Source organism: Hesperophylax consimilis, chromosome 10 (genome assembly GCF_061612785.1).
Source record: "Hesperophylax consimilis isolate HC1 chromosome 10, BYU_Hcon_1.0, whole genome shotgun sequence".
NCBI lineage: Eukaryota > Metazoa > Arthropoda > Insecta > Trichoptera > Limnephilidae > Hesperophylax > Hesperophylax consimilis.
Genome location: NC_142845.1, coordinates 25,447,074 through 25,519,162, shown reverse-complemented (window position 1 = coordinate 25,519,162; position 72,089 = coordinate 25,447,074). Strand labels below are relative to the sequence as shown.

Genomic DNA, 72,089 nt, shown 5'->3' with positions numbered 1-72,089 from the left:
CAACTTCAGTACTAATCGGGCAGCCTGCAAGGGACGACACGTCTTGAGGAAGATACGAGCGAGCACTCCAGTCGACAATCTTATGGGGAGCGATGACGCCATCAGCTTGTAGAATTATTACACTGGTCATCGGATTGCACCGTTTTCTAAATTTAACAACGCTTTATGCGTAGTTTGGCGCCCTTCACACGTTAAGTCAGGTCAGATAATTTTATGTCATCACACCAATGTCCCACTTCAATGCAATTTAAATTCCGTTTGTGCGCCCAGTACTTCGTATTGACGCTCACCCCAGAGATATAACTAATATTGTTGTTAAATAGAGATCTCTTGCTCTTTAAGTTGTTGGAATAAATGTAATATTGGATTTCTTTTCTCTTTTATTCTTACAATCTTAGCAAATTCCCAATGTTAGTTCCTTTTAACTGTTACAATGGTGGCCCAAACGTGGCTTATAATGATTATTATTTATATTCCCGTTTCAACAGAAGAAACTAAACCAAGCGCGGAACATAGAAGCCATTGATAAGTGGATGTACAGGCGCTTCCTCAAAGTACCCTGGAGGGCGATTCTCGTTCTACTTAACGACACTAAAATCGTCCTTTCATTCAAATTAACGATTTTTCTCGGTTTATTCGTATGAAGCGATTCCGGTTCTCTCGATGACAGATGGAATCCTTAGATTTTCGATTGCGCGCCAAAACTTATAGCCTTCCGCGAAGGGTACCCCTCGACCTGTCTTTCGGCGGCCGAACGCTAGCATTCGCGGAGAATTTGCTTCATTTAAGTGTGACGTTTTGACAATTAGCAATATTTGCGTAGTTTTAACAAGAGAAAACTTAATATTATCGTAAGTATTGACTGTAAACATGATTAGTGACTTGTTTGTGGTACAATAATGCTATTAAATGAATTAAATCAGGTAATTGCGATGTTTGTAAAGTACGTAACATGTCGAAAGCCAGATAAGTGATTTAATTTACAATAAACTACACATACCATTGAGGATTTCTACATTAATAATAATAAGTTTTAGATAAAATGGCTGCAGGATGGCTGGCGCTCGAAATTGTGGGTTTTGAAGTTAACCACAACGAAATAAGAATCCCTTTCATTCTTAAATCAACTTGGGTGACAGTTAGCGCCGTTCGGCAGCGTTAGTTTGACAGCAAACGTCACTTTAGAAGTGGTGAATCTGTAACAAAGTCATTACTATCCAGCGAGGTAAGTACCTTTTCACAAAACGTAAATCTTCGATAAATGGCTTATTTATGTCATTCATAAATAAAATAAGCAGTTATTAAAATGCATTATAATACAAAGTATTTGTTTTTTTAAGTTTTAGTTAGAAACCTTGCGTCACTTAATTATATTTCACCAATTTGTGTTTTCAATAATCTCTTAACAATGTCGTAGATGCTCTTAACCACGCTTCTTTAGGATTTTTTACTAGGTCTCTCCAAAATCGAACTTGTAAGGCTATCAGAAGAACGAGAATCGCTTAATAGTTAAGAAAAGATGTTACAAGCGACGGACTGCTAGCTTTCGCAAACGATAGCAGTCGTTGACGAATGCTATCATTTAGCTTAAGGCTAAAAGAACGAGAATCGCCCTCCTGTACAGATAGGATAATCAATGTGGAAATATTTCAAATGCTATGTCTAAATATACAAATTTCGGTTCTACTTCATAGGGCCTAGTTCATAAATCATTTTTGACAAAAAGTGGAGATCCATATCTTGGCTATAAGCCATCAACATGCATAATACACACAAAACAAAAATCAATTACAGATTTCCTCATTTTGACCACAATTAATTAATAAATAGAATCCAATAATCAAAGATCAAAAATTTATATGCATTGCATAATCTTATCAGGCAGGAATTTATTTGACAATTTGTTATACAGTGCTTCACATTGAATAGTTATGAATTATGCCAATATCAAAGATAATATATATGTACTAGAGGAATTTTATTAAAATGATGGTTATTCTGGTGAATATCAGGTAGGATACCAGAAAAGAGAGGTTGGTTGGTTACCTTGGCAGTGAGGATGACCAAGTGGTGATCTGCCACAGTTGGTGGTAGGCCGACACCACATTCTGCCAGTCCACCTCGGGATGTTCGAGTCGTCGACTCATGGACACCACAAACACCCAGCCCCGGATGTACTTACCTTGGCAGTGAGGAGAACCATGGCCAGAGTCCTGACAGCCGGCAGCTTGGTGATTTGCCACAGCTGGTGGTAGGCCGACACCACCTTCTGCCAGCCCACGTCGGTGGCGCGCTCCCCGCCCCCCCGGATGTGCGAGTCGTCGGCCTCGCGCTTCACCATCATAACGAGGGTCGTGGACACCACAAACACCCAGCCCCACATGTACAAGAAACCTGAAAAGGAAGGGCTAATGAAAAATCGACAAAAAAAATTCATTATGCATAGGACTCAAAGAACAACAAACTCTTTTTGTAGGAAAACCATCCCGGACACGTTTATCAAAAACATTGGCAGGACGTTCCACATCTCTTCACTTCTTTTCTTAGTTAACGTAACGTTATTGGTAACGTTTATCCACTATTTTGATCTTAATTGTTAATAATTTAATACATAAATATTATATGCCTATAATAAACAACCTTCTGAATTAGGGTAATCCTTATTTTTTTAAAGTAAGCAGAGACGGCCCCCGACTGAAATTGCAAGCATTGCAATTCACTTTTAAAATGTACCGAGTACTAATGTAACAAAAGTGCATCAAATAAATTACTGAAGATACCTACTGCAATTCATTCTCTCCACTATGTTACATTTGTAAAATAATTTAATAAGTAATACAGTTACGTCAACGTTCGCAAAATCATCTCGAGAGTAAAGGACACGCATGCATCTTAGCACTAACATTATAAATTAGTATTCCTAAACGAATATATTCCAGACACGTTGGATTATGCACTCTCATAGTGGTGCAAAACTCACTCGCCTTTAAGGCGCTTAGCGCATGCATTGATAATGCACGGGATGAGTTACATAATATATCTGCACTGCTCTGAACATGTGATTTGGCGTTTAAACAAAGTTTTGTTTGTTTGCCTTATTTCATATATATGTGTAGCATAAATCACAGATCTTTTCAGTGACTTCAAGATTTTATAAATATGAAACATTGTAGAGTCAGTTTAAAAAAATGCTAAGTCTGTTATCTTTCAAATTTGGTCAACATAACCATCTTAGATCATAGATATACGTCTTGACTACTTCAAGATAAATACACTTAAAATTAGAAGGCAATTGACTGATCTAACATGTTTACACAAAATAATTCACGGCCATCTTGATAATGTATTATGTCTTAGCAATATTGAAATTAATGTTCCCAATTCCCATTGCATAGCATAGCATGTTTCACCTGAATAAGATAGTGTGGAATAATAATCCATTACGGATTCAGAACAGAAGTTCTGTCGTTGCACTGATTATATTATATATTACTTGGTCTCTATTTGTGACGCTTCTCTCTCTATTTTTGTCTCTTGTGTCTCTATTTGTGTCCCTTGTGTCTCTTACCTTATTTGTCATTTGAGTGAGCTTTAATATCTCTAAATACTATAAAAAAATGTCCCTATTTGTGTCTGCTGTTTGTGAGCTTAGTTCTTCTAAATTACGCAACGGATTTTGATAGGGTTTTCACTACCATTTAGAATTTTGTTTTCCGGAAGGTTTATATACATAAAACATGCATATTATATTTATAGAAAGTAGAGAAAAGTCTACGTTTATCCTAGAATTCTCAACCTCAAAACTTTACTCCAAATCATTAACAACCCCGATGTACCGGACAGCAGGTGGATGTACGTACATAATTATTAAAATAATTAAGGAAATGAATTTTTACTGTTGTCACGCATTTAACGACGCCGAATCCCTTTTGAAGCTTATCACCGGACACGTATCATGTGTCAAATGGGATTTAACAGTAAGTAGTAATTAAAATTTGGTTATTTTTCTTGGTTCCTTAATGCTCTCATGCATCCTGTTTAGATATAAGAATTACATTAACACGTGTTGAATTTGAACTCAATAAATATGCAAACAACTGGCACAACCAGTCAGTTGTCCGACGACATTCGCAAGTTGTGTTTCTTTACAAATCCTTACCCAAGGTACCCCCAAGAGGAAACCGGCATTTACAGTCGATGTTACTGGCGTAGGTGTCCAGTACACCCGTGCAACTCCTATTTTTATTTGTTTTACTTTAGAATCTTAATTTAAACACATGAAATTTAATGTATCCTATGTCTGAGTAGATTTTTGTAATTGTTGTACCTATTTGGGTATTAACTCAGTTTTTATAACTGAATTGTTCTTACGTAAGTGAGTTCATCTGTAAAAAGCCAGTATAAATAAATGTGTATAGATACTGTATTTTTTGAACTGTTAATTTTATCCATTATTTTAATCAAGGTAAAACACATTTAATTAATTGCTCATTGAATAGACAAGGCTGAACACAATTATGAAAATTACATATAAACATTAACACAGGTGTATTATAGAGATCATCACAACTGTGATAATGTTTGCATTATATCAGGTGTCTGTTGACCTGTCCATTAATAAGCTATTAACAAAGTGATTTTTTTTTGATCGGGAAATATTTCACAACATTCAATAATTTACTATTCAGGGTATTTTTTTGACCGTAGCATTGTTTTGAAAATGTGAAATATTATTTAATTACTGTGTAAATATTTTTTTTTAAATAATAATAACCAGTAAAATAATGGTAACCAGAAAATTAATTCAACACACTTACGAAGTGTGTTATAAAGTGATGAAAAAAAACTAGGTTAAACAGACTAAATAGGTTACCTTACATTTGACGTTATGATTCGGAAAAAAAAAATCCTTTAATGCCTTTAAATATGTGTCGAAGCTTAGACCCGGCCCCAATTGCTTTTTTAAACCTTTGGTTGCCGAAGAAAATGGAAAAAATTAAAAACAAAGAACTAAAGTTTTTTGTACTACAAATTTCCAGACAGCATGGGCAGTATTTTTAAGTAAATATCCAAAGCGACAGATATTTAAATTAACGAAAATTAAAAAGATTTACAGATAAGTGAATGTATTAAATACCAGAGAGCGTAACAATCCCTTCTGGTTCTGGAGCCGTTTCAGAACGCAGGTACGAGTTGCAGAAGTTGGCTGACTCCAGAGCTATGAAGACCACATAGCCCAAGAAATAACCTGCTGTCTGCCCTACGCTGTTGCAGGTAGACGCGTGTCCAACGTTACACCTGGAAATACATATTAACATTATCACAACATTCCCAATTTACATACACACTTGTACTATACTTCGACCAAAAACAAATTACCATTCCCTAGCATTGCCAGGAATGAAATGCAGTGCGAACTACTAATAATTCACTCCCTTTCTGTGCATCGCAAGAGACGTGCACCTGTGCCTGCAGTCAGTTGTTGTACAATCTGACAGATAAATGAAGAAGAAAAATGGCGAGGCTGTTTTTTTATGTGAATACCACACAAGAATCCCAACTGCTCCCAACTATCTAGAGCCAGTGAGACTATGTCATCTCCAATTAGAGGATGTTGAGAGGTTGAAGGTAGGGGAGAGGGGGAGGATATGGGGAAAAGGATGGTGGGGAAGTACCTGGATATTCAAATCTGGTCACCAAACATAGCTAAAACAATTTCAAGCAACATTTTAATTCTGAACGGTGGTCTTACTCCACGGAGATACTGAGAGTATCTTCCATTCTAGAAAATGCTACAAATATATTGTTATATTATTGTTATTTGTTTTTGGGGTGTTATGCCGTGTTGCGCTAACTCCTTCTTTAGCCAACGTTTCGGACAGCATTGCAGTGTCCATCATCAGGGCAGATGTGTTATACAATAACTATGGAGTCAGCCAACTTCTGCAACTCGTACCTGCGTTCTGAAACGGCTCCAGAACCAGAAGGGATTGTTACGCTCTCTGGTATTTAATACATTATACAATAACACATCTGCACTGATGATGGAGTATAACACATCTGCCCTGATGATGGAGTATAACACATCTGCCCTGATGATGGAGTATAACACATCTGCCCTGATGATGGAGTATAACACATCTGCCCTGATGATGGAGTATAACACATCTGCCCTGATGATGGAGTATAACACATCTGCCCTGATGATGGAGTATAACACATCTGCCCTGATGATGGACACTGCAATGCTGTCCGAAACGTTGGCTAAAGAAGGAGTTAGCGCAACACGGCATAACACCCCAAAAACAAATAACAAAAATACTTTTGGCCGTAAAAATCTTAAATCTTATATGTATTATTTTAAATTGTGAAATAACAAAAATTATACAAATAAAATTTACTTGTGCATGCCAGAATTTGAACCCGCAACCTTCGGATTTCCAGTCAAGAGCCTCACTCCTAGAGCACGGAGGCCAACTGCTTACATTGCATTTCAATACCAATATGGTTCAAAAGCAAAATGATGTAACTTTTAAGCGCTATGGTCCAGGTGGCGTATTTCCTTTTCCGTGTTCAATAGGAGGCAGTACTAGAGAATTAGCGTAACAAACCCGTGCGTGCCTCCTATTAAACATTCTCGAGGGTAATTTAATATTGAAATTTGTTACTTTTTACCCATTTTAACATTGTAAATAATGCAACTTTAAAAAATTACTTTATTTTTTTTACATTAGCTCTACACAAAAGGCCCTTAGCGAAATTATTTTTCCTCGGGGCCTATGTTATCTGACATGGATACCATCTAACAATGGCATTTAACTTAGATAGTGAATATTGTAAAAAAATAGAAAGGTGACCGGAGCTAAAATATGCTTTTTTTTGTAGAAAAACTTGAAATATGTTACAGTAAGAAAATACAGTCAATTCTGTTTTTATTCGATTTTGACTTTAACATACTTCAAATGGGCGAAAACAGGGTCCCATTCAAGAAAATGGATTTTTCTTTAAACTGCTATATCTTTGAAAATAATACACAATGAATTTTTTTGCATAGTAGACGCCCACCCCAACTATAAAAGTATTGTCTGAAACTGAAGTTAAAGTCAGTTTTGGGACATTTAGTGATGTTTTATGTGTAAAAAGTGTATGTATACATTACAAAAAATTTGGTTTCCACTTTCACACAGATCATTACAAAAAAATAACGATTTCCAGTGCAATATGTAAGTGCAAGGATTTATTAGCCATTCTACTTTGGATTATATATTCTTTCACACAAGATCCAAGATAAGAGAATGGGAGACTTGTTTCACATTGTTTATAAATATACATATTTATAGTTGGAACCCGCACAAAAAGATTGTTATTTATTTATTATTTATTTATTTATTTATTTATTTTTCATGTTCTCCGTAAAACGGTTATTCACCAATACATTATGGAGAAGATTACAAATTAGACAAAAAGTATAGCAAAACACATAAAAAGGTCAGTTTCACTACTTTGTGACATACGTCAAAAGATAATTGTTAAACTGCCTGTAGGTTACGTTAAAAATGTCGATGGTCAATGCAGACTCGTTGAGCAGTTCAGTCGCTCTGTTGACTGGGGCGTTCTGATAGGCAGAAGTCCTCGCTTTTGGAGCATAAAAAAGGGTATGGGACCTTCCACGAGTATACTTGTCTGGGACATATAAGTTAATCTCTTTCAAAATAGGTGGATTATGTATAGTTCCAGAGATTATCTTAAAAAAATGTTTTCCTAAAAATATTTTTCGGCGGGCTTCTAATGTATTAAGATCGAGCATTCCTGCTAAGAATAAGGATGGATACAGGAAAGGGTAGTACATATATTCCCTCATATATAGGTAACGCATGAATCTCTTTTGTACTTTTTCTATTTCGAGAATATGGTTTTGCTCAGAAGGGGCCCAAATAATGGAGCTATATTCCAAGATACTGCGAACAAGTGCTTCATACGTTCTTCGGATTGCGATTCCGTTGGTAAATGATCTTGAATTACGAAGAACAAATCCAAGCATTTTGTTGGCACGGGAGACAATATCAGATATATGGGATTTGAAAGAGAGATTTGCTTCAAAAATTACGCCAAGGTCTAGAATCTCATTTTTACGTGTTAATTCATGTTTATTAATGTTATACAATATCCATATAGAATTATCACACAGCAATGCCTTCATAGCCATTCAAGTAGGACCAGCGTAAAAGGTAGAACCTACCTTTCCCGCTAGAAGTGTGTTAACTTGGAAATATCCATTCTCATGAAAACTGTCTCATTTTCTCATATAAGGTGTACTGTATTTTGTAAATTATCACCTGTGTAAATACAGAATATTGTGGGTCCCCAAAACACTCGGATATTATATATCCATTCCCTAGTAAAATAAGTAGTCACCTCTTAAGCATAGTTAGTGCCCAGCCATCCACGGCAATATCCTGGGTGGCCGCCAGGAAGTTGAGCGCGAAGAAGGCCATGGTCAGCGGCACCATGTTGGGCTCCTCTCCGAGCCAGGAGTCCACCCTGAGGGACAGGAGCAGCATGCCGATACCGAGTAGGTACTGCGCCGGTACAAGCCATGTCTTTCTCCTACCCACTCGGCTGAGGTACAGAGCATCCACTATAGGGGCCCACACCAGCTTCAGACTGAATGGCCAGTTCACAAAACTGAACTCTGCCTGAAATTAAAACAAATATACATATACTATATTATAGTTTCTGTAATCTGAACCATCGGGCGACAGGAGCGGGTTGGAAAACACAAAACATTAACCATTGAAGAAAAAAGTGTAATTTTATAGAGACTTGAAAGTGGAGAGAGTTATACAAAGTTAACGAGGGAATATTTATTTATTTACAGATAATATATTACAAAATTATAACAATACTATTATATGTATTATAATACTATTATTCTACTAGGTCTCTTATTCAAAATTTAGGCGTATTAGATCTATCAAAGAATTTATATATAAAAATGCAAAAATCCGTCATATAATACATGTAGGATTACGAAAGAATTTTTAAATATTTATATTGAGGGATCAGGATTTATAGGTCCAGTTAGGAGTTCTACCGAGCCGAACCCTCTGATATGAAAATATCTGGAGTCGGTGAATTATTTTCCCATTTGATCTCTGGTGAGTTGACGTGTTGTTGATCTTGTATTGTTTTGTATTTATTATGCTTATATAATGCACTTGCATAATGTTGATTGACTATTTGATCATTTGTGGAAAAGTGTGTGGAAGGGTTTAGTTTTTCCTGTGGGGAAGATTTAACCCGGACATAAATTCGGAAGAATTTTAAATTTAATAATATATTATTCCCAGTAAGTTTAAAAAAAACTAATTTCGGAAAAGACGACATTAATTAAATAAATTTTAAAAAACTTATTTTTTCATCAGTAAACGAATTTAAAGGGGAGTTCAATGAACAGTGTACATAGATTTTAAAACAGACTTAACACAGTTAAATGGAAAATATTTCATGAATACAAACAATATAATCATTTTGTTGGTAAATTAACTTAAATTTATTTTGACTATGTTTATAACATTGATAAATCCACAGTATCCAATTTGAAATGTAAAAATAATAAAATTTTACATTAAAGTCCCGGAAAAGGTGAAACTCTTAAACTTTTTTTTTGATTCTTTGTAATGTAGATTTACTAGTTTCCTGCTTGCACTATGAGTTTCTGGAACCACTGGCGTATACCCTCTCAATATCACCCTGGTAAAATACTATAATTATTTGTGGTTGAGTTTCATGACATTACACTATTCCACGGTTGAGCTAATGAGAGCCACTGGCGTACGTCACTCTCAGTATAACCCTCGTAAAATACTATAATTATTTGTGGTTGAGTTTCATGACAGTACACTATTCCACGGTTGAACTAATGAGAGCCACTGGTGTACGTCACTCTCAGTATAACCCTGGTAAAATACTATAATTATTTGTGGTTGAGTTTCATGATAGTACACTATTCCACGGTTGAGCTAATGAGAGCCACTGGTGTACGTCACTCTCAGTATAACCCTGGTAAAATACTATAATTATTTGTGGTTGAGTTTCATGATAGTACACTATTCCACGGTTGAGCTAATGAGAGCCACTGGTGTACGTCACTCTCAGTATAACCCTGGTAAAATACTATAATTATTTGTGGTTGAGTTTCATGACATTACACCATTCCACGGTTGAGCTAATGAGAGCCACTGGTGTATGTCACTCTCAGTATAATCCTGGTAAAATACTATAATTATTTGTGGTTGAGTTTCATGACATTACACCATTCCACGGTTGAGCTAATGAGAGCCACTGGTGTATGTCACTCTCAGTATAATCCTGGTAAAATACTATAATTATTTGTGGTTGAGTTTCATGACATTACACCATTCCACGGTTGAGCTAATGAGAGCCACTGGTGTATGTCACTCTCAGTATAATCCTGGTAAAATACTATAATTATTTGTGGTTGAGTTTCATGACATTACACCATTCCACGGTTGAGCTAATGAGAGCCACTGGCGTACGTCACTCTCAGTATAACCCTGGTAAAATACTATAATAATTTGCCAATAAGAATAGCTCTATAACTTATATGATTACTCCTTTTGTGTTCTAACAAGAATCTTAAAAGGGTAATTTCAAGTACCTACCTAATAAGATAGTCATTATTTTGTAAAAATACTCAAGATAAGAAAAGTCTTCAGTCACAGCAAACAATTTCAGAACATCCGTAATTATAGAATGTTTATAGCAACCAATATTGGTGTTGAGAGGTGACTAAAATGTTGAAGAACACATGAATAAAAAGAAAAACAAAGTAAAAATAATGACAGAAAAATAAATAAATATTTCATTTGACGAACAATTTGTGGCGATGGCAGGTAGTTATTGTGTATTGTGTAGATTTGACAGTTCAACATCAACAACAGCTGCTCAATAAAGGAGATTGATTAAAGTCACCTGCTCCTTGTAGCTTATGCCCCTGTTCTGCAGAAGCATCGGAATGGCGGCGGCGAGTCCCAAAGGAATGCCCTGGAGAGTATACAGAAATAACAGTAAAGCTATGTTGAGTTTGTCCCCTCTGATGTCGCTGGGATCCTCGATGTCCCTTCCGTCCCCATTCTCAAGATTTTTCACATTCCCGTCGGATCGCCTCCTGCGAGAGGTTCCCATGTTGCCTATTTTGATATTCTCAGCTGGTACACTTGATTATATCAACTATAATATAATATCACACGTGTTTAATGTTAATTATCCACAAATCTTACGATCGGCGCAATCATCAAAGGTACACGTCAGTTTAAATTTTCTGTCAAAGTAGGCTCTTGCGGAATAAGTAGCGAGCCGTGAGATGATTGGCTATCTACAGTTATTGAGATTATTTAATAGGAACTGAAATTGAAGTATTCCGGTATGAAGAGCTTTGCATTGTAAAATAATCAAAATAAATACAAAACAGACTCGAAGAAAAATTCATTTCCCCGCTAGGAGAACGCGATGAATATAGTTGCAGTCGTTGCAGTTGTAGAGTGAAGTTGAAACAGTTGAAAGCAAGAAACAAATAATTTAGGCAACTTAACGAAACATAAATCGCTGTCAAATCAAAGAACACAATTGCCAACAGATGCAATGCGATGGCCATGCGATGGCCCATCGATGGCCCGACCCATAAATAAACCAATCACTAGATTGATAACTTCGGCCTTTAGGCTGGCCGCATACATACGTTTTTCGTATTCGATTTCCGAATTCGTTTTCCGTATTCGGACATCCGAATGCACGGAATCAGTAGAAAATACATTAACTGCCGCACACGTTCGTTTTAGTTCCGAACGGAACAAATTCCTTACGCACGTTCCGAATGCCAGCCGGCGCGTTCGGAGAAAACGAATGGAAAAAACCTAATGACGTCATGTGGAACGCAGCTATTGCATACAGTTGGTTTGTGCCGACGCAAACGTACGGAAATTTCCATTCGTAATTCAGTGTTGCCAACGGATCTTGACCAAATATCGCCGTTTCTCATACATAAGGTAGCGTAAAGTAGCCGAATTTGCTGTTAGGTGGGACATGTTTAAAATTGATGTTTTTACGTGAAAATAAAAAAATTTCGTGGGGGGGGTGGCTAGAGAATTTCAAAAAAATAAAATTTGTCCCCAGAAAATAAAAAAAAATTCATGGGGAGGGTGGCTAGAGAATTTCAAGAAAATATAAAATTTGTCCCCAGAAAAATAAATTTCATGGGGCTAGAGAATTTCGGGACATGTTTAAAATTGATGTTTTTGAAGTAGCTTAATTGGCGACCAGTCGCCTTTTAGATTTTTTCGGCGCCGATTCTCGCTCTGAGTAGCCTAAATGGCGATATATCGCCCTTGTTGGCAACACTGGTTCTGACGTTTATACATTCCGAATGAAGAAACGTCAGTACCAGTGTTGCCAACGGATCTTGACCTAATGTCGCCGTTTCTCATACATAAGGTAGCCTAGAGTAGCCGAATTTGCAGTTAGGTGTGACATGTTTAAAATTGATGTTTTTACGTGTTAAAATTTATGTTTTTGAAGTAGCCTAATTGGCGACCAGTCGTCTTTTAGATTTTTTCGGCGTCGATTCTCGTTCTGAGTAGCCTAAATGGCGATATATCGCCCTTGTTGGCAACACTGTTCATTATATCGCACCCGCACCGCGTGCATCGGACGTATTCCTTGTATTTGAATCGCAACACGATAATGTGTGAGGCAGAAACATTAATATTGGCTGTTGAAAAATACCCCTGCCTGTGGGATATTCATGATAACGACTATCACAACAGAGATGTCAAATATTTGGCCTGGGAGAATGTATTTAAAGAGGTTATAAAGGATTGGGACACGTGCACTAAAGCGGACAAAGAAAACAAAGGTAAGATATTTTCTACATACTTTTTATTACAATAGTGGCCATATTTATTCTTGTAAATTATTAATTCTCTCGTTATATTGGTACGATATTTCCCCTGCTGGTGTCATAAAGTCATAAATATACCACTCTCCAGATCTCCAAATCTTCGGGCTTTTTGTATGTAACGGAATTATACAGTACTTAACCACAGATATACAAGCAGCATCAAATAAACCACTCTCTAGATCGATATCTTCGGGCTTTTTGTATGGCCCCATTTTGTCACCCCCTTAACCACAGACGACCACAGATAAAACGGTCGTTTGGTCCAGACAGGTAAATGTATTATGGACAATAAATAAATCTCAAGGCCATTTAAAAAAGTGCAAACATAGACAATATAACTGCACCCAGCTAACATCGTTCATTCATTAGCCCACAACCGATGTATTGAGCATTGATTTATCATTAAAGTAGAAGATAAAACTAATATATCTAAATAAAACATGAAACAGAACAAGACACTGAAAAATAAAAAGTAACGGTCTCAACTAGGAATCGAACCCAGTCTTACTGCAACAACTTAATAGGATTTAATTTGACCTTGCACAAAAATACAAGAATATATACACAAAATACACATTCAACAAATTTAAGTGTTAATTATTATTGCCACAGCACTAGAAGTTATTCAAATTCTCCTGCAAGGGTTTCATATAATTTCCACAGCTTTGTCGTCAGCAAACATCATGGAAAATGCTGGTTAAATCTGAATACTTACATGATGCAATTCTGGAGAGGTTTAAATGACCTTGTATGATGTAATCGTGGCTTTTTTTAGCAGTTTTAGCATCCTAATACGTCGTATTGTATCGCGTCGGAATACGGATAGGTCTGAAAAGGAAAATTAATTAAATTATTAGCCAATGAAGTACATTCAGAAATCAGGAACATTGTATCAAAGAACGAGAGGTTAGTACCTGTATTTTACAACAGGTTCGGGTCCTTCTTTCAATTGGTGGAGATAGACCGGATAACACACTTTAACACAACACGGCATTAATTTATCACCTTGAAGAATTCTAGCACGTAACATTATTTTTAGATGGGTGGAAGAAAATTCAAAATATTTACGCTAAAAACTTCGACTGACTTTTCAATTTACGAAATGGCGTCTTGGAAATTACCGTTAATTTTTATCGGAGCATAAAGCATGCTTAGCTTCTCTTTCTGTTACACAAGTCGCTATGGTAGAGAGCGAGAGATCAAACTACAATTTTTGCTCTAAGCCAATGAGATCTGAGCTTTCAGCCACAACAGCTTTGTCTATAAGAATTTGGGTATTGAATAACTCCTCCCTTCAGGGTTACAAGGTCATGCGGGAGTTATACGCCCCTGAGCAGCATACAAGCAGTACCTACCGTACGGAGCAGAGCAGTAGACAAGGTAGAGGAAACTCAAGGCCATTTAAAAAAAATGCGACCATAGACAACATAATTGCTCTCAGCCTACTCTATTCATTCACTTACCCAAAAAAACTATTATAAAAATAAAAATGTCCTTGAAGCAGAAAAATGTCGAAATGTTTTCCAAGGGCATGGTTCATCTGACTAAGAAAATAAACTTTTACAGTGCATTTCCTTAAGATGAAACTTGTTAATCTGAGAAGAAACCCAAAATGACAAGAAATTTGCAAAAACACTGAAAAAATTTTCCAAAACATGATTGTCCGACAGTACGACGAAGAATTCCGACATTTTTCAGCCTCATGAACTCATGGTTACATATGTTTAAAAATCTTTAATTTTACCAAAACAATAAGATAATACAGGATAACACTAATCAATAACATGAATAAGTTTATCGATATAATAAATAACATTTATACGTTGTGGAGGAAGACATATGCCAAGTATGAAGCATTGTTCAAAAAACCGAACGAATAACCTAAAAACTGTCAATTCACTTTAAACTTGAACTTACGTAGGTAGGTTGAATATATGTTTGTAACTCGCTGACACTATACTGGCTTATATTGTATTTTTATCACGAACAACTTTAACACGCAATATTTTCGACGGAAATGATAGTATTTCGGCAGCAAATGACAACCCGCGTGTATAAATAAACCACACTCATTTTGTTTGAATGATTTGAAACTGTCAAACGGCAAAATTCCGTCATCTCTTTCTGTTACACGAGTCATTATGGTAGAGAGCGAGAGATCAAACCAATCCTTCTTTTCTCACCAATGAGATCTGAGCTTTTAGCCATATTATTCGTTTTCTATAAGAATTTTGAGGTGGGCGTGGCGGTTTCAAATGAGTTTCAAGCCCAAAGCTTAGTTAAATGCCCCTGCATAAAGTACTCGGCAAAATTGTCTCTTATGTTTCGACCTCGGTTTGTGGATCTGTGTTGTGTATCTTCAAATCGATAGCCGTGTCTTCTGCGTACAAAATTATGTAACACACACGCTGCCTTTGTTACTAATACTGCAAATTCTGGTGGAATCGTCATACTAGTGTGAAAAATTCTCCATTTATTCGAGAGAATGCCGAAGGCACATTCCACTACACGTCGTGATCTGCTGAGGCGGTAGTTAAAGATTCTGCGTTGGGTATTGAGATTACTTCTCGGATATGGTTTCATAAAATTGTTATTTAGTGGAAACGCTTCATCGCCAAGAAACACAAAAGGTAGAGGTGTATCATTGGTATTCGGCAGAGGTTTTGCTTCAGGCATATTAAGGCGGTTTTGAGTTAGCTTTTTTCCAAAATTCCAGTTGTTGAAGATATTACTATCGCTGTCTCTGCCATAAGCACCGACATCTACAGCTATAAAACGGTAGTCAGAATCTACCACTGCTAATAGTACAACAGAGTAGAAATGTTTATAGTTATAAAAGGCAGATCCACTATGCAGAGGAGAAATCAAACGAATACGTTTCCCATCCACTGAACCTACGCAATCAGGGAAATTGGTTCTTCTATAATAATTTTCAGCAATTTCTAGCCAACGTTCTTTTGAAGATGGTGGCTTCATTTCCAAAGGTTGAAATACATCCCATATTGCTGTACAGGTTTCTTTAACTACGGCTGATACGGTCCTGCTCCCCATCAAATATTCAAAGTGTAACTCTTCAAAATTTTTACCAGTTGCCAGGAATCTGAAAAAAAGATATAAAATAATATAATTATATTTCAGGTGCTGAGGAAAAGAAAAAATGGACACACATAAGAGACTACTTTCGAAAAAACATTCAAAAAAATAAAAGCGCTCTTACAGGCAGTGCCGCTAAAAAGGTTAAAAAATATGTTTATGCAGACCTTTTGTATTTTCTTATACCGGTATTCGATAAAAGAAATACCGAAGGAAACTATCAATCCGATGATTTACACAATAATACTTCACAAGAATCTGAAGCGCAAGAAGAACACAGCGTGGAACAAGTAGATGAACATACAAATTTACTACAACCTCCATCTGCAAATAGTTCAAAACGAAAGAAAAAGGATATCCCCTCCCAAAGATTCAGTATCCTACATCAAAATCAACAGAAAGCCAATCAGAAACGACAAGAAGTAGAAGACGATGACATGAAATTTTTATTGAGCTTTAGAACATATATGAAACATATGAATGAAAATCAAAAAATTGATTTTAAATTGGGAATGCTGCAGTTGGTAAAAAAAATTAATGCTGAGTACAATTCATCTCCATCTTCTTCACTGAGCTATGATAACTCCAGTCACCGTTCAGTAACGCCAGCATCAAGCCGTGATCATTCCCCCTCTTTTTAATATATTCCTGTACCAGAAACTTCACCTAATATGTTATATAAAACGCAATCTCCATTGGCAACCTTTAGTTCATCTTTGCAAAATAAAACCACTTATTATCAATCTGCCCCAAACAATTCCAGAGTGGTTATTAACTCTATTACAAGTCTGCCACCGCTTCGACCACCACGTCATCACTACAACCTTCTACATCTCTACATGGTGATAATCTTCAATATGCCGAGGATACCGAAGCGATTTTTTAGTTCTACAATCTCAAGGACAAGAACAGGAAGATAATATTGGAAAATACCTAAACTTAAACCATAAAAAGATATTGGATTTGTTTTTTTTTAAATAAATATTGATATAAAAATAAAGAGAATTTACCTCAAGGTTGTGGTTAGTTTTTCTTCCGTATCCATAGATAATCTCATGCAGGTATTTTGCTTTATTAATTTATCACGTATGCCTTTATGAAGTTCATCAAAAGAATTTATTGACATCCTGTAGAAATCAAAGAATTTATCTGGGTGTGCTCGTAACTTAGCTCTCTTCAGATAAAACGGACTCTCGTAGATTCTCTGAGTATTCAATGGATGTACCCAATCCCGTCGTTTCTTTTTCTTCTTCATTATTAACAGAAATGCAATTGCTAATAAATCGTCATCCTCCATTGTCGTGCGTTCACCAAGCTATCACTATCTGTACTGACCAGTGTTGCCAACAAGGGCGATATATCGCCATTTAGGCTACTCAGAGCGAGAATCGGCGCCGAAAAAATCTAAAAGGCGACTCCCCCCCCCCCATGAAATTTATTTTTCTGGGGACAAATTTTATTTTTTTTTAAATTCTCTAGCCACTCCCCACCCCACGAAATTTTTATTTTCACGTAAAAACATCAATTTTAAACATGTCCCACCTAACAGCAAATTCGGCTACTTTACGCTACCTTATGTATGAGAAACGGCGATATTAGGTCAAGATCCGTTGGCAACACTGAATTACTGAACGGAAATTTCCAAACGTTTGCGTCGGCACAAACAAAATGTATGCAAGAGCTGCGTTCCACATGACGTCATTAGGTTTTTTCCATTCGGTTTCTCCGAACGCGCCGGCTTGCATTCGGTACGTGCGTAAGGAATTTGTTCCTTTTAGAACTAAAACGAACGTGTGCGGCAGTTAATGTATTTTCTACTGATTCCGTGCATTCGGATGTCCGAATACGGAAAACGAATTCGGAAATCGAATACGGAAAACGTATGTATGCGGCCAGCCTTAGTAGGGAGAAATTTTGTCCACTGATGACGTCACATCCAGAATTGAGGCATAAACAAACCACTCAGCAAAGTAGAGGAAACAAAAACAAAAAAAGCGCGGCCATAGACAATATGATCTTCCCTATGTAGGCACCCAGGGAAGACAATATTGTGCTATTCATCAGCCTAAAATATTATTTTAAAAATAAATTTTAGAAATGTCAACAGATTCTCTCAGGACGACAAGACTCCAACTCACAAAGTGCGGTCATGCGATAATGAGCTATAAGGTATCTTTCCTTACGGCACATTTTCTCAGGACGGCACTTTGTAAGTTGAAAATCTGTCGTCCCGAGGCCGTCGTAAAAATAGCTTAAAATTACTTGAAATTTGAATTCCTTTACAAAGGAAAAACATTTTCAAACAATGATTGTGCTTTTCTACGACAGTATTGAATGTTAACATTTCTCTGTTTATCAGAAAAATGAAAAACTTTGTTACATGTTGTGAAGTATATTTATTTTATTTCACTAATATGACAGAAACAGGATACACAAATAAATTTATAAGCACAAAACACATCTTAAATGTGTACCAAGTCTGCGACAGAATCTTTTTATATTCATTTGAGCCGCTAATATTGTTTCAAATAATTAAATATTTCAATTTGAGGTTTTAGTCATAAAGTTATTCAAAATATAATATGAATACAGAATTCATGAGCACAAAACACATCATAAATGTGTACCAAGTCTGCGACAGAATCTTTTTCTGATTGAAATATTCATTTGAGTCGCTAATATTGTTTCAAATAATTTAATATTTCAATTTGAGGTTTTAGTCATAAAGTTATTCAAAAAATTATAATATGAATACAGAATTCATGAGCACAAAACACATCTTAAATGTGTACCAAGTCTGCGACAGAATCTTTTTATATTCATTTGAGCCGCTAATATTGTTTCAAATAATTAAATATTTCAATTTGAGGTTTTAGTCATAAAGTTATTCAAAAAATAATATGAATACAGAATTCATGAGCACAAAAAACATCTTAAATGAGTACCAAGTCTGCGACAGAATCTTTTTATATTCATTTGAGCCGCTAATATTGTTTAAAATAATTAAATATTTCAATTTGAGGTTTAAGTCATAAAGTTATTCAAAAAATAATATGCATACAGAATTCATGAGCACAAAACACATCATAAATGTGTACCAAGTCTGCGACAGAATCTTTTTCTGATTTAAATATTCATTTGAGTCGCTAATATTGTTTCAAATAATTAAATATTTCAATTTGAGGTTTTAGTCATAAAGTTATTCAAAAAATAATAATATGAATACAGAATTCATGAGCACAAAACACATCTTAAATGTGTACCAAGTCTGCGACAGAATCTTTTTATATTCATTTGAGCCGCTAATATTGTTTCAAATAATTAATTATTTCAATTTGAGGTTTTAGTCATAAAGTTATTCAAAAAATAATATGAATACAGAATTCATGAGCACAAAAAACATCTTAAATGAGTACCAAGTCTGCGACAGAATCTTTTTATATTCATTTGAGCCGCTAATATTGTTTCAAATAATTAAATATTTCAATTTGAGGTTTTAGTCATAAAGTTATTCAAAAAATAATATGCATACAGAATTCATGAGCACAAAACACATCATAAATGTGTACCAAGTCTGCGACAGAATCTTTTTCTGATTTAAATATTCATTTGAGTCGCTAATATTGTTTCAAATAATTAAATATTTCAATTTGAGGTTTTAGTCATAAAGTTATTCAAAAAATAATATGAATACAGAATTCATGAGCACAAAACACATCTTAAATGTGTACCAAGTCTGCGACAGAATCTTTTTCTGATTTAAATATTTATTTGAATCGCTAATATTGTTTCAAATAATTAAATATTTCAATTTGAGGTTTTAGTCATAAAGTTATTCAAAAAATAATATGAATACAGAATTCATGAGCACAAAACACATCTTAAATGTGTACCAAGTCTGCGACAGAATCTTTAAATATTCATTTGAGCCGCTAATATTGTTTCAAATAATTAAATATTTTAATTTGAGGTTGTTGTCATAAAGTTATTCAAAAGTAACATGCATACAGAATTCATGAGCACAAAACACATCATAAATGTGTACCAAGTCTGCGACAGAATCTTTTTATGATTTAAATATTCATTTGAGTCGCTAATATTGTTTCAAATAATTAAATATTTCAATTTGAGGTTTTAGTCATAAAGTTATTAAAAAAATAATAATATGAATACAGAATTCATGAGCACAAAACACATCTTAAATGTGTACCAAGTCTGCGACAGAATCTTTTTATATTCATCTGAGCCGCTAATATTGTTTCAAAAAATTAATTATTTCAATTTGAGGTTTTAGTCATAAAGTTATTCAAAAAATAATATGCATACAGAATTCATGAGCACAAAACACATCATAAATGTGTACCAAGTCTGCGACAGAATCTTTTTCTGATTTAAATATTCATTTGAGTCGCTAATATTGTTTCAAATAATTAAATATTTCAATTTGAGGTTTTAGTCATAAAGTTATTCAAAAAATAATATGAATACAGAATTCATGAGCACAAAAAACATCTTAAATGAGTACCAAGTCTGCGACAGAATCTTTTTATATTCATTTGAGCCGCTAATATTGTTTCAAATAATTAAATATTTCAATTTGAGGTTTTAGTCATAAAGTTATTCAAAAAATAATATGAATACAGAATTCATGAGCACAAAACACATCATAAATGTGTACCAAGTCTGCGACAGAATCTTTTTCTGATTTAAATATTCATTTGAGTCGCTAATATTGTTTCAAATAATTAAATATTTCAATTTGAGGTTTTAGTCTTAAGTCTTAGCGGTCAATCGATCATTTTACACGACCCGGATCTCTCACGACCCACTGGCTCTTCTGGGCATTTTGTGATTATTCAACCATATTGTAAAATAGTGATAATTATAATAATTACGTTCTCACAATTATTGTGAAAACGTACTATATTTAATTTTCTTTCGCTGAAATTTTTCTAAAAACTTCTTTTTTAACGGCCTGAATGAAAGCGAAATCCGAAAATGATGATTCGAAAAAAAAACATTGTAAATTATTTTAACGATTTAAACTAACTACAATAATAAAAAAAATATACTGGTATTGAAGTTAGATGGTAATTTTTGAAAAATATTGGACTGGAGTTCCTTGTTACCAAATAATTAGAAATTGAATGTTGCCAAAAATAACATCTCTTCTCTAATTTAATTAGTATAAAATAAAGTCGCTATTCATATCTGTCTGTTTGTACGCTTAGTTCTTCTAAACTACGCAACGGATTTTGATAAGGTATTTACTTTAATTTTGAGAATTTCTTTTTATATAAAATACATGCATTTTATATTTATAGAACGTAGAGAAAAGTCAATGTTTTGTAATGAGGGGTACATTTTTTTTCGGGCGCTTACATTGCTAACGCTGTCTAAACCTTTTGAGATACATCAAAATAATGTAAAACGGATTTGTATACTTATCTTAAAAAGGACTACAGAAGAGTCTAATATGTCTATCTCCTAAGGATAACCCACAGAAACGCCGGGTATACGTCAGCTAGTAAATATTATAAAACCATGTGGTTTATTCACGTCTGTCTGTGCGCTTAGTTCTTATGAACTACGCAACGGTTTTTGATAGGGTTTTCTCCATAATTTATAGAATTTCTTCCGGAAGGTTTATACACATATAATTTTTATAGAAAGTAGAGAAAAAGCGATGCTTATCATCACGGACGTATATAAGGGGGGGTCTTGGGGGCCGGACCCCCCCCATTGCACCGCGCCGATTGTAGAATACGATAGTTTCTTAAGTCCGCCACAGTGCGGGGAGCGGGGGAATGGGCAGTGCCCCCGCCGCGGCGCGCCGCCGCCGCCCGCGTTTCGGCCGCGCGCACCATACCAAGCTAGAATCTAGTTTAGTCTATTTTGTCTCTTCGCGTTGCGCAGTTGTCAGTTGTTTTAATACAGAAAGAAGTGTCGCATTTAAAAAGTATGAAACGATCAAATCAGGTATCTCTTTTGAGTTTTTTTTCTAAGAAAGAGAGACCAAATCCCAATGAACTTTTATCAAAAGACAATGTGGAATCCTGTCATATTGAAGAAGTAGGAATAAATAGAGCGGGGCCATCCACAGATACTGATGACGATGAAGTGAAGAAAGGTAAGTCTCTTGTTTATTTTATTAGGAAGGAACCCAGTTACTAGAATTTTAAAAACTTTTATCCTGCTCTTATTTTTATTCCCAGAGAATTTCTGTAAACAAATGTTTTGCCGTGAGCATAAAATATTTGACAAATGGTAATTTCAGTGTATATGCGACGTGTACCTAAGTGTTATAAAATCATTTCGCCTTTTAACAGAAAGAAATACAATTATATTTAACTAACAACTAACTGGTGCCCGCGACATTGTTCGCGTATACTTAATTTTTAGTTGAAAATTCTTATTCTTAACATAACTTTTTAGTTTATGAACCGATTGGAATGAAACATAGACTAAAATGTTAAACAAAACCGCATACAAATCGATTAAGCCGTTTCTGAGATTAGCGTGGTCAAACGCACAGACAAACAGACAAAAATTTTAATAACTATTTTATTGACCTCAGTAACATAATTATAGTGCGTATGAATTGTTTTTTTTTGTAAATATTTATGTACTTACAGAAACGGAACGCTTACGATTTAATTATAGTATGGATTAGAGTATTAGAGTCACAAATTATTATTATTATTCTTACAATTAAATATGACCAAAAAGCTGTTTGAAGATGGGTATGTGCTGTTGTTTTGTTTTAGTCAAATATGTCTTTGTTACAGCCAGGATGGATTTGTGTTCGGCTACGTCCGCAGCCGCAGCCAGGACGGGTTATGATATTGCGCTCTACGTATGTCATCCTCCAAGCAATGACGAGGAAAAGCTGAGAGCAAAAAGAGCTTTGGACCCCTCCGGATACATTTAAATTTCCAGTCACTATCACTGGTAAAAAGAAACTTTCTTTTCAACGCTATTGGACTACCAGGTACTCATGGCTTGTATATTCAAACGTCATGCAGGGAGCACTTTGCAAAGTATGTGTTTTATTTGGAAAAAAGCATGGCGGTCGTGGTCAGCAAGAACTTGGAGCCTTGGTTAGTAAGCCATTTACTTACTGGAAGAAAGCTTTAGAGAGCTTTGATCACCATGCAGATACTAAGTATCATAAATTTGCTGTTGAGCAGGCAGAAAATTTTGCAAGGATCATGGAAGGAAAAACGTTTGATGTTATAGAGTGCATGAATGCAGAAAACAGTAAAATTGCCGAAGAGAACAGAAAAAGATTGAAAGCCATTGTTGAAACAATTATTCTTTGTGGAAGGCAAGAAATAGCACTAAGAGGAAGTCGTGATTTTGGAGAAATTGGGATAAATGAACCCGAACATAATGATGGTAGTTTTAGAGCACTTCTTCGTTTTCGTGCGCGATCTGGCGATGAAGCACTTAAAAATCATTTACTAACACAAAACATTCACAGTAGAGCCATGTATACGTCACCAGGAATTCAAAATCAAGTGATTGAACTATGTGGTAGTGCTATTCAAGCGCAAGTACTTAATAGGGTCAAAGAGGCTGGTTTTTTTACTGTACTTGCTGATGAAACACAAGACATATCACGGCGAGAACAATTAGCGTTATGTTTACGATACGTACACTGCTCATCTGGGAAATCGGTTATACGGGAAGATTTTTTAGAATTCATCCACGTAGAAGATGTTTCAGCTCAAGCTTTGGCAACGACTATTATATCACATCTCTTATCATATAATTTGGATATGGATAAATGGATTGGTCAAGGCTATGATGGCGCTGCAGTGATGAGCGGCCGGTTACGGGGCGTAAGAACAATAATCGCAGAGCAATACCCGAGAGCGCAATTCGTACACTGTGTTGCTCATGTTCTCAACTTAGTTTTAGCGCATTCATGTGAGATACCAATAATACGTAACTGTATCGGAACCATTAAGAGCGTAATAAACTTTTTTCGCCTATCACCGCTTCGCGACGGACTTTTGAAGAAAATTGCGGATCAAATTAATTCATCTCATTCAACGCTTATCTCTCTTTGTGAGACACGATGGACCGAGAAACACGTGGCTGTCGAAAGATTTGCAGAAATGGTTCCCGTTATATGCGAAACACTTGGGGCACTTCAAGATGCTGCTAGTAGCGACGTCGCTACTCAAGCATACCATCTTCAAATCGCTATGGATAACAGCCAGTTTATTGTTTCTTTAGTTATACTGAGAAAAGTTTTTTCATATACAGCAAACCTTAACAAAGCAATGCAGAAAGTCAATGTCGATTTGACCAACATTTGCGAATATACAAAAAATGTAAAAACGACTTTACTAAATGTTCGGAACGAAAGTCAGTTCGCAATTCTTTTTGAGCAAGCACAGCAGATGAGTTCAAGCGATATAGTAATGCCAAGAATAACTGGAAGGCAAACCCTGCGCAATAATATTGCAGCAGAAACTGCCGAAATATACTACCGACGAAATGTGTTTTACCCTTTCATTGATCATGTTATTACAGAACTCGACGCTCGTTTTAAACCACATGAATCGACGATCGAAGGAATTCAAATGCTGCTACCTGAAAAAACCAGTAATGACTCCAGGATAAAAGAAAATCTTAACAAGATTACACAAACATTTCTGGGTGGGGAAAATAAAGGCACAATATTTCTGAGTGAATATGAGATATGGCACAATCACTGGAAATCTGTAGCACAAAAACCTGCAACTGTGATCGACACCATCGATAACTGCGATGATCAGTTTTTCCCTTTAATAAAAAAGCTTCTAATTATTTTAGCCACACTCCCAGTGTCCACTGCAACCCCTGAAAGATCTTTCTCTACATTAAAGAGGTTAAAAACTTACCTAAGAAATAAAATGGGCGACGAAAGACTTACTGGTCTGGCTTTAATGAGCGTACACCGAGATCTGGCGGTGCAACTTGATTCCGAAGAAATTATTAATCAGTTAGCAATTAAACGTAAAAGACTAAATGTATTACTTTAAAGTAGTGTCCGACCGAACTTTCGGTTTCGGTTTCGGCCTAGTTTCGGCCAAAAAACGAGTTTCGGCTTAGTTTCGGTTTCGGCCGCCATCCAGCCGAAACTACGGCCGAAACCGAAACTGAATTCGGGAGATTTCGTCCTGCGGTCGGACATGTTCGGTGCACTGAACTGCGAGCCACGAAAACACTTTTTATTTTCATTATATTCAAATAAGTATTATTGCATTAAAAATATTTTGTCATTGTGGGTAGGATGGTACTTTTTAATTTTAATTATATTGTAGTTCATTAAAAAGAGTGCCATACAAAATGACCAGAGTTTAGAGGAAATTATTTTGTTCTTAAAATGAAAGAGTATTTTTTGTTTAGTGTAGGTAGGTACCTAAAGAAATTAGTGCACCTAAAAAAGTAATTTTGTTTTCTACCTTTTATTTTATGTTATTCGTTAATAATGTTCACACAGGTAATACCTAGATACTGTTTATTTTTTTATATTATTTACGAAGAAGTTATAACTTATTTAAAAAAGCACAACCATTTATTTGAAATAAGGAATGATAATTTTTAATTAATAGTAGTTGTAAAACAATGAATCTCGTGTCAGTTTTTTTTGTTTGAGAGAAAACTACATTTATTTTCATGTATAACTTGAATTTACAATATTTTGTTAGTGTTACTGTAGGTAGGTAGGTAATTTTTAATTTTAATTATATTGTAGTTCATTAAAAAGAGTGTCATAATAATACGACCAAAGTTTAAAAGAAATTATTTTGTTCTTAAGATGAAAGCTCTTCATTTAGCTTGAGAGAAAACGCTTATTTTTTTCATACATTAAGTATTATTTGCATTAAAAATATTTTGTTATTGTAGGTAGGATGATACTTTTTGATTTTAATTTTATAATTGTAGTTCATTAAAAAGAGTGCCTTACAATATGACCAAAGTTTAGAATAAATTATTTGGTTATGTGATTAAATAAAAGGTGTTTCAATTTTAAAACAAATTATTTGTTCTTAAGATGAAAGAGTATTTTTGTTTAGTGTACCTTAACAAATTAGGTATAAAAAAAAGTTATTTTGTTTTCCACCTTTTATTTTATGTTATTTCTTTTTTTATGTTATAAACGAAGCGATTTTATTTAAATAAGGAGCGATAATTATGTTATGTTTATTTTTAGTTCAAATATCAGAGACTGAATGATTTATATATATAATATTTAAAAATAAAGGCTGATTGATTAAGACTGACTATTTTTTTCACGAAAACATGACCTTATATATTTTTTTTAAATTTGCGGACCCCCCCCTTATCAAAGCTATATATACGTCCGTGCTTATCATAGAATTCAAAACCTCTAACTGTACTCCAAATCATTCACAACCCCGAGCAATGGCTGGTACACGTCAGCTAATAGTAACATAAAACAAATTCGCTATCCGCGTCTGTCTGTGCGCTTAGTTCTTCTAAACTACGTGACAGATTTTGATAGAGTTGTCACTATCATTTAGAGAATTTCTTCCGGAAATATTATATTTATAACGTTTTACATTATATATACAGGGTGTATCGGCACGTAGCCGACAAACTTTAACCAGCTATTCCTTAGCACGTTTGGAGTAAAAAATGTTATGGGCACTTTGCTGTCCGGTAACATTTTTTTTAAATAAAAAATTTACTATTCATATTTTCACCACATGTCACCAATGTTTTATCCTTTGTCAAAGTTTGAAAACCCATCTGGCAATATTTTGTTCGAGTTTCATTGAGTAATGTACGTACGTACCTACGTTGGCGCGCTTTTACAATCACAACGAAATGGCACGGCACCATTCGTCTCATTTTTAACTATTATTATTTAATGTGTACGAAAGAGCGAGGACACTTTTTGACACACTTGCTAATAACAGCTGTTGAACACGAGATTCAATGCAAATGACAGTGACGGAGTGTGGATTTTTTTTTATTTATTTTTTGTTTTTAATGGAAAAAAATGTTACCGGACAGCAAAGCGCCCATAACATTTTTTACTCCAAATGTGCTGAGGAATAGCTGGTTAAAGTTTGTCCGGTACTTGCCGATACACCCTGTATATATAATAAATGCCTAAATCTTGTGTTATTTATGTCACTAGAAACTGATGCAAGACGTGATATGCAAAATTCATACTCATATAATCTTCTATGGTCGCTCGGCTGCCGGCACCCGGGTCGCAAAACCCGACAACTCGCCTACTGACAACCCGCTCACTCATCAAAATCATACATATATGGTCGCTCACCTTACCACACCACATCCCCCCCCCCTTCCCTCCATTTACATTTCTTCGAGGATACTCTCGGAAAACTGGCGAAGAGACGCGGGTGCTTGGGATCGTTGTGGCCAGGCCGCTTGCCACGCTCATTCTTGCCGGGACTGTCCGTGATAGTGGGGTAAACTGCTCTCGATACGCGGCTTTTATATTTTTATGTTTCAATCATACTTCCACTTGTAAATATTGTTCTCCTTATTTATTATTTAATTTTAGATGCCAAACCACCAGGCGAACACATTTCAGATGTGTTTTTATTTTGTGTTACTATTAATGAAAGTATGCATACATTATTTCGTACTAACAATCATGCATGCAGGGTCTAGAATCGTTTTAAAATAAATTTAGCTTCTTTTTACAAAAAAAAATAGAGTCCTGACGTGTGCGGCTAAGGAGGTTAAACAATCAGTTTCCTCACACAGCCGCGGCCAATTTTGATGATTTGGCGCGACATCGCTCTCTGCGTTCGACCATTTGGCATCATTGATGTTTTTTTAAGTATTAATATGAAATACCACTTATTTTTTGTTAATTCTTATTAGTTGAATCTTTCTTTGAAATATCGGAGTCAAATAATGGATTCTGAAAAAATTTGGACGAAAATTAAGTACAATCATTTCTTAAAAATGCAATTACTGGAGTGGCTGGCTAAAGTTGGTGGTGATTATTTTTTTCCGTGTACAAAAAAGACACAGCAATATTATCCCATTAAAATTAGCGTGAAGACTCGTGAAGATTTTTATTCCTACTCCATTAAAGGCAAAAAATTGGAAAAAAAAATGGAGAAAAAAGGTAAACTTTGAACCAAGGCAACAGTTTTAATTTATGAAAAAAAATTCAGTTATTTAAATAAAGCACGTATCTTAAAAAATATCTTAACTGATTTTTAAAAATACTTTTTTGTATAATAAGTAAACAAACAACCTGATTTCGCACGCCTTCTAACTCGCCTAGATACAGCAGCATAGTTGCGCGCCCGAATTTCAGTGTACCCCTGTTCTGCGACTAATTACATAATAATTGAGTTTAAGATGTTAATTTAAATTGACAGTGAATAATAGTGAATAACTTAAATTTTATTCTAACAGTACTCAGAAATAAATATTACATACAGTTGATCTTTCTTTGACATATCAGATTTAAATATTGGATTCTGAAAAAATATGGACGAAAATTAATTACAATCATTTCTTAAAAATGCAATTACTGGAGTGGCTGGCTAAAGTTGGTGGTAATTATTTTTTTCCGTGTACAAAAAAGACACAGCAATAATATCCTATTAAAATTAGCGTGAAGACTCGTGAAGATTTTTATTCCTACTCCATTAAAGGCAAAAAATTGGAAAATAAATTGGAAAAAAAAGGTAAACTTTGAACCAAGGCAACAGTTATAATTTATGAGAAAAAAATTTTTTTTCAGTTATTTAAATAAAGCACGTATCTTAAAGAATATCTCAAGTGATTTTTAAAATACTTTTTTTGTAAAATAAGTACACAAAAAACCTGATTTCGCACGCCTTAAAACTCGCCTAGATAAAGCAGCATAGTTGCGCGCCCGAACATCTCAGTTCTGTGCGTAATTACCGAGTAAGTAAGCTTCGGATATTATTTTCAATCATTTTTATAATGTCAGTGATTAATTGGGAACACATTGGTAAAAAAAAATTCATTTCGGGAACATGCCGATCTGGGGTCAATGTCGCGCCAGCGCTCTAATTTAAGCCACTGTGCGCCGGCACCCGGTGAGCAGGGTCGCGAGGCAGGGGTACTGAAGAAAAATTAACCCGCTCGCTCTTTGGTGGCTTGTAAACGGATTTCAATGGGCGGGTCAATGCATTGGCAGCGAACGTTGGCCGACCAACCTTATTATTATTAACTAGGTAGGCCTTATTACCAACATTATTATTGTTGTTTTTTCGTTTACACATCAAAGTATCTTGGCGCCTACCCGCCAACAGCGTTCACACGTCAGCCTCATCCATCATAGTCATTATAGTCAGCATCCATCATCTTCTCTTGTGTAATTTTTTTGTAAATTTTATTAAATAAATTTCCGTGGTTGTTTCCACATCCATTATAATCAAATGGCCAATGCAGAATTGGTCCAACGCATTGGCTAAATATTGGCCCAACATACTGGCCCTAGGTGTAAAAGTGTCCTATTTTTTGTCCAACGTGTACTGACAGCTATAGAGGAAATACATGTTTATAAATCATATAATGACCCACGAATGGCCAAATTATGAGCTAACATATTACAACAAATAGAAAATGAAATAGGTTCCTTGTTTTTGCATTTCACTTTTGACAAAAAATATTCCAAAAAGAACCACCTCCAAAAATAACCGGTTATTCGTAAAAAAAATATCGAAGGTTCCAGTGTGAGTGGTTTATTTATGGTTCCAGTCCTGTCACTTTGCTGTCAACGGAACCGGCTCCTTGTGGACAGGAATTTCGACCATCTCTAAATAATGTTATTTATTGCCATTAGTTCTAGAGGTGGGTCCTGTGAGTACTTTTCGTTACTGGGTATAATGAGTACAGGTACAAAATATACCTGGTAAAATACCGATTACAAAATACTCAAAAGTATTTAATATCGACCTGAGGATTTACTAAGAATATGTAATTTGTAAATTGTACTCACACAATTTCTAGTAATTTCTGCCCACAGATTCCCGACAAATTTTCAACGACAAATTGATTCCCCCAATAATTATTCGAAATCTATGAGGGGTTGTTAGAGAATTTCTATGCATAATACCCCACAAATACCTATTAAAAGTACCCGATGAAAGTACCTATTAAAAATACCCATAAAAATAACAATTGAAAATACTTATTAAGAATACCTATCAAAAATACCTAATAAAAGTACCAATTGAAAATACCCATCAAAATACCTATTAAAATACCTTTCAAAAATACCTATTAAAAATATTTAGTATCAGTATAAAATACTTGTGAGTATTTTGGAACCAGGTATTTTGGAGATTTGTCACAAGTACAAAGTATCGCATGAAAATACCCAGTACTTTTACTGGTTACGATAAATACGCCTCACCTCTAATTAGTGCTTGTTATTTTTATTTCGTCAAGTTCTTTCAAATTGACAGCCGAGTCTCTTCGTTGGTGATTTGAAGCTATTAAAAATGGGAAAAGCTATCATAAGTGAAGTACGAAATGTGATTATAAAGGTGAAAGCATTTATGGATATCGAAAAAATACAAAAAGGGCCGGTAATACCATTTAACAAGGTTTATACGCGAGTTGCCGCTGCCACAGGTATGTGTTGCCAGGTCTGCTGAAAATTTATTAGCATGTAGGATAGTGGGCCTTTTAGGTAGATGAGGATAGTTGATTATTGTATTTTTGTCATGTTTTGTCAGTTCTTCGGGATCTATTGATGTTGGTTTGATAAGATTATGCGTAATATTAAAAAATATCGTAAAATTTTTCTTACAAGTTTTTTTTTCTCAGGTGTTTCTGAACGTCTTGTCTACAAGATCGTAAATGAGGACAAAGCATGTACCGATCTACCCAAGAAGATAGCTTTAAAATACGAAAGCACCGAAATTGACGATGTCTGCAATGAAAAAAGTATAGTTGTAAACGTTAATTATTTTTACTAGGGATTTTAATTATTTTTTTAATGCATGTATTTTAATGATTTTCCTTTACATATAATTAAATTTACCACACACGATGAGTTTTGGCTTGGCACGGAGCTATTTCATGGCTATTTCGCTCGTTGACTCTGTCGGGTGTGTCCAGCTTGGTTTTTTTTTCTTTTTACACCGAAACACTAAATTTATTATTTTTCGAATATGGTAACACATCTTCCCTAATTTATTCATTATTGTCGTTTATTTATGTTATTGTCGTTGGCACATGGTTTGTGACAGATTGGCTTATTTATGGTTCGCATAGTTGGCCTTTGTGTTTTGTGTTGTTGTTTTTATTTCATCTTAAAATGTTACCGCCGGTTTCTTGTTATTTAATTTGCAAAAAGAATAGGCACGATCCAATCTTCTTACCTCATCTTAAAGAAATACACGTGGGAAGAAGTCCCGAAACTGCTATCGTCGATATAAATTGTTCCCGGCGGCAACGTAAGTTTTAAAGGTTTAGGTATATAACCACGCACTTGTTCGTCACGAATAAAAATATAATAATAAATAATCTTACTATGTTGATCCTGCCTTCTGCCATCGTGTAGCCACCTCTGGTCTGGAGCCCCAAACTACTTAAACCCTCGATTCAGAAACGGGTGATCCGTTCGGTAGCTTTGCGGACAGATTTAAATTCTAAAGATTGCAATCTTTAGAGCACAAGCGTCAGGTGTGAATCCGTCATTTTTCTATTCGGCACCGGTGCATAGTCGGGAAACACGACTCTTGTGTTCCTCCCTCCTTCAAACTTCAAGACACATGATCACACCTTCCTCTCCTCAAAAAGATCCTCCCCACAGTATCTGACGGCGCTGAAAGCTTATTTAGTCGTTTAACCTTGTGATGTACAAGGGTCTCAACCTCTCCCAGCCGCCTAGAGTCAGTCCCACTGGCTTGAGAAATAACTACATTGTAAGGATAAAAATAAACAAAATAAAAAAGAATCCTGGGTTCGATTAGTTGGTTTCAAATCTTAGAGAAGAGTCGTCGAAACGATTCGTTCTCATGTGACAAAAACGTGTATCAGATTGTTTATCATTTCACATTTCAAATCATAAATGACATAATAAATATTATGGTTTACGTATATTTTGTACATTTTTGCTGTGCGAAACGTTTTGCGACTAACCACCATTAATCTTTGCAGTATCCATTAAAGCAGACTGCGTTAAGAAAGTAGCTTATGTGAAGCAACTAGGAGCAAACCAATCTGGAATTAATGGCTTTTCTATTGTCAAAGAAGAATTAATTCCCGTTGAGGATGGAGCCCAAATAGAGATCCTTCTCAACGATCACATTCACGAGATCAAATTTGAAGATGCTAAAACTCAAGAATCGAGCACGGATGATGAAATTGCTTCTAGAAGTTCTTTGAAACGTCCAAGAGATGGTGAACTTAGTCCTAGAAAACTGCCTAAAATTGAAGTTTCTAATTTACAAGATGAGGGCAATGTAAATAATAAAGTATCAATATCGACAGAAGACGTTTTGGAGAAAATTGACAATGGACTCCTTTATATATTTACAACTAAAGGCGTATCATCTAGTTCAAAGGTGATATTATTATTGTATTTTAAAAGTAATTCATAGTAATTTCTATAACTTTGATAATTTTATATTATTCAACAAAATGGGTGCTGCTATGAAAATAAAATTCTTTCTTATTTTGCCACAATCATAGCAATCTCAGTCTGTAAATCAAGATCTGGAAAATTATCAATACTTCTCTGAATTCATTGTAAAAGCCCCTAAAAAGGGCATTAATAAACAAATTGTATCCTGTGCAGGCGACATAAACATCTACCATGCAAATGCCTTCGTGCGAAAGAAGTACCAACATTACAAAACAAGTCTTTATTGTTTACATTTGTGCAAGGAGTACCAACTTTAATATAATAATATGAAGAAAATCATATTTTTATAATTTTATCCAGCAGTGGAATTTGCCAAGAAACAATTTTATTTTAACCTTTTTTTTTTTAGATTGCTGCTTACGATATTGACGGCACTATTATAAAAACGAAATCCGGCCTTGTCTTTCCCAAGAACGTGGACGATTGGCAGCTGGCATTCCCGGAAGTTCCTGGAAAGCTGAAGAAGTTTGCCGCTTCCGGCTATAAGATAGTTTTCTTCACCAATCAGGCGGGAATCGCCACTGGGAAATTGAAGATTGAAGACTTCAGAAGGAAGTTGGAGAACATCCTGAAGAGAGTTGGTGTTCCGTGTCAGGCCTTCATTTCTTCTGGAAAAGGAGTCTACAGGAAGCCAGCAATGGGGATGTGGGATACACTGAAACAAATGGTATGTTTTTGCCGCACTTTGCTCTGTCTTCATCGAGTCTTCTGGCATCCAACTTTAAACATAGGCCTCCCTCAAATATTTGAAGTTATGGTTGGTACCTGATATGACCAGTTTCAGTTACCGGAGACCGATGCTGAAACGGTTTTATCCAGTTATTTTTGAAACCCACTCCTCAGAAAAATAATATCGACGATTCCAGTGACAGCAAAGACCGAGATAGGAATATCAACCATCTCCAAAAGTTTTGCTGATTCTTGGTGGTTATCTCTCATTCGCAGTCGGCAGTAAACGCAAGGTCAATATTATCCATGTTCACCTTGACACTACAAATAACTCTCAATTGATAATTATCTTATTTGCAGAAGAACGACGATCTTCCAATCGACATGAAGGCCAGTTTCTACTGTGGAGACGCGGCGGGGCGGAGCAGCCCCAAAGACCACTCGCTGGCTGATCGCCTGTTTGCTGAGAACATTGGGCTGCCTTTCCAGACACCGGAGCACCACTTTGGGGGCTCACCCGAAGCCCCCTTCAAGAAGCCAACGTTTGAACCAAAGCTGCTGGACCGTGGGGCCAAGAACACCTCGCTGGTTGCTGATACACAAGAAGTAAGACTTCCATTTTTGTCGAGCCACAACAGTAGAAATGGTGGGGGTGATGTTGGCATTGGCATTGGTGTGTCGATGTTTCGCTGCTGGCAGGAGTCGAGTAGATGTGAGAATGAGGTCAAAGGCGAACAAATGTTGCTATTGAACTTAAATGATATTACAAACTACAGACATATAGAGATCGTGAGATGAGAAAGAGTTTTCATTACATGGCAAACACTATTAAAAGCCAAGCAATATCATTTCAGTTGTAAATAATGCTAATTTCTTATTATCAACTAATGCGAGTTGAGATTTAATAAGTTAGAATAGTGTTTAATTTTTAAATGTCTGATTAAAATAATAATTATGATATCGAGATTTGCTCCATCAAACCAGCAACTAATATTGTCGATAGATGTGTCTTTAATTTATCAATATGACGATAATAGTAGATTCCTTTTTTACCATAGTAACCAGTTAATTTTATTTGCCAATAGAGCGATACATATTAGTAGATTCCTTTTTTACCATAGTAACTAGTTTCTTTTATTTGGGATTTGTTTCCTTTATGAGCGAAATTAGTAGATTCCTATTTATCATTGTTCCAAATTCAAATTTTCTAATTAAACGAACAACAAATTGGAACCGAAGTGGCTTCAGTTTTATTATTATAAAAGGGAAGGAAGTGAATAATAAATGTGATTGACACCATAAACAGTGCCTTTATTTAACATTTTTGATCCTTTGATTCGCAATACTTTTAATCGGGCCGGATTTTGTTAATGTCGGAACTATTTGTATGTGAGAAAGCCCGAAGAACCAGCAACCAACTTTCAAGAAAGAAGATCACCGTATTATTCAATTCTGTATAAAGAGAGAATTTAGAACATTGTATGATGTTTCCTTTTTCTTTTTTTAAATTTGAGAATAATGTTACAAGTGATATTCACTTGCATTTTCTCCACATATAAAGAGACATTGATTACAATCATTGCTAGTGCGATCAATATTATAAAATAGAAGGAATTAGTGCTATTATAATATTATTTAAATGTGTTATAACCACAGACATAGGAATTAATAGACGAGAAGATAATGGCGAGGGGTAAAATCAACTGTTGAAGAACGAAGGGAGTGAAGCTGACTGTGATTCGTCAATAAATCAATCTGACAGTAAATAGGCATCTCGCATTATAATATCACCATTTACTTCTTAAAAGTAAAATCTGCTTTTGAATGAATAGACATTTTTACATGGGAGCGCAAATTACTCGCCACGTTATGAACAAATTTGCGAAGTCCAAATTCGGCAAAAAAATTCGGTTCTATTTTCAGAGTCGAATATTTCGTTTAAGTATTTAGTTAAGACACTTTTATAAATGTTCATAATTTACTTCCCAGCAACCAACCAGCTTTGTGTCTCGCGTCCAGACGTTTCTCGATGTGATAGTAACAACTGAATCATATTATACGATGTGAATATGCTTAAAATAAAGTAAAATAATGCTTATATATGGAATGTAATACGACAATTGGGTTTATTCTCTTTTTCACATCTATTTTTACAAGTTTTCATAGTACAAGTCAACATTTTGCCGTGTTATTTCGTAAAATGAACCGATGATGCCTCGACCATAGTTCGCACAAGAATGATGACGTCACGTTTTCAAATTTCACTTGAGGCCATACGCGAGCACAGCCGGCTCCAATGGAACCGGTATGGGGAGTGGGGATAATACGCTTTTAATCACTTAGTGCAGGTCTACTAATATTCATATGTCTATGGTTATAACGCCTTTTTTTTTTAAATTCACTTTTCGATTGGCAACACCAGAGAGGCATGTAGCCATGCGCCAAGTTTGTCAATATATTTTCTATCTATGGTGTTGTGGCTGTTTGGTAAACGTGAACAGTAAACAGAGATGTAGTGTAGGGTGCAGTGAAATGAGTTTGTCTACTGTGCGCATTAAATTTAATTACTAAAACGGATTTAAAAACATTGGTTGTACAAAGGGGTGTATTTGAAAAATCGTATTTTTGTGCTCTTGCCAAAGCAAAACATATGTGAAAAAATACTAATATTCAATTAAAATTGAATAATAAAAACCTGTTGCATTTAAAATTACCACATTTCATCGGAGATTACACAGCATGGTTAAATTTATTGATACTTTCTTGTCATTAGTGGATAATAATTCAAATTTGGACAAAATGCAAAAATTTTTCTTATCAAAAACATGCATACATTTTTCTAGAATTTCTTTCATAATTAAAATCAGTGGGTTTGGTTTTTTAGAAATACATATATTATGCAGTTATGTAATTCAATAATGAATATTAATTTGGCTTTGAAATGTAACCTATACTATTTTCTTTTCTTCTAACTATACTAAATCTTGAAAAACTAAACCCTTCCACACACTTTTCCACAAATGATCATCTAGTCAATCCACATTATGCAAGTGAATTATATAAGTATAATAAATACAAATGAATACAAGAACAACACGTCACATCACCAGAGATCAAATGGGAAAATAATTCACCTACTCCAGATATTTTCATATCAGAGGGTTCGGTTCTGTAGAACTTCTAATTGGACCTATACATCCTACTGATCCCTCAATATAAATATTTAAAAAATCTTTTGTAATCCTACATGTATTTAATATGACTGATTTTTGCATTTTTATGTATAAATTCTTTGACAGATCTAATACGCCTAAATTTTGAATGAGAGAGCTAGGTATAATGCCAGTAGCCGAAATAACAAATGGTAATATTTTTATAGTCTGAGAATGCCAAATTCTTTTAATTTCATTTCCTAAATCTGTGTATTTTCTTATTTTTTCAGAAACAGATTTTTTAATATTACAGGAATTTGGAATAACGACATCAATGATATAAGTTATTTTTTTAATTTTGTCGTGTAAAACTATATCAGGTCTCTAATGACTAATCGTTTGTTCTGTTAGTATAGTTTTATCATAATATATTTTATAAAATTCATTTTCTAAAAATGAATTTGGTTCATATTCATAATATGGTACTATATTACGGCAGTCAATCAAGTTATGTTTAGTTACCAAACTTTGGTGAATTATTTTTAAAACTTTATTATGCCTAAATGTATACTCGGACGGTGCTAATATAGAACATCCCGATATAATATGTTCTATAGTTTAAATATTATTAATCGGTCTCTGTATTATTATTGTTGTAGATAATTGTGTTGGTAGGGCTGCCCGGCAGTGGGAAGTCCCATCTCTCCAAGCGTCTAGAATGTGACTCACTGGGGAAGTATCGGACTGTGTGTAGGGACCAGTTGGGAGCTTGGCAAAAGTGCATCGCTGAAGCTACTAAACTGCTCAAGGTAATGTCAAATTTACATACAATATTCTCATGAACCTCTTTCTGCCCAGCAGTGGGCACAAGGGTGAAGGAGGGTGACCGGGTATGTCATCAAAATGACAATTCAACACACCTCCAAAAAGTGATATGAAGTCATGAAAAGTGATGAAACAAAAACTAGGTTACATAGGTAACTATTACATAGTTTTTGTTTCATCACTTTTCATGACTCTATTTCACTTTTTGGAGGTGTGTTGAATTTTCATTTTGATGAAATATCATGGAAGTACCTGAATATTTTTATAAATATTTTTATAAATATTTGTCTTTTCTTATATTACGTACATTTAAATGGAAAATTATATGTTTTTGTTGTTTGTTTTTGGGGTGTTATGCAAGTTTTTGGGGTGTTATGCAAGTTTTTGGGGTGTTATGCCAGTTTTTGGGGTGTTATGCTTCGGTAGATCCGAAGATGTGTTATTTACACATCTTCGGATCTACCGGATCTGCTCTGATGATGGACACTGCAACGCTGTCCGAAACGTCAGCTAAAGAAGGAGTTAGCGCAACACGGCATAACACCCCAAAAACAAACAACAAAAATGCTTTTGGCCGTGAGAATCTAAAAACTATGTTTTTGTTATTTATTTTGTTGTTATTTTTTGTTGTTTTTAAATAATAACCTTCTGTTGTCACTGTATTATGCAGTAAATCATGTAAAATATATAAAAGCCCATCAGGGCATTTAAATTAATAAATAAATATTCAGATCTGGTCAGTAAACACGACTAAAGTCATTTTAAGCAAAACATTTTAGTATCTTTAATGGGGGTCTTTAACGAGGGCGATACTGAGAGTAATCATCACTCTGAAATATGTGAAATTACCACTCTCCCTATATCAAAATCTTACTTAACCCCTTAGGTCTCTGGCAAATTCTCACAGAAGGTCAGAGTATTTCCGCTTTGCAAAATAAAATCCAAATAAATGGATTATTATTTCTGGATGTATCCGAAAAACTAAACACTGCTTTTGAAAGGTTGTGAAATACAATTTCAAATTTTATTTATGTTAATACATTAAAATTTTGAAGGCAACATTAAATTATTTTTGTTGAAACCTTATGTTCTTGGTAACTAAAATTACCGATACCGATATCTTGTAATTAATTATTTGTTTATCAGGCCGGTAAGAGTGTTCTAGCTGACTCTACCAATCCGGACAAGGAGTCCCGTGCGCGCTGGGTGGGCCTCGCCCGCTCCACCGGCATCCCCTGCCGTTGCGTAATCATGGACGTGCCCCTCGCGCATGCCCAGCACAACAACCGCTTCCGCCAGCTGACCGACACTACGCATGCGTATGTCGCCGATATGGTGTTCCACAGTTACAGGCAAACAATTATTTTTATATTTAAAAGATAGAAGTCAGTATGTAAATATAAATGGATACGACTCCCATAAGTTCGCAGCTCTGTCAGGAATTCCTCAAGGATCGAATCTCGGTCCCATGTTATTCCTTATTCTGATAGATGACATTCAGGATTGCATACGTCACAGCTCATGTCTACTATTCGCAGATGACATGAAACTGATGAAGGAAATCGAATCAGATTATGATTATTCGAAACTGCAGGCCGACCTCGATTCAATCATGATATGGTCGGTAGAAAATAAACTTAACTTCAATATTAAAAAATGCGTTGTTATGACTTATAGTCGTTCACAAAATCCGCTATTCTGCCAGTATAGAATGAATGGTGAAGTACTTACACGCGTAAACATCATCAAGGACCTTGGGGTGATCTTTGATCCCAAGCTGACATTTTCAAACCACATAGTCCAGCTTACCTCGGCTTGCTCCAAAACTCTTGGTTTTGTAATTAGAACTTGCAAACAATTCAATAACATAGAAGCAATGACCTCCATGTTCAACGGAGTGGTCAGAAGCAAGCTGGAGTACGCCAGTACTGTCTGGATACCTTATCAACTTAAATACATAAATATGATTGAACAAATTCAAAAAAAATTCCTAAGGTATGTTTACATGCGATCATACGGAATATATCCGAAATTCATGCATCACGTGGAACTGCTAAAGGAGACAAATTACCAAAGCCTGGAGACTAGGCGTAATGCCGGACTCATGGTATTTGAATTAAAGTTACTAAAAAACCTTATCGATTGCCCATATCTCCTGTCATGCTGTGGATTATTCGTTCCTGATAAATACTGTCGAAATCGTAGCCACGACCTATTCTGTATACCGCAGGGTCGGACAGATGTCATTGCCCAACATAGCATGACAAGAGGTATGACCTTGCTAAATGCCCTACCAGCGGATATAGATGTGTTTAATATCACTATACCATGTTTAAAAAAATATATGTACATGTATTGTTAGTTTTAATAAAATTGTACCATAATTGGACTTACCTGTCAGTCGTACAATAATAAAAAAAAAATAAAATAAAAAAAAATATATATTTTTCAATACTGACAACGTTATCGCCACTGTGTCCAATCCGTTCACTTGGCACACGTTTTTATTTATTTATTTATTAAGTAGGTACATAAATCATTTAACAGAATATTAAAAACTTTAACGGTCCAACTAGGAAATTTCCATTTTAGGACAGTCATTGACAATATTAGTTCATATTACATGCATTATATAAGAAAAAGAGGATGACTTCCGTACGAGCTCTCGCTTGGATTTGTTTAATTGCACTGATCTAAGAATACATTACGTTTTGAATTTTATGTTGCCAATGTAAAATAAAGTTTTTATTATTAGTTATTTTGTTTACAGAAAGAAATTTGAGGATCCTACTGTGGGCGAAGGGTTCAGCGAAGTTGTGAAAATCAGCTTCATTCCTGAGTTTGAAATGAGTCAACATGAAGAACTTTACTTCAAACATTTGCTGGAAAAGTGAGATCCGGAGATCGTCAGCTGCTTCTACATGGTATTTAAATACATAGTGATAATGATTGATAAACATTCCTATATATATGTATATAAATATGTAGTTTGACTATACTGTTCTTCTCTGCATTGAAATTTTAACAAAGGACGACCATGTCACTTATTAATAATTTTCTTCATTGTACTCATTATTAATATTAGTGGTAGTTCTGTGAACACTAGACTTAGTGTCCAAAAAAGTATGTTCATTTCTAATTTTCTCTTATTTAACTCCAATTGTGCGGCTGGCTACATTTGCAGTAGAGTGATATCATTACCACCTTGCTGTGTGCAATGTGTTGAGTACGGTGTTAGAAAATTTGGAACAAATTATGTTACTGTTCATGAAAATTTCAAAGTAAAAAAGTCAATTTGTAGAAATGTGTCGTTACATATTACAGATTTCTTGTTAATTGTGTAAGCTTGACTTTTTGATGTTATTGTCGGCTCTATTGTGGTGTAATAAGAACACAATTATAATTGTGTTGAGTTTAATAAACCATTCTTCTTGACAATCGTTTACAAGTGTTTGACAGGAAGAGGTTCCTAAGCAAAGACAATCTTAGGCATAGATAATATGGTGACCGGATAAATCATCACAATGATAATTCATCACATCTTTAAAAATTTATATAAAGTCATGGAAAGTGATAAAACAAAAACTTTATTAACTGGGTTAAATAGGTTAGGTTAAGTTAAATTTTTTTTTTTTGTCGTTTCTAATGACTTTATATCACTTTTTAAAAGTGTGTTGAATTGTCACTGTGTTGAGTTATCATGGAACCAGATAATATATAGGCATAGTGTTACTATATCCAACATCCCTCGTTTCCTAAAAAACGAAAAAGTCAAAACAACATACAAGTAACATAATAACAAATATAACAATTTCCCCTTCAAATCTGGGTAGTATCTTGGGAGTAAATTCCTATTAATATGAATTATTCCTTTATTTTCGCGGCCGATTACTGTCGCGGCCGGCCCTTTAAATTCAGATATTCAAAATAAATTTGTAAAAATGCGATATATTTACTCGTAAATCAAGATTTCGCATCCGATCTCGGTCGTGGCCGACACTTTAAATTCAGATATTTGTTTTAAATTCTTAAAAATATGATATAATTCCGCTTAAGTCGAATTTTCTCAGCAGATTTTTGTTGCGGTCGGCCTTTTAGATTCAGATATTTGAAGTAAATTCGTAAAAATACTTCATATTTCCGCGTGAATCGAAATTTTGTGGCCGATATCCGTCGCGGCGGGCCCTTTGTAATTTGGATATTTGAAATAAATTGGAAAAAACACGACATTCCAGTGTAAATTGATTCAGATTTACAAAATAATAATACTAATTGGGACAATGTGTAACCACGTAAAAATACATTTTTCCGTGTTTAACTCCACGGCTGTCTTTTAGATTCAGCTTTACGAAATTTTATGATTTATTTTCGCAAAAATCAAATTTTTTCGAATCTCACAAAACAAATTTTCGTGCGCGGACAAAAATAATTTTGATTTACGAATTAACAAATTTCAAATTAGAACCATTTTGCATGAAAAATTTTTTTTTGACCATTTGACTGATGATAGTATATAATCATAACAAAATTTAATAAAAAATGGCTGATTGAAATGGTGGTCCATTATCACTTACCCATGTTAGCGGTATCCCATGACGTGAAAATATAGATTTTAAATGTTTAACGACAGTTTCCGCGTTATAATTGTAAAGCAATGAATTTTCTATGTTTTTGAAATAATAATCAGTCACATTAAGATAGTTTGAGTCGTTTAAAGTCATTGAACCGACACCTACCTTTTCCCAGGGAAAATTAGTATCACCGTGTGGCAAAAGAGGCTGTGACGGGTTGTTAGGTTTTAATTTGATACAAATCTGACATTGATCGATAACATTTTGAATGTCAGAGTTGATATTCAACCAAAAAATCATATTTCTGACAAAATTTCTTGATTTTGACATACCTAAGTAACCTTTATGAATATCTTTTAAGATTTCAGGATGTAAAATTAGTGGTATAATTACACTAGGTCCCTTATACCAAATCATTAACAACATGTATTTCTGCTTGAAAATTCCAATATGGTTTAACGCAACACCCAACTTTATTTTTAGTTGACGGCCAACAGGTTTTGTAATATTTCTTTAGAGTTAATAACGACTGATGGTGTTTCGTCGCCTCAGTAATTGATTTGAGTTTATCTGCTGAGACGGCTAGACTTGACATCAATAAATTAGTGTGGAAACAATTTATTTTTCCGCATCTGTTACTTCTGTATCAGGCAAAGGTGCTCTTGATAATGTATCGGCAATATACATAAATTTACCAGGTAAATTTGACATCTAGATCAAGGCTGCCCAACCTTTTTCGGAGTTGGACGAAATTTTGTCCACCAATGACGTCATTACAAGAATTAAGTCTTAAACAAACCACTCAGCAAAGTAGAGGAAACAATAAAAAAAAAAGTATGGCCATAGACAAGGCCAATAGGTAGGCACCTAGGGGAGATCATATTGTGCTATTCATCAGCCTAAAATATTATTTTAAAAATAAATGTTAGAAATGTTAATAGATTCTCTCAGAACGACAAGGCTCCAACTCACAAAGTGCGGTCCTGCGAAAATGAGCTATAAGGTATCTTTCCTTACGGCACATTTTCTCAGGACGGCACTTTGTAAGTTCAAAATCTGTCTACCCGAGGCTGTCGTAAAAATAGCTTAAAATTACTTGAAATTTGAATTCCACTAAGGAAAAACATTTTCAAACAATGGTTGTGCTTTTCTACGACAGCATTGGATGTTAACATTTCTCTGTTTATCAAAAAAATGAAAAACTTTGTTACATGTTTTAAAGTATTTTTTATTTTGTTTCAGTAAGATAACAGAAACAGATAAATTTATAAGCACAAAACACATCTTAAATGTGTACCTAGTCTGCGACTGAATCTTTTTCTGGTTTAAATATTTATTTGAGTTGCTAATATTGTATCAAATAATTAAATATTTCAATTTGAGATTTTAGTCATAAAGTCTGTTACAACTCTACTTCAGGGAAGTTAATAATTAATATTATTCATGTAAAAGAAAAGGAGGAACGAGTAAAAAAAGAAATTACTTAGTTACAAAACACTCTTAAAATTTATTTAATAAAATGTATAAAGAAGGGTTAGTCTTAATCTAGGCTTAAGAGCGTTGTTTTCGCGGACGAAATTTCGACTCCTGCAAAAATAATTATTGTCCTGTGTCCCTCTCTAACGGAGCGTGCAGCGGGGAACGGAGAGGGAGTACCTGGCTTTTAGTACGGCTGACGTTGCAAGCGATCAAAAAAAGTTAGATAATATGAGATTAAATAAAAAAGAAATTAAGTTCAATGCTTGAATATTTGCACGAAGTCGGTGAAATGTCCCTTTCGTTTAGTTCATTCCATTAGCAGCACAGCATACAAGGGCTTCCGACCTATTCTTTAATAGTATTGGTATATGCGCATGTACACGTTAGGCACTGACAATATCACGCATAAAAGGCCAGTAAAAGAGAAATGCTTTTTTTCTTTTGTGCGTGAATATATTTGCATCTAAACGGGGAATCACCCTTTTGTTTAGTTCATTTAAATTAGCAGATACGTGTATTATTGTAGGAGATACGGAAATTGTACACGTGCATCGTACATGTGGCCACAAACGAAATTATAATAATAGTAATAATAGGTGTATAAGTTTATAAATTAGATAAGTACATAGAATTAACAGCAGTAAATAATATATGAACAGTAAGTAATATAATTGTAGAGAATAGAAATATACACTTACTTAAAATTTGTGTAAGTGCACCGGTAAAGGCCTTACCTTTGATATAATCTTTTATTTTTTAATTTTTACATTACCTTTGAAATTTTTGTGAATCACATTTTTTTTATTTTATCTGGAAGAAAGTTATAAAGTCGTGTCGCTGTGTATATAATTCCGAACACGCACTGACTTTATCACTGGGATTTTGGTCGAGATTATTTTTAAGTGTTGTGTAAGAAGAATATTATGTGAACAACAAAATTAAGTAATACAACTATAAATAAAAATAACCATAAAAATAGCAGCACAATAACAGCAAGAATAATAGCAACAAGCATATTTTATTAAAAAATGTTCAATGAATCGGTATAATTATTTCCGTCCATTTTAGGCAGTGAGGAATACATTTATGGTAGTTAGTCCCAGATTTTTTATACTGAAAAAAATCCTATTTTATAATCTACACAATACATGTGCACAAGGTGAAAAATAAAAAAAAGTCGGACAGGTAGTAGTTGTATAGTAAGAACAGACTCCAATATAAATAAGCAAATAAATAATTACATAAATAAAATTTAATTAAAAATTTAATTTCATAAAATTTGTCAGTCAACCACAAAATTTTCCAAATTTTCTAACTAAAGGCATTACTTATATGTTATATAATGTCGGGTGATACGTCTGACATTTTCTGCGACGATATTTCGGGTTCAATCACATCGGTACTAAAAGAAAAAAAATCAGGCATCAAACCGTGAAAACAAAAGACCGCATATTATACTGTCAAGGTATGATCAATATGTGTAGTGATTATACTTACAAATTCGACAAAATAGTACAAGCAATTATAGGCAAAAATGGAGGACGGTTTTTATTCTTAAATTTAATCACTTTTAATTAAAGATCGTCGGTGTAATATTGAATTGTACCGATGTGTAAAAACACTGTCATCAAAACTAAAAGCTGAACGGCAATAAAATGAAACTCTCACTACTAACCAAAAGATGGTATCTTGATGTTATTGTGTACATTCTCGAGAGTTTGTTCTTGTGAAAATAAAATTATTTGCTTACCGTTTGCTCAAAATCCCACAATTCACATCGATGTTTTAGCATCGAAAAAATCCTTGTTGGCAAATTTAGCCTGACAATCTTTAACATCATTTACGGAACTGAAAACAACAAAAAAACATTACATTTTTACCGTAAAAAATAAATACTTATAATAAATATTGATTTAAATATTGCATTTAATTTTCACCTGTTCCGAGTTCTTTCTGTGTTTTTGACATTGCACTTCCTCTTTTTCCGGTGCATACTGGGTGGCTTACCACGTATCCACTTTCGACCTAAAACACAAATAACATTTTATAAAAATCAATAACGTAAGTACCCTAATTCATAACCTAATTATCATTGTTAAAAATGCTCAAATAATGATTACTTACCCATGTTGAATGAAATAAATTATTTGGGGATGCTTCGGTTAAAAACTGTGGAGTTTAAAAATAATATTATTCGTAAACAAAGTAACAAATTCGTCAATTATATGTCCGCGCGGGCTGACTGCGAATGTCACATATACATACACTAGCAATAATAATAAAAAATGAAGGACGATTGACGTAGGTATGTATGCATGTATTTGTTAGGCAGGCGATCTCTCCGGGGCCCCTGCCCCCCGGCCCGTGCTTCACCTACTCTAGCCAGCCCGACTCAAGAAAGTGCGAATGAGACAATAACAAAAAAGCTAGTTAAATATACGTTGAATTTGTGGCCACCAAATTCGGCTTTTGAAGCAAATAAAACTTTTTTCAGTGAAGATTCAAATTTTATTGTATAGTTCATTATATGCCTGAGACGGGATATGTGAGATTTTTTCAAAAAATATCTTCCATTTGGTCACAAAAAATTGCCAAAGATGCCTCGTAAAATCATGTAAAATCGTCATCTTCTGGGGCCTATATTCTATAATTTAAGGCAAAAATCGAAAATCTGATCCATATGCGTACTTTATATTTACCATGTCTTTTAACTAAAAAAAAAAAAAACAGTTTACTCTAGTATTTTAGCCGTAAATCCAAATTAAAATTTTGTATGAAACAGGCACCGCAGCCGTTCCTCTTAATGATAGTTCTTAAAATTAATTCTTAAAACTAATTGTCCTTTTTCTTAATCCTAAATTATCTTCATTCACTGTCTTAAAAGTTGGGTCACGTTACGAGATAATTATGCAAAAATTGTGCAGACACTTCCCTTTACGATGATTCTGGAATCACGGATCTCCACGTTCGCACTTATCACCGACAACACAAGCGGCAACTTGGGTTGGATCCGAAGGGCGGAAGTTGTTCAACCTGGGCCAAGGCTCCGAAGGGCGGAGTCGGCAGGCAGCGAATTCTGAGTGGGCAGCTTCTGGGTAGGAAAATCCTCGGCACCACTCCAAGGGGGAGAGCAGGAAGTTTCTCGGCGGAGGCGAGACGGTAACTTCTGCTAGGGCAGCTCCCTGGTCGGAAGAGCCTCGGTGCCGCTCCAAAGGGGGAGAGCAGGAAGTTTCTCGGCGGAGGCGAGACGGTAACTTCTGCTAGGGCAGTTCCCTGGTCGGCAGCTGCCTCGGCGCCGCTCCAAGAGGGAGAGCAGGTTGATGACTCCCAAGATGATGACTGTCGAGTGCGGAAATGTGAAGTGTCGAGAACTAGGCGAGATCGTGACCGCCAAGAGGGCAGCCTCCTGGGCGGAGGCGCCTCGGCGACCGCCCCAAGGGGGGGCGAGATGATGACTCTCGAAAGGCGAGATTGTGACTGTCGAGAGGGCAGCCTCCTGGGCGGAGGCCCTTCGGCGACCGCCCCAAGGGGGGCGAGATGATGACTGTCTGACTGGGTACTCTTGACTCGGGACTGTTGGTTGCGGAATCTGTCTTCAGCTGTTGAGGCGAGATCGTGACCGCCGAGAGGGCAGCCTCCTGGGCGGAGGCGCCTCGGCGGCCGCCCCAAGGGGAGGCGAGATGATCACTCTCTGACTGGGTACTGGATACTGTTTTTGGTTGCGGAATGTGTTGAGCTGCGCAATCCGGCGACCGTAGCGCACCTGTCGTGGGGTGCTGGAACTAAAGTGGTTCCGCTTTACACCACTTCGGTGCGTTGTCTTGAGTCCATGGCGCTGGCATCGACATTCTCACCGTAGTCGTTATTATTATTTTAAAAGATGCTAAAATGACATTTGTACAAAGCTTTCAAACAATTACAATATGGCCTAGCCTTGGGCGAAGGTTTTTATTGCCGGGTCGCTGGTTTAACAATACACCCATTTCGGATTACGACTTGATGAGGGTCTAGAGCTAAATCTGCCGACTAATGGGTGTATTGCTTGAGTTGGCTTTCTAAATTTTTATTGCGATTTCCGGCCAGGCTCTTTACTAAATACTTAATGTCTAATAATTCGAACTGCCGCCTCCATCTGCGTGTAAAATCACAGAGACAAATGCTGGAGCACGTGTTCGCTTTGGTCTTTCTGTGAATTCAAGTCATGTATATACCTAGGGACATATCAATTCATTTAAAAAATAATATGAACCCAATTCATTCCCGGTAAGATGTTATCAAGCTCTGAAATAAACATATTTATCGGGTTAACCAAAGTTCGTGAACTAAACATATCATATTATTCCTTTTTAAGTAACATAGAACAGATTTATACCTCTGTAATCCTGCATGATCTTTTTGGCAGAAGGAACCACACCGCTGGTACCCGGTAAGATGTTATCAAGATCTGAAAAAAACATATTTATCGGGTTAACCAAAGTTCGTGAACTAAACATATCATATTATTCCTTTTCAAGTAACATAGAACAGATTTATACCTCTGTAATCCTCCATGATCCTTTTGGAAGGATTTATATCTTGCATGATGTAATTATGGTCTTTTATGACATCACACCGTCCTGGCGGAACACGGATGGGGTCTAAAAATAAATTCAATTCTTAGGTGAAATTAAGTTACACATTACATTGAACACTGAAGACAAACAAAGGGATATTCACACCTGTATTTTCGTCATAACGGGTCCGATACTGTCTTAAATCTGGATAACTACCAATGCCGGGTAGATTTAAAGCCGGCAGTGCGCATCTTCGAAGTGATCTATTGGCATTTTTGTTTCTTTTGTAACTTCCGTATTTTGGGTATTTATGACGAGTGGACTGTCTGTACAGCCCTTCACGCAACACAGCTTCATAATTGCAGACATTTTCACACAACAACAACTCGTGAATTCACAACAGCAATTTGTAATTTGAGATTTAAAATATTGAGATAATTGGTGATGTCAACAAGAAATGCAAGATCACTCAACCAGTACTTAATCTTGAGTAAATCACTTTCCCAAGGTAACGCCCCTTTTTCTTCTAAAAATTCCGACACCTGCTCTCTAAGGCTGATTTTAGTGTCACGCTCACCGTCAGCGCTCATAGATCAGCGCGTAGTTCGTCAGCGCTGAGGCTCAGCGTGGCTCGTTTCAGTATCGTACTGACCGCCTTACTGTACAGTCGAAGACCAAAATGCGGAGTGTATTAGTTATTACTGCTTTGTACTACCTATCCCAAAAAAATAAAAACCGGCGACGACGAAGACTCCATGTTCATCCATTGATTGAGCAGAGGGCCGTTGCTGGAGACTTTGTCTTGTTATATGGCGAACTTCATCGATAACTCGACCTGTATCCACTTCGCTATTCGCCATGACTGTACACGCGATGATGTCTGCTCCGCTCGACACTAGAACGCTCGCTGAAAGCAGAGGCGTTCGTGCGATCGTCAGCGCTGACAGCTACGCGGCGCCGACGCGCGACGCGTACGGCCGCGTAGCCATCAGCGCTGACCACCTTGCGCGCTGATAGCTACGCGTCATTCAAAAACGCTTCCTAGAAGTTCATATATCTCGACCATCAGCGCCGACGGTGCGCGTGCGGTCGGCGTGACACTAAAATCAGCCTAAGTTGAAGAAATGTTTTAACATGTTGCCCCTTGAAAGCCATCGCACAGCGCAATACAGTTGTAACTCTCCAAATTTGCTGATTTCTTCTTCAAATAAAACTCTGAATTGACGTCTGTGAAGAGCTTTTGAATGAATTTTTGAACAAATATGATTTAAGATTTTCACGGCCAAAAGTATTTTTGCTATTTGTTTTTGGGGTGTTATGCCGTGTTGCGCTAACTCTTTCTTTAGCCTTAGATTTTCAAAGCCTCTTTAACAATTTCTCCATCAGAAAAGCGCTTCTTCTTTTTCGCTAAAAGTAAAGAAATCTCGTAAGATGTTTTGATCATGGATTCAAGCTCGTCGTGCCTTTGTCTAATCGGGATGAAAAAAAGGACATGTTCTATTTTGGTAGTTGGTACTATGTACATACACAGTTGGCAATGCCGATTTTTGTACAGTTTAGTGGCGGTATTTTTGACATTTCTCACAATATGGATATCACAGTAATGGATAGAAACGGAATCTTAACAGCTATTGCTTTGGCATCTGCTGCAGTTTGCACTGCTGTAATTTTGAAAAGACGAGTGACTCGCAGAATAGATCGTAAATTGTGGACAAAACCGTGGCTTCTCCGGCGTCACGAACAACATGGCATACTAAATATGCTGGATAATGAATTTCATGATCAAGATCCTGTTTCTCACAAAAATTATTTAAGAATGCCAGACCCGCAGTTCCTGAAACTATTGGCGATGATTTCTTCTTTAATTAGTTGTCAAGATACCATGATGAGACACGCGATTTCGCCAAGGCACAGGTACCCACAAAAATATGTAAATTATTTACTGCGTCATTTATAATAGTTGTAGATGATGCATTTCCCCTGTCTAACAATATTATGAAACCATATGCACACAGGGGTTTGACCACTGAAAAGCATTTTCAATTACCGTCTAAGAATAGCACGATGCGTGGTTGAAAATGCCTTTGGGATTTTGGCAAACAGGTTCAGAATCCTCCTATCTCCAAACAACCTCAGCGTGGATAAAGTTGAATCCATCACGTTGACAGTGTGTGCGCTTCACAATTTTCTAATTGAAGAGTAAATAGCAGCATCCGTGTAAACTGCTGAAGTGAGGGCACCAAACTTAGAGTCCATTGTGGAACGCCATGCAGTTCCACAAACAGACCACCAGCAAGTGCTTCCCACTTCAGGGAACTTTTCAGAGATTTTTCATGAATGATGCTGGAGCTGTTCCCTGGCAAAATGAATAATGTCTATGTTAAGTCTATCTGTTAACACGCTATTTATTTTAGTTGTAAGTTATAAGTACCTAACAGTTGTCAGTCGCTAGTTATTAGTCTTAGGTTAGATAAATGAAGTTGTAAAGCTCCTTTGAGGTGATAAATGGCACTATAGAATTAATCCCAATATATTTATTTTATTTATTAATCTTTTAGTTAGCTCACATCGTCGTGAGTGCTAATAATTTTAGTAAGTATAAATATAAAATTTAACATTATTTGGAAAACATAGTATTTCTTTAAATATTTTAAATGTAACATATTAAATCATAAAAAAAAAAAACAGTTTAAGCCATTTCGACACATTATCTAAGTGACTAAATTTTTTTTTTTTTATCAATATAATTCAGTTTGCATCATCTGCATCAACATTAACAGTCTTATATTGCATTTTTCTTGGTTTTTAAAATACCATTTATTATTGGTTTTAACTACTATACGTCAGGTATTAAATTATTTATTGCATCTTTCATATTATTTACTATAACTTCAACTTGTATTTACTTCTTTCCAATCTTGAATCAATAATTCCTAAATCAATTTGCTTTTCTACTTACCCACTTTTCTTTCATCAATATAATATTGTTAGTAAGCGTCCTTGAGTAAAGTTGTTTTGTTGATACAGGGATATTGTCATGAATTGCAGGTATTATTTGTATTGAAAAAAGTTGATAGTGACCAAGACTATGAATATTAGCAATTTTGTAAAATTACATAAATGCACAAAAATAATAAATAAAAAATTATACAGCCCAAAGAATCTACAGTTGTAGCAAAACTCGGTCAGCATTAAGTAAAAATAAGTGCTGTTTACTTTAAACATTTTTGTATTGTTTTATTTTAAACATCATGTCACATTACAAAGTATCTGCTTTATATTGACAAATAAAATATTGTTTTTCTTAAAATTTGCCTTGTGCCTCCCAGACAACTTGAAACACTTTGCTCCTTGTTTGCATCGCCAAGTGTCAATCTTTTTCATTTATTTCATTTAAGATAGTCTCAACAAATTTTGCAAAAGTTGTGTTAGTTGATACTGCCGAACAATCTGCAGCAAGGGAACCTATTGAAGTGGAAATGTTTTCCACTAAAAACTTCCAAATGGTCTCCTGATTGCGTTGATTGATTTCGAGATGGGGTGCTTAGCGTGCGATTGGCTGTATACGGTCTAGGATTATGTTGGTCTATGCCATCTGATAATCTATGTTCCTCCTAAAAAAATATTAAAAATTGTTATTATTACCCACTAGAGTTGCATAAAGCATCCCGAAGCTCAGTTTGCCTCTTGGCATAGGCCTCCTCTAACAATTTCCATTCTCGTATTTAAAGTTGCAATTTTGTTTCTTCTTGTTGTTAGAAGGGTTGTGGTCTATAACTCCCGTGGGGACCAGCCGAATTGGGAGACTTTTTGTTGGTTGGTTTTGGTTGTTAATTTTGGTTGGTGTTAATTCCTTGTTTCCGATATTCCGAGACAGTAATTAGTTTTTTGGTGCATTTAGTTGTGGGTCAAAACTTGCCCGGTTGACATAGTTCAGTATGTTAGGTCTGTTGGTCTCTTTCATGCTAGTTTTGGGTAGAGGTTGTGAAGGATTGCTTGATATTTTGTTTGTATTTACTTTCTTCTGTGCTGATGACTTAGGAGAATCCGAAGTTCCTCTTTTTTGCTTTTCGCTAATGTTGTCCTTCGGTTTTAACACTATCAGTTTGTCATATTTTATACAAGCAATTTTTCCTTTCTTTTTCTCTTCTTCTAGTTGAGGTTGTAGCTGTTTTCGTTTTTCCAGGATTTCCTTCGAGTAGTTTTCTTTCACATTAATACCTGGCGGAAGGTTTGTCTTGTTCTTGAGTATAAGGTGTTTTTTCCATTGGGTCGTGATAGAGGCTATGACCGGACGATTTACTGTTTAAATGCATAATAACTCAAATTCAATTTAAATTACCAGAATATGTGCGCTGCTGTGATTGGCCACAGCTGGTCTAGACGAAGTCTCTAACCCTACATGAGTTCCAACCTAGGAAGCAATGGCCGCTATCGATTAAAAATTTTCTAGCCTCAGGATGGCAAGTTACGATCATGTTCATGGAAGGCCCATCCCTCTTTCCGAAAAGCCAGACTCGTCTCATGGTCCTTACGTGGTCTTCTTTGGTGAGGCTACCTTTGTCCGCGATATTGTTTGTATAAATTTCCTCAAAGAGGGCCGCGTCTGAAGTTACTTCTCCTCTGGGGACATCATATAAGACGATTTTGGGTAATCTGCCTTGGGGGGAAATCATTTTTATTCCTTGGGCGCTGAGTTTCTCTTCCGCTTTTTTGATGTTGTCCAGACCTCCGGATGTAGTGGTCTGTAAAGCTAAGCCTGCGCCCTTAATCTTGCGTGTGCGGACCACTTGAAATCTGTCCTTTTTTGGATCAAGTATTTCTGTCAAAGTTTTTTGGAGCTGTTCTGAAGTTTTACCCTCCGCAATCGAAGGGTAAAATAGCACTGTAGGAAGTTTTTAAGGCGTGGGTCGTTCGAATCCATTGAGTACGATAGTTTGTGAAGCTGGAGCTCCCGCTGCCACACTGACGTAGCTCCTTCTTTGTGGTAATACGGCAGGCGGCTGTACAATGATTTTATCCATTTTTTCCGGAATTTTTTGTTGGGCTTCCAATAATTCCTCGATGGTTTTTTTAAATTTTTAATTTTATTACAAGATAATACATTACAAAATGATAACAAAGTAATAATGTATTATTCCCAATGAGTTTATAAAACTCATTTCGGGAAAGACAACATTAGAAAGGACAAGGCAAATAAATAAAATACATTAAAATAAATAAACGCAGGTGTTATTATGGAGTACCAGAGAAAGATTGTGTTAGTCATTAATGAAACTGCTAAGGAAATATCTTTTAAGAGCTTTTGTCAATGTTTTTTTGTTAGTTGCCGGAAGTTTTAAATTACTAGGTAATGCGTTATATTGTTTGTGTGCAATGTATTGTAAGGAGTTAATTCCAAATTTGGTCGTGTAAGTAGATGATGATAAATGTATTTGATTTTGTGATTGTGTTTTGTGCTGGTGTATGTCAGAATTAAAGACTGGTTTAGTGTTGGTGTGTGAGGAGTGTTGAATTATTTGTAGAATGGCAGTTGTGATGTTATACTTTGGCAGGACTGTAAAAGGAAGTATTTGTGTCTGTGAGTATATATCTTTGACATGTGTATCCCATGGCAGATTATATATATTACGTATGGCTCTATTTTGAATTACTTGTATTTCGGAACTTTCTTTTTTGGTAATGGTTTCCCAGATACTAACTAGATAACTCAGGTGGGAGTGGATCATTGCATAATATGTTGCACGCAGTAAAGATGTGGGGAGCACACCTTGGAGTCGATAAAGTACACCGGTTATCGGGGAAATTTTGGATTTTACATTCTCAACATGGGAGTTCCACGAGAGGTTAGAGTCTATGAGTAACCCCAAATATTTCGTTACTTGAACATGTTGTAGCTTTTCATTTCCAAGAATGATATTCATACCCATGTTATCTTTTTTTCCGAAAGTAAGGTAATGGGTTTTTTTAACATTGAGGCTTAATTTGTTTAATCGAAGCCATTTAGCCAGCTTTGCGAGATCTTTATTCATTAAAGCTTCAAGTTCCTTCAGATTTTTACAATGGTAGTAAATCACAGTATCATCAGCGTAAAGTTGAAGTTTTCCCGAGATGCCACATTTAGTTATATCATTGATGTATAGTAAGAAAAGTAGAGGTCCAAGAATCGAGCCCTGTGGCACTCCACATGTGATTTTTCCAACGTCGCTTAGGTTCCCTCCGTTATCGACAAGGCAAAATCTATCAGAGCAAATTTAAAGATTTCCCGACTATTCCCAAATGTTCCATTTTTTGTAGAAGTATTTCATGATCTACCGCAAGGCTGCCCAACCCCAGGCCCGCGGGCTACAATGTGGCCCGCGAACGAATTATAAGTGGCCCGCGTGAACCATTTTCAAAAAACCCGCCAATCCGCCAATTTGAAAAAGTGTCGCGGGCCTGCGGTAAAACAAACAATTCAGCTTGCGCGCGGTCACCAGTGTTGCCAACGAAGGCGATTTATCGATATTTAGAATTCTTTAGAATTATAGAAATTCTCTAACAACCCCCCCCCCCCCCATGGAAATAGGAACCGCCAGGTATTCAGTGGCCCGCCAGTGATTCAAAATCATCAATTTCGCCCAACTGTTAAAAAGGTTGGGCAGCCTTGATCTACCGTATCAAAGGCTTTTTTCAGATCTATAAATATAGCTGCCACATATTCGCCCTGGTCTATGTACTGCTGAATGTTAGAAATGAAATCGAAGGTGGCACATTGGGTATTGGAGTTTTTCCGAAAGCCATATTGCTGTGGTGTTAGGATATCGTTGCTAGAGATGTATTTTATCAGTCTATCTTTGATAATTGACTCGAACACCTTTGAAAATACCGATAAAATCGATATTGGACGATAGTTAGAAATACACTTCTTGCAGTCTTCTTTAATAATTGGTATAATTTTTGCTAGCTTTAACTGGTTTGGAAATATTCCCGAGCCTATGGAGAAGTTGATAAGTTGGGTTAGGTGCCCCCCTAGTTCTTTTTTACAGGTTTTAAGAATGCACTGTGTTACTCCATCGATTCCTGCCGCTGCATTCGACCTAAGTTTCGAGATGACCTTTATTACCTCATCCTTATTCGTCCTAGTCATATATAAGGATTGTCGTGCCTTTGGTTGTACATATATTGTATTACAGTCATCCGGGAATGATGGAATGGCAGCTGCCAATTTTTCTCCAACTGACAGGAAAAACTCATTAAAAGCCAACGCTATTTCACGGGGTTCCCTAATTTCACAATTATTTACGATGAGAGATTCAATTGTGTTGGTGGGTTTATGTACACGATTAGACAGAATTGAGTTAATGGTTTTCCAAGTTTTTCTTGGGTTAGTGTAGTTAGACTTTGTTGAAAGCTATTGATGTAATATTTGTTTTTCAGACTTCTCCTATAATTAATTATTATGTTTCTTAGTTTATTTTTATGTATTGCAAGAGTAATATTACCTGGGTCTTGTTTCCACTGCTTGTGAAGCTGGTTTCGTTCCTTGATTAGAAAATTAAGTTTAGAATCAAACCAAGGTGTATTTAGATGTTGCCGCCTTCCTGTTTTTACGTTGGGTGTAGTTTTACCTGCTTCTAATGCATTTTTGACATAATCATTAAAATCTTTGTAACCGTCTTCAGGTTTGTTTGAGTTGATAGCAAATTTGTTAGTCGCAATATAAGATTTTACCGCCATACTGTTGATGATAGGTTTAGTAAAGCGTGGTTTAGTTCTATTATTAAACCATTTTTTTAAATTATTCTTAAAGTCAACAATTAGTATATTGTGGTCACTAAGCGGGTCATCTATATTCGATATGGTTGTTAAAATGTTTTGTCTGTTTGATATAATGTGATCTATAATAGTGCTGCTTGTATCAGTGACTCTCGTGGGATATGATTTATTTTGTATTGAGAAATTGTTTGTTAATAAGGTGTTGATAAAATTTAAAGAAGAAGGTGTGTTTATGGAAGTGTCAATGTTGAAATCTCCGAGTATTAATGTATCTTGTCTGCTTTTGTTCAGTATTTTTTCAAAATGTGTTAGGAAATCGTGCATGTTGTTTGGGTTAGGTTTTCGATAAATTGCATAAATGTTGACTGGTTTCCCATTACTGCTGCAAACACTAATACCTAAAAATGAATTTTCGTTGGAAAAATTTTCAATGATAGAGCACTTCATAGAATCCAGAACATATATGGCCACACCTCCTCCTCCTTCATTTGGGCGAGAAGAAAAATCACTGTAAAAACCATTTAAGCAAAAGAACTTTTCTTCTCCGACATCAAGCCACGTTTCAGTGATGACAAGAACATGAACAGTATCGCATAATCTTCTGACCTTTTCCTCAATTTCGTCAAACTTGTTTCGTATACTTCTGGCGTTCATATACATTATTCGCAGACAGTTCTTCATGGGAGTATAGTCATCGATAGTTAGGCACTTGTGTTCTTGTATATTACACTCCATAGTCTATTGTAGCTGGGTCCTTCTTGAGGGCAGCTATGTAAGCTGGGCAGTTGTCCCTATCTCCGGTTGAATGGTCAGCAGGCTTACCAAATCTGGTGCATGTCGCGCAAACTGGTTTGATGGCTGCATTTGGGCACGACTCACGGGTGTGTTTTTCTTGTGCACAGTGTCCACATGTAGGTTTAGTATCTCTGCAATATTTGTATGAGTGTCCAATCATATGACATTTAGTGCAGACAGTAAGGCCAATAAAATCTCTGACGCGGCAAACAGTCCAGTTCACAAATACTTTCTCCTGTTCAATAAGTACTTTACGCACGATAGCTGGCATTTCATAGATACGATGACAAGTGTTTCTTGTGCGAGCACCAGCTAAGTGGCTTAATTTACAGCACGCAATAGTTCCCTCAATGTCTTGAATGTTGGGAACCCCAGTTAAGGCGATCCTTAAAAATTCTTCGTCAGTCAGGTCCCGCGGTACCCCAAAAAATATTAGTCTCGGAGATCGCTTGGTCGGCAGTCTTAATTGTGCTTGATTTGTCGAAACAGGGTGCATTTAATAGTTTTTGTTGCTCGCCTGCGGTTGCCGTGTTTATCAAGATACCTTTATTTCTTATCTTTTTTATTCCCGTGACCCGAACGCCTAGCTCAGATGGCCGAATCATGTCCTGGATTATTTTTTTGGTACCATCACTATCCTTGGTGGCGTCTGCATCTGTTGGAAATACGCATACGCCTGGTCTTGGTGCTCCGACACGATGTCCATATTGGGTAAGTGGAGGGGGTTGGTGAGCTGATGCTCACCAACCCTGTTGGGCTGTTTGAGGGGGATGTCAGCAAAATGATGTTGCGCCCTTTGTTTTAATTTTTGTCAATTCGATAGTCATGGAGGTCAAGTCTGTCATAAGTGCGTCAACTATTGTCATAATTTCGTTTTAGTCCGCCTTGTTTAATTTATTATTACCGTGATTTATAATTTTTATAATTCTCATCAGTTTTTCCATTGAAGGGATTATACGTTCTTGTTCACTGTGTGGAGAGTCGCGAGTAGGTAGGTACGTATCTCTAAACATTACGAAAATTTACAATCTTATATTGTTTTCAGTGAGGGTTTAACCTATTTAACTTAACATTATTTATATAGCACCGTTTACGCGAGTACAGAATATACAAAGTAAAACAAATATAATTTCTAGGCAGAATCAGAAACAAATTTGATAAATAAACTTGTCAGATAATCCATACAATGATATCACCACACAATTCATCCTCAAAATCATCAAAACATCCTCTCGCATGGAACCGAAGTACCAACAATATTACAGTTACTTTTAAATATTTCAGCAAGATTCGGATACACATGTTGGTGTCTTTTCCATCAATCCAGAGGGCAGTTCATTAAACCAGCTTCATTTCTCAGGGGCAGCATATCATCAAAAATATACATATCCGATTCTTTTATTGCCTGGGATAATGGAGTGCTTTTCCCATGCACGCATTTCTCTGCTAAAATCTCATCATAAATACTCGAGGCCGAAATTTTTTTAGACGTCGTGGATGATGCCGTGGTGCCCGTGGTAACCGATTCAGCTGTAATGGGTCTCACTTCAGTATTTTTACTTATCATTGCCGCTGCCAAGTCTCGAACATGAGTTTTGATTTTGTTGGCAGCGGTGACTTCTGAAAAAACGTGCAACTTGTACCTCGGATCCAGAAAAGTACACAAAGCAAATGTAGTGCTGAATTCTATATTTCTGAACCTTTCTTTTAATCCGTTTTGCAGTTGCAGAATTATGTTTTTAACAGGGTCGCAGAACTTATCCAAACTTTCAAATTTACTGCATACACCCAGTAAACATCTAGTAACTACGATTACAGATCTTCCCGTCATGTATTTTTCACCGCTCATTGAAGCTGTCATCTCTTCGAATGGTTCCAAAACCTCGCACAGCTCTTTGCATGCTTTACATTCATTACCTGTGTTTAAAGGCAAATCTTTGTTAATTAATGCCATGGTTGCTTTAACGGCTTCTTCCAATTCTGTGAATCTGCGCAGCATATAAAACACAGAGTTCCACCTCGTTGGAACTTGCTGGATCAGACGTTTAGGATCCTGGACACCCTGTGATGACTGATATTTTAAAAGTTTCTCGCACAACAGGGTGCTCCTTTTGAAATGGGCAGCGACTATTTTAATTTTTTCGATGGTATTTTCAAAACTTTTTAAAGCATTCTGCACTATTAAATTTAATTTATGCCCAAAATAGCCGAAATGCTTCCACTGTAAAATTTCTTCGAGTTTGTTGGTGATGTTACTTGCATTATCTGATATGGAGAAATTTACTAAGCCGATCAATTTCCACTCCGTTAAACCTTTTCTTAGTTCTTCGGCCAATCGAACTGCGGTGTGGCTTCCAGGAAAACTTGTACACTGTAATAAAACACTCCTGTAATTAAAGTCGTTGTCAATATAATGTCCTGTTATAGCAAGGTAGCTCTCCGTAGTCCTGGAAGTCCACATGTCTGTCGTGACGCAAATGCTAACAGCATTAGCAGCAACAATGTCTTTAACGGTCGATATGGATTTTTGATATAACGCAGGTATCATGACTGAAGATATTGTTTTCCTACTGGGAAGATCATATCCTGGAATCCATTTAGAATATTTTCGAAATCCTCTGTCCTCGACGATACTGAATGGCTGAAAGTCTTCAATAAAGAGATCCAACAAGTCATTGTCGATTTTCTTCTTCTGATCCGGCGTGACCTTTTTTGAAACAAAAGAGCTCAGCGTTCTTTGTCGCTTGTTGAGATGAACCGTTTCCAGAAAAACAGCTGTACTGCCTGTTGTGGGTGTGTTGGTAATGGGCCTTAAGTGTGAAACGTTAAGATAGTGTTTTTTCCCGGAATAACAGGTACTTTTTTTCGCCTGCAACAGACCTATCTCACTCTTACATATTATTACGACGTTAGTGCGAGAGAGCAAGATAATGTTATTCGTTTGGAATAGTTCTTTTTCATTCATACTCGTGCTTTCTTGATATAAGTTAGAAGAGTCGACAAAACGGACAAACTGTTTGTGCGGATTATAAGTAACAGTTTGGGCATTTTTTAACTCCAAACATGTTGTGCAAACGTGTTTGTCGTTTTTGGACTCACCACTACTTTGAGATACCTATGCATGACGAGAAATGAAGCCAGACCTTGATCCTGTCGATCAACACCCCCCATGCCTTTATTGTAATCAATAATAGCACGGGGTTTCATGATCTCCTCTTGGGATTGATGACTCGTTTTGCCTGTAGCATCCATAGAGATGCCTTCATGAATGGTGGACAAGACTGTAACAGGCTTCTTGTCCATCCACTGAAGAGCCATTATACCATGACTGTACCGGCAAGACGCTGCACCTTTCGCCAATTTCTTCTTTCCCTTCATATCCGTAAGCATATTCTTACGGTTAGTTCGCACTGTACCTACAACGTTTGTTCCTTTTTCTTTTAGTCTGAGGAAAATATCAGGAGAGGAATACCAATTATCCACGTACAGCGTGTGACCATCTGTCTCATGTCCAGAGAGAAGATGGTGCACATTCGCTGCACTAGACGGAAGGTTTGGGTCTCCTTCTTTCTCCCCAGTATAGATGCTGAAATCGAAACAACAGCCTGATCGAGACTCGCAAAGTTTATAAAACTATTAACTATTCCAAACCGGGCACGCTTACTAGAATTATATTAGATATAACATAAGCGTCTCCGGAATTTCATCAAACTTTTATCAATGGAAAGATTAAAGTCTGGTTTATAAACACTACGGAAGGTCTCTCTCATATGAGTAATTATCGGGCGAATCTTTTTCGATCTATCTTCGGGGTTTGCCGTATTGTCATCTGCAAAAGTGGACATACTATACATATGTCACCTTCCAAATCCTGCAACGTACTTCTTCGTACTCCTGGGTTGCCGGTAAATGGAATCCGTCTGATGTTTAGAGACGAATTCCACGTCCATTCATCAGGATTAGTAGTTTTGCGACGTTTTGCTGGAGGTATGGAAGCCGACGGGCCTACTTCACTCATCGAAACGTCCAAAACTTCCACTGTCTCCTCAGTGGATTCTTCAACCTCAGACTCCGAATCTGAGGAATCCATGTGGTCACTGAGGTTATCGTCGTCAGATTCAACCAATAAACTTTCAATTTAGGCTGATGCTAGCCGCCCACCACGCGTTTTACGAACAAACTTGTCAATTCCCGAACCACACGCCATTTTGAAAAAATTCAATGACGCTGAAATATAACCAAATTTCAATCGTAAATATCAGGAAAAAACTTCACCAACGGAGTCCTGCCAATACTACGAAACGAATGCTTAATTATCTACAGAGCGATTGGCATTTAAAATTTTAAACACAGATGTCACTAATGTATCCGTTTTTCGTTTTTAAGCCGACATACATCAGACCCGCCAGGACGGCGTCGTTTGATTTTAAGACACATCGATGTACACACGCCGGGACGGCGTCGTTTGAGGCCAATGGGTTAAAGCCAGTTATTAAATAAAGTAGACAAAAATCTTGTTACGTGTAAAAAATTATATTATATTTTACAGAATAAAAAGTCTCATAATAATTTTTTTACATTTCATTACATTAAATACATAAAATTATAAACCTCTTTGTTCTCAATAACTTCTCAATGTAACACTCTCAATAATATTTCTATTTTTGAGACCGATAATTCGTGGTGGAATTCCATTATAATATATTATAATAAAACAAATAAAACACGGTCGACGGTCAAAATAAAATTAAGTGGAATAAAGTTTTTTATTTGTTTAATTATAATATATTACACTCTCAACTTAATATGGATTCATGTTTTCATCCTCTTTGGACGTGATAGTCCTGGCAAGGGTTGTTCATCCATGGCATCTTCACCCAGTGGGTGGTTTTTATGGGCTCTACGTCGTCTTCATCGTCGTCCTCGGTAACAGGCACGCTGTTGAGGCATTTTGACCGCCTAAAAAGGGTAATTATATAATATTGTTATAAAAAAGGAAAGTGCAGGCAAAACCATCGTGAGCAGGTAATTATCGGTTTGAAATGAAACAATAGGGTGTTTATAGATTATTTTCATCATGATAATTCCTAAAGCAGGGTTCGATACAAAATCCAGGCATCTGTGGACATTCCTTGCAGCAATAATTGGAATCGTTCCGGTTTTGATTTTTTTCCCAGCAATATTTGCATTGCCTTTTTTTTTACTTTTCCTTTGTCGTTTCTTTCGCATAGGTCTGGCAAATGTCTTATATTTGACACTAATGGACGAGGAATGGCAGAAAGAGAAGGACCAAGTAAATTATCGATTACTTCCAGTCTAAAATCATACAGACTATTCTTACGCTCACTCTGTGCATTGTACAAATAGTAAGCATTTATTAGCATTGATTGGAAAATGTGAATTCCCAGTTTCTTATACCACTTCAAAGTTTTTCGACGACATGGGTAGTAGGCAAGCATTTGGTTGTGAAAATCTACGCCGCTCATGTGTTTGTTCTATTCAATAATCATGTTTGGCTTACAAACCTCCTTTCCTCGACGATTGGTAGTTTTCGTCAATTGCCCATCGAATTCGAAAGATATCGTCACTCATTCATCTATGGAAAGATTTTTACTAGGAGTATATATAATCTCCATCTGATCGTCGCTGAATTTTTCCTAAACTTGTTGATTCTTCCTCATTATTATTGAAGTGAAGCACTCTAAGGATAAGTAGAAACCTATCTCGAGACATGTATTGAGAAAATGTCGGCAGGTTGAATAAATGATTTTTCTTCCAATAGTCATTTAGGTGATTCATCCTAATAGTTCCCATGTGGAAAATAAGCCCTAAAAACTTCCTGAATTCCTCGATTGTTAGGTCCCTCCACCTTGTAATTTGGCTTTTATCACCTTTCGACTTTGATAACACCTCTACCGCATAATCGTTTGTTTGTTTGATGACCATCTCACACAAGTCATCGATGGCATTGAAAAAGTTGATCGGTTCTCTTCCAGCTTCCATAAAATTTATGCCAGATTCACCGGTAAATGGGATGTGATGGTTTGGGTGAATTTGACCACTGTCTTGGTTCGGACATTGATGGTTGGTTTGGAGGCAGTGGTGATGCTGCCGGTACTGGCTGGATAATGTCATCTTCATCCGATTCATCGTAATCCATGTCTTCCAAGTCATCTTTATCCGATTCGGGGAAGATCTCTAAGTAGCTTCCCGAATCGTCAAAATCACTATCGGTGTCGCTAAAGTCGTCATCTAGCCTAGCTCTTTTGGATGCTGATCCATATTTCAAGGTGTGTATAACACAAAAAAAATATCAAAAGTCTAACACAAAAATAATAATCTTCTTCTTCTTCCTAGCACTATCCCAACTCATTGCCTAGGTAGTCTAACACAAAAATAATAATAAAAACACTTTATAGTAAATGAATTCAATATAAATTACTTGTAGTCTAAAACACAATATTTTGATTCAAAAGTCCGAACACTCAAAAAATAATAACGAAAAGTCTAATAAAAAATACTTATAAACAAGAAGACACTTTGTATAAAGTCAATTACGATCACAATTATCGCACACACATATAACACGTTGTAGTTGTGTGAAACGCATAGAAAAAGTCGCGTGTAAACTCGCCACAACGATATTACGGTAGAAAAAAAACAATAGCGACCGACCCACGCAACACATAGATGTATACTGAAGTTATCCTACATGCTGAGGGTATTATATACACAATCCGTTTGTGCTAACGTTTTTTTTATTATCATTTCTCTTAGTTATAAGATGCCCGTACCTTGTACGGACAGCGCATCCCGCGAACTTTGTATCGCCCGTACCTGCTACGGGCTCAGCACTGGACGTGTTAACTAAGTTAAGCCTTGTCCTAATTTTTTTTACCCACTGTTTCCATGTGTTGCCGGTAGTTCAAGCTCTTGTCCAAAGTAACTTCAAGATAGCGGGGGTGGGGATCATAGTAAATATGTCGGGTATTTTGTATTTTCTAAGAATATCTTGTTGAACTTTGAATTTTCTTGTCTTAGCCAGTCTTTCATTATTTTTGAGAGAGTATTGAGCAACGATATGGGTCTGTAATTATTAACGTTTTCATGATCTCCACCCTTGAAAAGATGTTAATTTTGGCATTTTTACAGTGAGAAAGAAATATGCCATTCTTAAAACTTAAGATTAACAATATGAGTTATAGGCCCAGCCAACTCATAAACATGCTGTTTATACACCATGATACTTAAGCAATCGATACCACAGGAAAAAGACATTTTTAATTCATTTATAACTTTAGTAAATTCATAAATGCTAGTAGTTTTAAATTAAAAACTTCTAAAAATCTCCTGTAACTTGAGTACCAGGTATAAAATTGTTAACAAGACACATTTCGTTGGTTTTATTTGCACTGCACAAGTTTTTTTGCAAATTTAGGACCAATATCACCGAAGAAGTTATTAACATGGTTGGTAATTATATGTGGATCCTCCTCCATTGAAATAATTTTGTTATTGATTTCCAATTTTTTTATGGACACTTGCTCCTTTTGAATATTTATGGCTTACTTTATAATCTTCCACTGTTGCTTGGTATTACCATTGACTTTATCCAGTTTCCTTCTGTAATACGCTTGCTTTGTATATTTTATAATTTTTGTACACCAGTTTCTATATCTCTTATGATAAGCCAGTAGAGGAATATTATTAAACTCTCCTCGACATTTGTCGTGCAGTTTGTCGCGGGTTCTCAGGCATTTGATAATTTCATCATTTATCCAAGGTTTTAAGTATTTCATATTATGTTTTGCACTTAGTACAGACAAGCAACTTTCCGGATACATTTTTAAACATTTTACGAAATTTTCAGCAGCTGAATTAACATCTTCCGATGACAGGACTGACTGCCATGATTCCTCCTTTAATTTAGCCTTCAAAAGATTGTTATCTATGATGGTTTTTATTTTTTTTACTATCCTTTGCTATTTTCTTAAGTCTAAAGCTCATAAATCTCAGCAATACCGCATCATGAACTGTTATGTCAGTAGTGAAAGCAGCTCCCTGTAGTTCAAATTTAGATTTTATCATAATGTGATCGATGCAACTTGAAACAGTAGACAAAACTCTTGTAGGTGAAATTATAATTGGCTTTAAACCGTGAAAAACCAAAAGTGAGAGGTATTTTTGAGTTTTTATATTACTCAAATTCAAAGTATTAGTATTTATGTCCCCACATAAAATGATTTCCTTATTTTGTATAGATGTATAATCAAGCAGGACACTCGGTGATTCGAGAAAACTATCAATATGAGTCTGGGGCGGAGATCTATAAATGGTTAGTAAACATAAAATATTCTATATATCTGCATTTTTTTATCAGTTTGCTCCAGGAAAACAATTTACTCAACAGTCGCCTGAATATTTGGTTTCAATTAGGCAACTACACCATTGTTTTGCAAATAGTTATTATTTGTGTTGTAAACTGTGTATCCGGGTATGCTAGGTGTATTGGTCAAATTTTTTAGCCAAGCTTTTGTAAAAACTAATATGTAATAAAGGACGATGTTTTATGCCATCAAGCATAGTTATGGTTTCATCAAGGTTTTTATTTAAATTTCTAATGTTCAAACAATGTAAAGGAAAGTTTGAAAGTTTCAAAAAATTGTTACAAGTAAATGAATCATTAATTTTAAAGTTAGGTTCTGCATTGTCATCCAAATCAATGTTTTTTCCTAAATCGATATCCATTTTTAATGCATTAAGTATTGTCAGTGCCTTTTACCATTCAACTTCTATATTCTATTGAGGTCATCTTCGTGTTTTATTTCTCTGATTTTTTTCCTTCATCTTCTTTCGTTAGAATGGATCCATTTTTTAAACCAAATAATTTTCGGTAGAAAAATTGGTTCCGGGAGGTACATTTCAAAATGAGTAATTTCCGGTGTTACTCTCCATTTCTTGGTCACGATCCGAAGAATTACTGGAAATTCGCATCCTGCGGTTGGGAAACACAGGTATGACATCACAGACATCACTCTCATCAGAGCTACTCGAACTTGAATTAGAGGAGTGGAAATCGTCGCTCCCGCTGTCAGACATTTCAGGGGACGCCCTCGACGTTATATTTTTTCAATTAACTAAAATAAAAAAAATAATAAATGAATCTGAAATTTAAACGGTTTACTACGATCTTACAACTATTAAGATAATATTAGAATAATATTTACCAACGCCGCAGCACCACACCCGACGTACGCGCGAATCAGAACACGACTGACGCAATCGACGGAAATCGACGATCGGCAATCCTCGTTAAAACACGAATCGACGAAAGTCGACGATTGGCAATCAAACGGTTAATATTCTTATGTATAAGCCCCGAAAAAGGGCGTTAATGAATAAAGAAATAAATAAATATATTTTGTTCCGGCATTATAATAATATATTTTTAATTTACAAAAATTTTATTCACCCTGTTAATTCATCCGTTAGGCATGCTATCCCGTTTTTAACCGGAATTATCAATAGTTTGAAGAGATTCTTAATCAATTAGCAATATTCGTTTTTCTCTGTGTAGGTCAAATTATAAATATAATATATTTTATTTCATAATATAATTTTGCGGCCCTTGCATGTTACCCGCCTGCTTGTATTCGGCGTTCGCTGCACCGGCGGTAGGTGAGTTTGTGTGCGCAGCTCGCTTGTTGTGTGTGTACAGATTATTCACGTCGTTGTTAGTGTTAGTCGGCGATCCCGATGCTGCATTTGTGTGGGTATTGTTTATTTTGGAATTACCTACGTGTTTGTCACCACTCAGTTTTGATTGAATCGGGGTTTTCGTCTTGAACTCATTGTGAATATTAATTTCCTTAATTTGATCACGTAGTGAACTAAGTTATTGCATTATTTCGGCTGTGTTTGTGCTCGATGATTCCCTTAGGTCGCTTTTAATTTGCAAAATTTCGGACTTCATGGCATTGAAATCTTTTAGTAAACGGGAAACGTCCACACTGTCAAAATTAACGGGCGGCAATTTGTGTAACTGTCTTGCGACGAATATCGGTAGTTTGTCAGGATCTGTCTCCTTCAGGGCCCTCAGAATATCCTGAAGATCGCGGCTGATCCTGCCATCTCCCTTCCGCAGAGTGCGCTTCTCCGGAAGCTTATCGAATAAGATGTTCTTGGCCAGCTTTATATCCTCCTCGGTGAAGGCGGAAGTGCACAGTTGTGTGATTTAAACTTCATCTAGAATGTCCGCTTTATTTTGCATAAATGCAAGACACTCGTTTATTATTATATTGCACGCGTTACAAGTCATTGCGCTACGGTAAGTCCTTCTGTCACGGCAGTTACAGAAAACTGTAATGAATTACGGTTAGTTATAAACATCTCCTTTAAAACTTCAATCAAGATAACAAAATGCACAATACACATACATGAGTAGCCTCTTCATCTTTTTCATCCTCTCCAGCACAAGAGTAGTGTGCCCATTTTGAACATTTTAGGCAACGTATCCATCCCTCGGTTGACTCTGACCACAAGTAACCACAATAGATGCATTCAGTATCTTCAGCACCAGCATATTCCTCTGCAGAGCTTTTGATGCCTTTCTTTTTGTTTTGACAACCTTTCTCTTTTTCGGTTTGATGGATTTCAATTTTAAATCTTTAGCTACCCTCTTTTACTGTTCTTTTAGTTCTGCGGCCTTTTTTACGACTAGAAGCTCGTTTTTGTACGGTGATTCTGTGATGATTGCTGTTTTCCCTCGTTGTTTACTAACTCTTTTGCATGTTCTGTTCTCCTGACACTGGCATTATTTGTTCTGGAGTTGTTGCGAAACGTCCAGCTGTCGGAAATTGTGTCACCACACGTCCGGGATGGCACCGCAACCAATTCTTTACTTCGTTGGAATAATATGTGCTTATAGGTTTCATGAACCCAACATCCAGTGGTTGGAGTCGGTGTGTGCAGTGAGGTGGAAAGCACAATAAAATAACACCATTTTCGCGAGCCAAATCAATGACCTCCAGAGATTTAACATGTGTTGCATGACCGTCTAGCAATAAAAGTGCTGGATTATCTTCGGTGGAATGCGACCACTCAATAAATCTCTTTAGCCAGAGGACAAACAAGGGACCCTGGATCCACCCAGATTCATGACATTCTCCCCAAGACCCAGCTGTTGCACCATCAAGCAATTCCGGTTTCATGTGCTTCCTTGGAAATATGAACATTGGCGACATATAGTTGCCAACTGCGCTGAAGCAGAGAATTGTGGTCATTAGTTTTCCCCTTTCTGCAGAGGATGCTAATAAATGGTTAGTAAACTCGAATCTGTCTTTGATCTGTTGTAAGATAATATCACATACTTCGATGCAAGTTGCATAGTTCAACGTTTTATTTCTTTTTGCTTTGGGCTCACCTGTTTGGTCTATGGAATCACGAACTGTCTGAATGCATTTTTCAAATTGATATATATATTTCTTAATCATGATGGTATCCAAAGAGCGTGATTGTAATTGTTGAAACAAAATGTCACAATGGGGTAAAATCTTGTTGTAAAGAAACCTAACCAATATATAAACTGTTCATCCTTAAGAGAATGCAACATACTGGCCTGGTATTAATCATTATTATTTTGGTCTAAAATAGTTTCCATACATTGTATCAACAATTCGTATGCCGAAACAGTTCTCACAGTTTTTATGTTGAAATTCCATCTTGTTGGTGGGGCAGAAGGGATTTTCTTTTTCATTACATCGTTTAACACGTTCATTCGTTTAGGAGACCTCGAAAAAAAATTTGGAAATGCGTAAAGATGTGCGAAGAACGTTTTTATTACATTGCTTTGTGAAACACTTTTTTCGACTAACAAATTCAGCTGATGAGCATAGCAATAAACATAATTAGCAAATGGAAAATTAGCCTTAATTTTTGCTTGAACCCCTCCAACCCTTCCACTCATAACTGAGGCTCCATCATAGCATTGAGCTATCAATTTATTTGAACTGATGTTCAAACCTTGAAGTTCTTCAGAGATGTATTGTATACAAACCGTCAGCGCAATGCGAGGTTGGAATTAAATATTTCCAAAAGCGTTCGTAAATATTGCCCGTCCATTCATATCTGATGATCAAAACCATTTGTGTTGTCGTAAAGACATCTGTAGTATCATCTGCTTGAATCGCAATAAATTCACATTCCGTAATTTGTCGTTTCACTTCTGTGCTGTATACTTCCATTATAGAATCCAATATGTCATTTTGAATAGTCTTTGATGTCCCTTTAAAAAGAGTGGCACTATCTAAATGTTGTTTTAATACTGCATCTAATTCTGCTACGATCTATTAAGCCGCGAAATACACCAGGGTTTATCGAATCAGGGGTTTCGTCGTGACCGCGCAATCCCAATTCAATGCTCCACAAAATATGACACAATCTATTAATTTAGACAATATATATCTATTTTTGTCAACCATTGCATTATGTTGTTTAGTTTGCTCACGGTATCCAGAATCCAAATGTTGACTAATGTCAAATGTACCTAAAACGGCTAAACTCATAAAATTTTGTAAATGTAAAGTAGATGAATTGTGCTTTTTCAACTTCTCTGATAGATGCGTTAAATCATTAATTCCACTCAACGTCCAAGTTGCATCTCCACCAAACACAAGGCACGGAAAACAAAAAAAGCGATTAACTATGTCACAACCACACAACCAAAAAGCTTTATCATAAAGTTTTTTGTCAAACACTCGAGTAAAAGCTCTTGATTTAGATTTACACTCTTGCTTAATCACGAGCACTGGGCGAGGTGGACCGGAATTTTTAATTAATAATTTATTTTCAAACAAACTGTTATTATTTTTTATATATTCGACACTGATTACACTCATTTTTATTTCTTATAAAGTTACAAATTAAAAGATTAAGTTCAGTATTTAGCTTGATTAAATTACTCGATAAATCAATATCAAAACAATGACAATAATTACGTCACGGCTCGCGATAACGACGCTAGCTGATCTGCGATCTATTGTCCACTATCGATGAAGTTCAAAGTTCGACTAACTTCGGATCAATGATATATACCTAACACCCATAGTGGGCTAGATAGCCAACCTGGCGGCCATTGCCGTAGGAATTAGAAGCCATCTTGTAAGAGTCAGATCACGGCGGGAATTCAAAATACATGTATTCTATCGTACATTAAGAACATATTTGTTTAAACATCTTTTTATGAAATGTATACTATATTTCTAATTAAATATTGAGTAAATGATTAGTAAATAAATAAATGGATTATTAAGCGACTCACGGAATGTGTGACAAAAGGCTTTTCTAATTATGGTTTTAACACATACCGCACCAACATGCCCTAATAAATGTAGCAAAAATGAGTATCTGAAAAAAATTAGTTGTACCAACAAAATTGAAATTTCGTTTTCAATATTAGTAAACTTTAAAACATAATGAAATATTTGTTAATAATCTACATCTTCCAAATGTTTTATCTTCCGAGAAAATAACTGGCTGCCAGTATCTCATCACAAAACAATTTAATAGTTTTTATCAATTTGTCTTTCTTTAACCAATCATTTTAGGACTCAACCTTTGCCAAATATATTAAAATAAGTTATTGTGAAAGAAAAAGGACTGGATTTGACAAAAGTTTGATTGGGAATTGGGAAAAGAGAAAAAATGATGTATTATATTCTAACAGGATAGGCTCCTGGGTTTTTATTAGAAACTAGAATATGTAGGTACACTCATTTTTCAAAGCAACACAACTAAGCATAACAAACACTGTTTTGAATGATTTCTGCTTTTACGTTGTACTTAGAAAGTTTACAATGGGATAAGACAATATGCTGCAATAACGTATACAGGGTGTATCGGCACTAACCCGACAAACTTTAACCAGCTATTCCTTAGCACATTTGGAGTAAAAAATGTTATGTACACTTTGCTGTCCGGTAACATTTTTTTTCTTTTAAAAACAAAAAATAAATAAAATTTCCACACTCCGCTACTGCCCACAGTATAGGGGTAAAATAATTGGCAACGCCGCGCTACTGTCATCTCTTTCACACATATTCTGTCTCAAGTCCCGTGTGGTTCCCGCCACCCCGTCTCGTATCAGTGGTCAGTGCTGTTTTGGGAGTTCGCATGTCATCAAGTTTCTAGTTTCGTTTTTGTTTTGTTATCTAAGTTTTTACTGTTGAAATATGCCCCTCAATTATCCACCTGCCGAGCAAGCAGATATTGTTTTTGTTTATGGATTTTGCAATGGAAATTCACGAGCAGCCGTAAGGGAGTATCGCATGAGGTTTCCTGGAAGACGCGTCCCACACCATGCTACCTTTGTCCAGGTTTGTACCCTATCAATTGTTTATTGAAACTATTTACATTCATTGATAATGCCAAAAAGCGCTTTTGAAATTTAAACTGGGAACATTAAAAACATAACAAGGGGCCACCAACTTTAAAAATGTAAATTGTACTTTAGGTGATTTGTGTTCAGTGGTCACTAAACGGCGTTTTAAAAAGTTAATTAATTTTAATCTCTAATAAATGCATCATTCACTGCAATTGAATTCACTCCCTTTCTCACCATGGGATTATTTAAATTACTTGAATTCAATTTCACCCCTGTGAATCCAAGATATCAACCGTACCTAGTTAAGAAAATTATAATTTAAAACACTTTGTTATACATTTTACTATAAAAAAATGAAATAAATGAAGAGAAAACGTAAGTTTTCTGATATGTGCCTAAAATAAGTGTTCTTTAAAAATAAAATGAGTGAAAAAGCCCGCGATTGTTTATTTGACATTATTACTGAGCTGAATAATAAAAGCAGTTGTTATTTGTTGTTTTGTTTCAGATGTATCAACAATTGCGTGACTGTGGCATCGGACGGATTGAAGGCGCCGGCGGAGGACACAACATCGTTCCTGTGGCAGTTGAGGAGAGAATCCTGAACTTAATTACCGAAGACCCCACGCTGTCCGTGCGTCGGGTCGCTCTGATGATAGGACACAGGGAACACATGGCGGTATGGAGAGTTCTGAAGAAGCACGGGCTCAAACCTTTTCACTATAGGCGCTGCCAAGGCCTCATGGAGAATGACCACTTTTCCAGAGTCGTGTACTGCAGAAGAATGCTGCATAATGTCATAAGAGATGCAGACTTCATGAAAAACATATTGTTTACCGACGAAGCACAGTTCACTAAAACAGGAGTGCTAAATGTGCACAACTTGCACCATTGGGCTGAACAAAACCCCAAGCTTGTTCGGGAGTCGTCGAGCCAGGACAGATTTTCCATCAACATGTGGGCAGGAATCCTGGGAAATCAAATACTCGGTCCAATCGAGTTGCCTCCCAGACTAAATGGACCGATGTATTTGGAGTTCTTACAAGTGCAACTGGGCGAGATTCTGGAAGATGTGAACCTCGAATTACTACGGAGAATGTGGTTCCAGCACGATGGAGCCCCACCACACTATTCGATTGCCGTGCGGAACTACTTGGATGTCGAGTTTCCTGGTCGTTGGATAGGCCGTG

At 36.0% G+C, this 72,089-nt stretch overlaps 2 protein-coding genes across 3 annotated transcripts in view; one reads left to right on the top strand and one right to left on the bottom strand.

Annotated features, from left to right (window-relative positions):
* The window catches only part of LOC149420515 (acetyl-coenzyme A transporter 1), a 17,249-nt gene extending 5,708 nt beyond the window's left edge, over positions 1-11,541 (bottom strand). Inside the window, exons 1-4 of the mRNA XM_089636184.1 lie at positions 10,996-11,541; positions 8,416-8,696; positions 5,138-5,298; positions 2,183-2,394 (exon numbers count right to left, since the gene is read on the bottom strand). Coding sequence (XP_089492310.1) covers positions 2,183-2,394; positions 5,138-5,298; positions 8,416-8,696; positions 10,996-11,208 — 867 coding nt within the window. The 5' untranslated portion in view covers positions 11,209-11,541. The remainder of the gene's footprint in view (positions 1-2,182; positions 2,395-5,137; positions 5,299-8,415; positions 8,697-10,995) is intronic.
* A 19,751-nt stretch (positions 11,542-31,292) lies between these two features.
* On the top strand, positions 31,293-61,163 carry PNKP (Polynucleotide kinase 3'-phosphatase). Of its 2 annotated transcripts, XM_089636183.1 has the most exons (8): positions 31,293-31,524; positions 32,231-32,637; positions 33,067-33,384; positions 33,747-33,992; positions 37,198-37,347; positions 38,510-38,715; positions 40,134-40,287; positions 60,906-61,163. In XM_089636183.1, exons 1-7 carry the CDS (start codon positions 31,386-31,388, stop codon positions 40,255-40,257), a joined length of 1,590 nt encoding a protein of 529 aa, XP_089492309.1. In that variant the 5' UTR covers positions 31,293-31,385; the 3' UTR covers positions 40,258-40,287; positions 60,906-61,163. The 2 variants fall into 2 exon arrangements, with proteins under 2 accessions (XP_089492309.1, XP_089492308.1); XM_089636182.1 differs by lacking the exon at positions 60,906-61,163 and having other exon boundaries at positions 40,134-42,924.
* The last annotated feature ends 10,926 nt before the right edge of the window (positions 61,164-72,089 follow it).

Excerpts from the sequence above, each read along its gene's own strand:
- PNKP (XM_089636183.1), top strand. The coding sequence starts at position 31,386 with ATGTTACCGCCGGTTTCTTGTTATTTAATTTGCAAAAAGAATAGGCAC. Across the intron at positions 31,525-32,230 it reads AAATTGTTCCCGGCGGCAAC|TATCCATTAAAGCAGACTGC; the intron begins GTAAGTTTTAAA and ends TAATCTTTGCAG. Across the intron at positions 33,385-33,746 it reads GGGATACACTGAAACAAATG|AAGAACGACGATCTTCCAAT; the intron begins GTATGTTTTTGC and ends TCTTATTTGCAG.